Raw genomic sequence first — 72,089 nt, 5'->3', positions numbered from 1 at the left:
ACTGTAGTTTGGTCATGGTACAGTATTGGTTGTAAAAAAGTGGTTATACAACTGGTAATCAATGACAAAAACAATACATGGTTATTACACTTTTACTACAAATAAAACTATGGGTAATTTCTCTGTTCAGAGCTGCCAACTGTTTATAGAGTGAGAATCATGCCAAAACCTCACACACACACAAAAAGTGTTTTACTCACACCCAACAATTCACAAACAAACTCAGTGTGGTGTGCAAATACAAAACATCACTCACAAACTAATGAATTTGGTTTTGCAAATAAAAAACGTAGCTATCAAACAAATACAGTACGTTTTACATATACAAAGAAACTTATTTCTTCAATGACAAAAATATCCTCCAAGTACAAACTAAATCTTTCAAGTACAGAAAAAAATCCTTCAATTAAAAAAAAAACCTTCAAGTACAAAAAAAATCCTTTAAGTACAAAACAAAATCCTTCAAGTACAAAACAAAATTCTACAAGTACGAAGAACTGTCACGTGACTTTTGGCAATAATTTTCCGCTTTGCTGATCCACGTGCAAATGCCTTCAGATCCACACACATGCTAGTAAATTGTCATGTAATTCACACTCCACAACAGCAGGTGGCGCTGTTAGTGGCTTGCTTGGTGCCACCACCGACATGGAAACAGAAGAGAAGAAGAAACGCTAGCATTGGGGATGGGGACGTTTTGAACACGATGAGCAGCCAGGTGAGTTTGCAGTCATTGCTGGTGAAAAATCAGCCTGAAGGGGTTGTTATTCGCTATAACAACCGTCTCGCTATACATGATCCGCTTATTACATTGCTGCCTACAAAATAAATAAATAATTTGACACAAAATATTGATTTAAAAATGAGTTTATTGATTTTAAAAACGATTGTATTGCTTCCGCTAAAGAAAATAGTCTGTTCCGCGTCCATAGCAATGGTCTGTTTTTCATGGCAAGGGTGTGTTTGGACCTCCAAATCAACCCTGGTCTTCTCCTGCCAGTGTCTCATAGAATATAGAGACTCCATTCCATGTCAAATCAGTCAGAATCCAGGAAAGTGGTTGCAGCAACATCTCAGATGAAGAGTTTTTCTATATTATGTTTGGGTCCCAAAACCAAGGCCTGTAAAAATATTCAGATTTTTGTCAGTCCTTGAGATTTTCATTTTTATAGCATCAAAAACACTATCAGATAACCATGTTTGGGCATTAATATCTTAAAGTGTTATTCATAGCCTCACCAAACTTTGCAGGATGGAAGACAAACATTTTCTTAGTATAACTGAACCAAAGTTTGTACTGCATGCCTATTGAGATTCTACAAGGCACTAGATTTGGGTAAATGGCTAAACCCCTGATATTGAGGGTATTATAAACTCATTTTGTAGAATTTGGTTTTGTACTTGAAGGATTTTGTTTTGTAATTGAAAGATTTTAGTTTGTACTTGGAGGATATTTTTGTCAATGAAGAAATAAGTTTCTTTGAATATGTAAAACGTACTGTATTTGTTTGATAGCAACGTTTTTTTTTTGCAGAACAAAATGCATTAGTTTTTGAGTGATGTTTTGTATTTGCAAACCACACTGAGTTTGTTTGTGAATCGTTGGGTGTGAGTAAAAAACTTTGTGTGTGTGTGTGAGGTTTTGGCATGATTCTCACTCCATAACTGTTTGTACAATACAAGGAAACTGAGAAAGGGGAAAACATTCACATGAAAGGCAGCAAGACCAACAAAAAGTTTTTATGCTAGTTGTAATCAACCATGACAATCACTGATAATGGAGATAATATTATTTGTCAAAAGTCAACATTGACTTTAAATGTTTAACAGTTTAAATGTTTTTAATGTTTTTAATATTTTGTGGGCTATAATTTGTCTGAACATCAAAATGTGTCATGCAAAGCAGATGGCCTTGGTTAACATGCATATGTTCCGCCCTCATCACTATTGTGCCAATTGAACATTTTTTCTCAGCTGGATTTGTCTACATATAAATAATGTAAGAGTCTTGGAGTTGCTTGTTGTTAGGGCTGTTATTAGCGATTATTTGGTAATTGAGTGATGATCAATCCATTAATAAAATAATTATAATTTGTATTTATTTATTATTTAGCCTTTAAAATGACTTAAAATCTGAATCAGCTAAGGTTTGTTCAAACACACAGAATTTATTGGGGATTATTAGGAGCTCTTGGTAAATACACACATACATACAGTACATGTCACGAGAAAAGAAAGAACCATTAAATAATGCCAACGTTTGTTTTCCCCCTGGCACTGAAAAAATAACTTGGGCGAACACACAGAACAGGCATCTCTAATTTATTATTACTTAATTCTGGTAATCACAAACACAGTTGGATTGTTCCAATGTTGTGTTGTCCTGTATATCAGCATCCCATGTAAAAACCTTTCCATAGGCCTATAAAGATTTATAAAAAGGTAGGATGTCCTTTTGACTTAACTATTAATATTCAAAATACTGGGCAGGGAACATCATTACAGACCCCTCTCACCATGGACACAACCTGTTTGAACCATTGTTAATTTTGACTTAGTCTTTTTCTTGAGACGAAAATGCTTAATAGTCTTAGGCACATTTTAGTCATTTGAGTCTTTCATAGTTTTAGTTTAGTTTTAGTCCACGAAAAGTCATTGCATTTTTGTTAACTTTAAGTCATTACTTTTAGTCAAACTGCAGTTACGAACATTTATTTTGGTAGCTATTTTATTTGTAGTTTTCAAACAAAAATAGTCATTAATTCTTCTCTCTTTAGACCAAATCAATGTAACGTATGAGCAGTTCATTCATTCATTGGTTCTGAATTAATGAATCATGGTTCGTTGAATCTAAAACAATGCAGATTCCTTATCCAAGCCCAAAGCTTTTAGCCTCTGAACTCTGGTAATGCAGGTAAATCAAACTCTGCAGAGTACGCTGAATGACCGGCCTGGTGCCAGAATGGCTGGGTTTAAATTGCTTTATGACCCCCCCCCCCCCCATGGCACGACGTGACATTCCACAGTCACGTTTGAGCAGCTTTCTGCACCTTTACACACACACACACACACACACACAACCGTTTCTTTACACTCATCATGTAAGTCATTACTAAGATGTATTTGATTATTTTTGAATTCTGACAATAACCATAACTTACTCGAGTGGGTGTCTCCCCAGAGACAAAGGAACTTCCCTTTCATAGGTCACTTCGATGCTGCGGTGACATCACCACGTATGGGAACACCTTCGGTGTGACGAATGTCTGAAGCCCTATACCATCCCGCCAATCCTATTGGCCAAATAGCGCGTGGCACCGCCCAGCATGCGTAGGCATATATATACCTGGTGCCGCGCGCCATTTACCTCAGATTTCATTCCTTCAGTACGAAGCGAATCTTCTGTGCCCTATTGTCTCGCGTTCTCAGCGATCGTCTACGAGCAGTATACTCCTCTCCGCGGACGCGATGAGTTTCAAGAAGTGGAAGGACCCGTGTACCAGGTACATCATTCAGGGGGACACTCATGACAGGTGCGTAGTTTGCCTAGGCTTACACCACGCACAGGAGGCGCTTAGCGGCCTTTCTTCATGCCCCCATTGCGATGGCCTGCGACTCAGGGTGCTTCGCTCTAGGGTAGATGTGTTCTCCGATGTCGCCGTGTCTAACCCCCGCCACACCACTTCTGCGACTGCCGAGGCACCGCACGAGGTGATAGCTTGGGGTGACACGTGTGACATGGAGTTCGAGGACAGTTCAGCGATGGAAAATTACTCTCCACATCGCTCGCTCTCCCCTACCCTAATACACAGGAAAACTTTTGAACCTGTCGTCTTTTCCTGTGAGGATTTACGGCCCACACCGGGGGCATGTAGTGCCATCTCCTTCGGTTGTGACCGCCATGATGACGACGTTCTTTCCACTGCGGCCTCGGGGTCCGAGGACTTCGCAGCCGACACGAGCCCTCTCCCTCCTAGTGGACAGGAGAGGCGTGTTTCCCCCTCCTACAGTGAGCTGTTGGATGTGGTTTCCCGTGCAGTGGGTACATTGGGGCTGGAATGGGAGGTTGAGAAGGCCGAGGCCCAACCTTCTTCGAAGCTGGACGACCGTTTTCTAACTAGTCGGACACCTGCGCAGCCCCGGAGGCCTTTACCCTTTTTCCCGGACCTCCACAAGGAGGTTTCGAGGTCGTGGAAACAGCCGTTTGCGGCACGCATCACGAACGCATCACAGCGATACCGCCGGTGGAGGAGACTCTCGCCGAACATCTTGCGCCTAATTCGGCCGCGGCGTGGAAGTCCCGCCCCTCCTCCCCTCGAAGGCGTGTCGAGTCACGTCTAGTTTAGTGGGAAAATCCTATATGGCCGCTGGCCAAGCGGCTGCTTCGCTTCATTCTATGGCGGTCCTTCAGGCCTACCAAGCGGAGCTGTTAAAAGGATTGGACGAGGGGGACGGCATTACACCTGAGGCGGTCAAGGAACTACGGCGAGCAACTGATTTGGCGCTTCGTGCTACCAAACATACTGCTCGAGCTGTGGGCCGTTCCATGGCTGGATTAATTACGGTTGAGCTCCACCTCTGGCTTAATCTCACCGATATAAAGGAAAAGGATAAATCTTTCCTCATGGATGCCCCTGTGTCTAAGGACGGTTTATTTGGAGAGGCGGTCACTTCAGTGGTGGAGAAGTTCAGAGCAGCGAAACAACAATCAGCCGCTTTCCGCCAGCTGATTCCCCGCAGACCCAGAGAGATTGAACGCCGTCAGGCGCCCGCGCGTTCTCGCTCAACCTCCTCTCACCGCCAGCGAGTGCCCTCTCGGGAAGAGCCTTCACCTATGGCGCCCCCTCACAAGGACTGGGGCCCTAGGGTTGTTCCACCGGCTCAACAACGCCAGCGAAAAAGGTTGAACCTGAGTTCGACGGCCAATGCCTCTCGTTCTCGGGCACCTAACAGCAGCTCCTGATTTTTTCGCTGCCTGCCAGGGACTGTGCCCTCCGCTAGAGAGCGCTGTTGGACCGCTTTTGCGCATCCAACACTCTCATTGCAGTCCCCACGCTCAAACCCTGACTGTTTCGCCGCAAACAGCGCCTCGAACAGCATTGGAGCGAACTGTAACACCAATCGCTTCCTCAGACACTATGCACGATCCAGTTTTCAGAGCTCGAGGAGCGCTTCAAAGGGTCTTCATCGAACGGCCCGTCATGACGGCTCGCTCAGCCGCCGCTGTTTCGCTAGCGGCAGAGCCCGATGCTCAATCTGTTGGCCTAATTCCTGCCGTGGACACGTTTCAGGATTACGTACAACGAGATACAACGCCTGCTATGCATATACTTCCCCTGTGCACGAACACCGTGAGTCTTTCGTGCCCGGACATTTCTATGTGTGCAACAGCGTTGCAGGAAACGAACATGTTGAAACCGCTAATATTGTTTCGGGCCGCGTGGGAACGCTTGCCCGGCATTTCTCAATGGGTGTTACGCACAATTTGTCATGGATACACCATTCAGTTTCGGAAAGGCCCGCCCCCTTTCCGCGGAATTCTCTCCACGGTGATGAAACCGATGGACATGGCGGTGCTGAGACAGGAAATGTTAGCTCTACTGAGCAAAGGGGCTATAGAAGAAGTACACCCCTCTCAGATGGAGTCAGGGTTTTACAGCCGTTATTTTGTGGTACCAAAAAAGGACGGCGGATTACGACCCATTCTGGATTTACTCCGTCTAAATCTTGCACTCAGGTCGAGCAAATTCAAGATGTTGACGGTAAAATCTATTTTGTCTCAGATTCAACCAAACGACTGGTTTGTCACGATCGATCTGAAGGATGCTTATTTTCATATTCAGATCATCGAGAGACACCGGAAGTTCCTCAGATTCGCTTTGGAGGGCAAAGCGTATCAGTACCGCGTTCTTCCCTTTGGCTTAGCGCTAGCTCCCCGTACATTCTCAAAATGCATGGACGCAGCTCTGGCCCCGTTGCGGCTCCGGGGCGTCCGTGTGTTAAACTATCTGGACGACTGGCTGGTGTTAGCGCAATCTCAGACTCAAGCACACTCTCATCGAGATATTGTGCTGAATCATTTACACAGCCTGGGTTTACGCACAAACTTCCAGAAAAGTGTATTAATCCCCTCTCAACGGATTACCTTTCTGGGAATAGATTTGGACTCTCGCGCGATGACAGCAAAGCTTTCTGTCCCGCGCGCTCAGTCGATTACGTCATGCGTTCAGCACTTCAGGGCGGGTCACACAGTGACAGTGAGACTGTGCCTCAGACTACTAGGTCTAATGGCGGCGGCGCTTCCCGTGATTCATCTGGGTTTGCTTTACATGCGCCCGTTTCAGTGGTGGACGAAACGACAGAATATTTCACCCTGTTGTTCTCCGCATCGAACGATCTCGGTACCGCGGAGGTGTGTGATGTCGTTAAAACAATGGACATCAGCCGAATTTCTCCTCACCGGGGTTCGGCTGGGAATTTGTGCTTCCCGAGAGACTGTCACGACAGATGCGTCTTTGACCGGGTGGGGAGCTGTTTGTCAGGGGCGCCCAGCCCACGGAGTGTGGACAGCGGCACAACGCAGCTGGCACATAAACAAATTGGAATTACTGGCGGTTTTTCTGGCTCTCCAGTATTTTTCGAGTCTACTGACCGGCCGTCATGTGCTTCTCAGAACGGACAACACTGCGGTCGTGGCTTATCTGAACCATCAGGGAGGATTACGTTCTCGCCCTCTGTGCAGACTGGCGAGGCGGATTCTTCTTTGGTCTCACGACAAATTTCTGTCGATCCGGGCTGTTCACATCCCCGGACGACTGAACTTCGGAGCGGATTTATTATCCAGGCAGACTCTGGAACAAGGGGAATGGAGATTACACCCCCAAACGGTGAATCACCTATGGCATATTTTCGGGGAAGCGAAAGTGGATTTATTCGCGTCGAGCACGACTACGCATTGCCCGCTATGGTTCTCCCTAAGCCCTCCATCACCCCTGGGTCTGGATGCGCTAGCTCACAGCTGGCCCAGGACCAGTTTGTATGCGTTTCCTCTGATTCGGCTGGTCCCAGCGGTATTATGCAGAATACGGCGGGACAGAGTGGGACAGCTGTTGCTGGTGGCTCCGCGATGGCACACACAGCCGTGGTTTGCGGATCTCATCAATCTGTTAGCGGGCTCTCCGGTGGAGATTCCCCTCAGACGGGATTTATTATCGCAAGCACAGGGACGGATCTGGCATCCGAGGCCAGATCTGTGGAACCTGTGGGCGTGGCCTCTGAGCGGAGTGAGTTGATATGTCCCGGTCTTTCTGCTGAAACTACCGAGACTATACTGAACTCTAGAGCAGTTTCTACGAGACGCTTATATGCTTTCAAGTGGAAACTGTTTATGACATGGTGTGAAACTCATGATGTGGATCCAGTTTACTGCCCTGTGGCTTCAGTACTGGAGTTTCTTCAAGACCGTTTTTCGGAGGGATTGACACCAGCCACCCTGAAGGTTTATGTGGCAGCTATCTCAGCTCACCATGAGCATATAGGTGGTGTTTCAGTGGGTCGTCATCCACTGGTTTCTCGCTTTATACAGGGTGCGCGACGGTTGAGACCTTTCCGCCCTGTGCGAGTTCCTTCATGGGATTTATCCATTGTGTTACTGGGTTTGTCAGGGCATCCGTTTGAGCCCCTGGAAACTGTATCGGATAAGCTCCTGACTCTGAAGACACTTCTTCTCATGGCTTTATCCTCCCTCAAGAGAGTTGGGGATTTACAGGCTCTCTCTGTCTCACCCTCGTGCATGGAGTTTGCACCAGGCTCTGTGAAAGTGTTGTTGCGACCTAGGCCTAATTATGTTCCTATGGTCGCGTCTAATCCTTTTCATTTTCAGCAGGTGGTCCTGGAGGCTTTTTCTCCTGCTGCGACAGAGTCTGGAGATCTAAGTCTTTGCCCTGTGAGGGCGTTGAAGACTTATGTGGATCGCACTGCCCCATGGCGTGAGTCTGACCAGCTGTTTGTCTGTTTTGGACATAAGAATAAGGGCCATGCAGTTACGAAACAGCGCATGTCCCATTGGCTGGTGGAGGCTATTTCCTTGGCCTATGAGGCGCGCGGGCTCGCTTCGCCCTTAGGAGTAAAAGGTCATTCCACAAGAGCAATGGCTTCTTCTCAAGCCTTTCTCAGTGGATCTTCTTTGAATGATATCTGTGCTGCGGCAGGCTGGTCCTCACCGAGCACTTTTATCAGGTCTTACAGTCTGGATGTGAGGATGGCTCCTGGCTCCCGGGTTCTCTCCGCTTGAGCAGATGCTTCCTTGGATCCAAGCTATCAGGTACGTCAGGCGTGATGGTATAGCGTTCCCATACGTGGTGACGTCACCGCAGCATCGAAGTAACCTATGAAAGGGAACATCTCGGTTACGTATGTAACCTTGGTTCCCTGAATAGGGAACGAGATGCTGCGGTTCTGGCCGTGCCATACCTTGATAGCTTTCTTCTCTTCTCGTCATGAAATCTGAGGTAAATGGCGCGCGGCACCAGGTATATATATGCCTACGCATGCTGGGCGGTGCCACGCGCTATTTGGCCAATAGGATTGGCGGGATGGTATAGGGCTTCAGACATTCGTCACACCGAAGGTGTTCCCATACGTGGTGACGTCACCGCAGCATCTCGTTCCCTATTCAGGGAACCAAGGTTACATACGTAACCGAGATGTTTTTCCTGCTTCAGATCGTGGATGTTCATTGGTTGTTCGCGCGAACAGAGGCGTGAACCCAGTTGCTGTTTTGCTGTATGGGAGGACAATGTTTGCGCGTTGTGTTCATAGCCATCTGCTTGCCTTGAAATACATTACATAATAACTTTATATCGAATTTGGTCTTTTTATTGAACTTAATGTATCTTAATACATTATGCCATATTAAGTGTTTGTTTTCTCTACAGGAGGAAAACGCTTAACGAAAGACATTGTGCATTGCGTTCATATTCTGCTGTTCTGTGGCCACGGATTTGCCGGTCTTGTCTTTTTCTTGCAGAACGCTGTTATTGTAGTAGGCCTACTAATTTAGTTTTAATCGTTTAAACACCACCACAGCGTCTTGTCTCCATTGGCAACATGCACGATTTGTGTTGATTGCACGTGACGCAGGTAGCGGAGAGTGCACGAGGCGATTGCAAGTGACATTGTAATTTAGTTTCTTTTTTATTGTCTTCACCACCTGGCTACTGTTGTAAAATGTTGAGAGATTCAAACAAAAAGTTATCAATAAATAGAAAAAATGTAAAAAATAAAAACTGCAAGTTACGTCGCTGGTGTAAATGGCCCTTGAATTTTTCAAACTAGCATTAAACACATTCAGATCATGATGATATCAAATGTTTGAAATCATCATGATATCAAAAATAATTATTGTTTCCTTATTATGTGTTAATGTGATAATGTTAAGTAAACGTGCTTTCGGTCATTGATTTAATGATTTTTACAAAACTGTTAAATTACATCCACTTTACAGGTTCACAGGTAACTAATATTGGAATTAAAACTTTCATTATTAAAGGGGTTATATTATGAAATTTCCAAGATTTGTCCATCAATATAATCTTAACAAAATAGTGTAATTTTGATGAATTTTGAAGCCTTAATAAAAACGCCAGAACTTAAAAGCTAAACTTAGGCTATAAACGAGCTACAGCACCATGGTTGCTCGACTTCAGCGTCACCACCATCACGCTTCCCACCACTTTTACAAGATTATTTTTTAACGTGTTAAGTGAACAGGATTTACTCTGTATATAAATTGTAATCCACACCACATTAACCTTTTCATATAAAATGGAATAAATACAAAACTAGGGCCAAACTAAAACTGAAATGAGACATTAATAATAAATAGTATAGTGAATAAATTAATAATCATAACTAAAGGACGTATGAAAGCATTTCTGTACATTTCGAAATAAGGCGCATTAAAAGTCATTTCAGAGCAAAAAAACTAAAACAAACATTGTTGACCAACAATATAAAATGTGGGAAACAATTATGGTTATTCTACAACCCGAATTCCGGAAAAGTTGGGACGTTTTTTAAATTTTAATAAAATGAAAACTAAAGGAATTTCAAATCACATGAGCCAATATTTTATTCACAATAGAAAATAGATAACGTAGCAAATGTTTAAACTGAGAAATTTTACACTTTTATCCACTTAATTAGCTCATTTAAAATTTAATGCCTGCTACAGGTCTCAAAAAAGTTGGCACGGGGGCAACAAATGGCTAAAAAAGCAAGCAGTTTTGAAAAGATTCAGCTGGGAGAACATCTAGTGATTAATTAAGTTAATTGATATCAGGTCTGTAACATGATTAGCTATAAAAGCTTTGTCTTAGAGAAGCAGAGTCTCTCAGAAGTAAAGATGGGCATAGGCTCTCCAATCTGTGAAAGACTGCGTAAAAAATTGTGGAAAACTTTCAAAACAATGTTCCTCAATGTCAAAGTGCAAAGGCTTTGCAAATCTCATCATCTACAGTGCATAACATCATCAAAAGATTCAGAGAAACTGGAGAAATCTCTGTGCGTAAGGGACAAGTCCGGAGACCTTTATTGGATGCCCGTGGTCTTCGGTCTTTCAGACGACACTGCATCACTCATCGGCATGATTGTGTCAATGACATTACTAAATGGGCCCAGGAATACTTTCAGAAACCACTGTCGGTAAACACAATCCGCCGTGCCATCAGCAGATGCCAACTAAAGCTCTATCATGCAAAAAGGAAACCATATGTGAACATGGTCCAGAAGCGCCGTCGTGTCCTGTGGGCCAAGGCTCATTTAAAATGGACTATTTCAAAGTGGAATAGTGTTTTATGGTCAGACGAGTCCAAATTTGACATTCTTGTTGGAAATCACGGACGCCGTGTCCTCCGGGCTAAAGAGGAGGGAGACCTTCCAGCATGTTATCAGAGTTCAGTTCAAAAGCCAGCATCTCTGATGGTATGGGGGTACATAAGTGCATACGGTATGGGCAGCTTGCATGTTTTGGAAGGCTCTGTGAATGCTGAAAGGTATATAAAGGTTTTAGAGCAACATATGCTTCCCTCCAAACTACATCTATTTCAGGGAAGGCCTTGTTTATTTCAGCAGGACAATGCAAAACCACATACTGCAGCTATAACAACAGCATGGCTTCGTTGTAGAAGAGTCCGGGTGCTAACCTGGCCTGCCTGCAGTCCAGATCTTTCACCTATAGAGAACATTTGGCGCATCATTAAACGAAAAATACGTCAAAGACAACCACGAACTCTTCAGCAGCTGGAAATCTATATAAGGCAAGAATGGGACCAAATTCCAACAGCAAAACTCCAGCAACTCATAGCCTCAATGCCCAGACGTCTTCAAACTGTTTTGAAAAGAAAAGGAGATGCTACACCATGGTAAACATGCCCCGTCCCAACTATTTTGAGACCTGTAGCAGAAATCAAAATTGAAATGAGCTCATTTTGTGCATAAAATTGTAAACTTTCTCAGTTTAAACATTTGCTATGTTATCTATGTTCTATTGTGAATAAAATATTGGCTCATGTGATTTGAAAGTCTTTTAGTTTTCATTTTATTAAAATTTAAAAAAAGTCCCAACTTTTCCGGAATTCGGGTTGTACAATTAATTGTGTTACAAATTATACTACGACTGGAAAATACTGTAAATTGATAAACTGTTCGGCGTGATGACATTATATGTCTCAGACAGCGCATGTAGTCAAGTCGTCACCTTTATTTAAATAGTGCTTTTAACAATACAGATTGAAACAAAGCAAATTAAAAGCATTAAATAGGAAAATAGTGTGTCAATAAAGAAAAAAAAGGCAGTTCATCATTGAATTCAGTGATGTCATCATCCAGCTCAGTTCAGTATAAACAGTATCTGTGCAATCAAGTTAACGCAATCGCTGGAAATTAAGTGTCCCTAACAGAGGCGACAGCAGCAAGGAACCAAAACTCCATGGGTGACAAAATGGTGAAAAAACCTTAGGAGGAACCAGGCTCAGACGGAGGGCAAGTTCAATTCCAGGCTGCGGCAAAGACAGATTGCGCAGAAGAATCATCTGTTTCCTGTGGTCTTGTCCTGGTGGCCTACTATTGCCAGAGTTTTGAGAATGCAGTGGACTTGGAGGACTATAGTGCAACAAGAGCTTGTTCAAATACTGAGGTGCTTAACCATTCAGGGCTTTATAAGCAAGATTTTAAATCTATGTTGTTTGATAGGGAGCCAGTGCAGTGTTGACAGAACAGGGGTAATATGGTCATGCTTCCTGGTTCTATTAAGAACTCTAGCTGCTGCATTTTAGACTAGTTGGAGTTTGTTTACTAAGTGTGCAGAACAACCACCCAATAAAGCATAACAATAATCTAACCTTGAGGTCATAAACGCATGGATTAACATTTCTGCATTTGACATTGAGAGCATAGGTCGTAATTGTAACAAACATTTATTTAAATCTATGTCCATCAAAATAAAACTTCACCGTCATTGTACCAAAGAAAACACTTCCTTTATTACAATTGGAATAAATAAAGCTTCTAAAAAAGGCACAGGTGCGAGAATGAGGACAGAAGAAAATGGCACGGGACAACATGCAATCCCCCATGTCAATTTATCTACACTGTAAAAAATCTAAAAAATCTGCTGAAGCTGGTTGCCTTAAAATTTTAAGTTGGCCCAACTTATGACTAAGGCAACCAGCTTCAGCAGATTTTTGAGTTTGCTCAACTTAAAGGTCAATTAGTTGTACAAACTTTTGTGCATGTTCAATCAACATAATATATTAAGTTAAGTGAACTTTTAGTTAAACTTCCAATTTTGTGTTTAGTTGACTAGAAATATATTTTTAAATGATAAAAACTTTTTTAGTTGCTTTAAAAAAAAAAAAAGTTGACAAAACTTAAGTTTAAGGCAACCAGCTTCCGAAGGTTTTTGAGCTTTCAACCTTTTTTTTTTTTTTTAAAGTTCAGCACAAAACTGTCAATCCAATATGAGTGAATTAATTTATTAAATGCTACTAAATACAACATTGGTCCTCAAAAAAATCTTTAAATGGACAGAATCACAATTTTTTTTTTATTTCATCAATATGATTTTTTTTTTTTTTTGTAGAACAGCAAGTTTAAATCACAAACCAAATCAAGTCATTTTATTCGCAATAAAATTAATTACAATAGAAAGTTTTTCATGTTAAGAGCTTATTTGTCACATTTGTGTTGCAAAATTAAAAACTTCTACACAGTTAATTAAATTGGGAAAGCATCAAATAAAAACTATCACAAAATTCAAGTCCAAATTAATGCGCAAAAATAACGGGTCCAGTCAAAAATGTATTGGCTTTCATATCTGTCCTTCATATCTATCAAAAGCAATATAAAACTAACTGCAATGGTGATAAAAGTGTGTGCATAACAACAAAGAGTTTGTGGCTCACTGTCTTTTGGTTCTGCATTTTGAATAATTTGCTTTGCTTTAAAGTCTGTAATGGAAAAGCTGCAATGTTTTCTAACTTCTGTGACCACTGGATGATGAAATCAGATGTGTTTTAAAAACCACACTGGCTAAAAGGGCACCTTAAAGTTTCATGATTTTTTTTAATGGCTCCTTATATGTTTGGAGTAATAGGGTGTTTTACAAATTTCCTTAAAGTCACACAATTCACCATTCAATGTTAAGTGACTCACACGTGAAGATAAGCACTTGATCTTAAAAGGTGAGACTTCAATCAGTGGTTTTAAAGGAGCAGATGCAATCTGTGTAGAGGCAGGGTAGTTGGCAGTATCTTCCCTGGTAGTGGCACAATTGGTCATGTTTCAAAAGGACCTCCTGGGCAGGGTGTTCAAATCTGCATATCTTGCACTGCATCACCCTAATCAGGAAAAAAAAATACAATACAGCGGTAACGTTAGAACTAATTCTTTTGGCAACAACATAAGATTTTATTTCATTTTTTACCACCAGGGATACATTAATTCATTGCTGGAGAACAATATAAAATAACAACTTAAAGAGATAGTTCACCCAAAAATCATAATTATTTTATTAATAACTCACCCTCATTTCGTTCCAAACCAGTAAGACCTCCATTTATCTTCGGAACACAGTTTAAGATATTTTAGATTTAGTCCAAGAGCTCTCAGTCCCTCCATTGAAGCTGTGTGTACGGTATACTGTTCATGTCCAGAAAGGTAATAAAAACATCATCAAAGTAGTCCATGTGACATCAGAGGATCAGTTAGAATATTTTGAAGCATCGAAAATACATTTTGGTCCAAAAATAGCAAACGACTACGACTTTATTAAGAATTGTCTTCTCTTCTGTGTCTGTTGTGAGAGAGTTCAAAACAAAGCAGTTTGTGATAATCCGGTTCGCGAACGAATCATTCGATGTAACCGGATCTTTTTGAACCAGTTCACCAAATCGAACTGAATCGTTTTAAACGGTTTAAACGGTCCCGTCTCCAATATGCATTAATCCACAAATGACTTAAGCTGTTAACTTTTTTAATGTGGCTGACACTCCCTCTGAGTTAAAATAAACCAATATCCTGGAGTAATTCATTTACTCAAACAGTACACTGACTGAACTACTGTGAAGAGAGAACTGAAGATGAACATTGAGCCAAGCCAGATAATGACTAACCTTCAGAGTTACAAGTCCAACTCCAGTGGCGGCTCCTGCCAGTTCTCTCAGGGGGGGCACATGTTTGCTCGATTAATGAGGATAGTTCACCCATTCAATTGATAAATTAACAGCTAGTTAAAGATGTAAAGGGAACTGAACTACTATAGTATTAATTAAAAATAAACTGACATTAGGAATCAATCTCTTGCTCTCCTTATGTTTTTATATGCCTGTTAACAGCAGCAGCAAATGAAGACTGACGCCAGGACGTGGTTTTCCAAAAAAAAAACTTTTTACTTAGATTTCAGTTTAATAAGAAATAATTGAAGTCACATAAATCACTGTTTACACAACTCGCTTATATTACTGCTCATTTATATCACATTCCTCACTTACATTACACTGCTTACCTAAATTACTCACTTATATTACACTGCTCCCTACTATCCATATGCATCTTTGCTCTTTCGTGTTTTTTCACCTTCTCCGAGAGATGATGCATTCCGGTGACACCTGTGGTTGTCCATGCAATGTCCGTCATGCTCTCGCAATGTAACAAAATGCAGCTGTAAATTAGCAGAATAAAGCGTCAGCTACTTCGCAGCCTATTAGCCTTTTTCTCTGCTCATACCACTTCCTCGAAAATACTTGTTTAAACGACTTCCCGCCCTTTGTAGATAGATGTTTAAATTTGGTCTTGGTTGTCCTAATTCTTTAATTGCCAATTTATCCTTATTGCTGCAACGAATGAATGGTATTTCTTTCAGTGACACGATAGAATTAATCTACGCTGAGGTAACGTTCGCCGTGATGTTTATCAAGTTCAGCTGACAACTGAATTTGCATAGCCATCCCCGTCTCTCTGTGTTTTTTTCACATTTGATAAAGATATTAAAGTAGTTTTTAATTTTTTCCTTGTTGTTAAAATTAAAAATAGTTTTTAAATATTATTGGATGTCACTGTTCCCACCAGTAGTTGCACAAGTTAAGGTTACGCACGATGACGAAAGCACGTTAGGGCGAGCCCTCCCGGAACTCATTGAGATTGCATTGCAGTGGCTGCAGTTCGAAAAAAATGATCTTTGAATGGCACTATGGCAGTCTATGAGAGCACTCTGGGCGATTCACAGTTTGACAGAAATCGCCCAAAAAGGGGCGGTACTACACAGAACGCGACTCGACGCTGATTTGACTATTTAGAGGCAGCAAAAACAGTCTAGCTTAACACTGTGGTTGAATCTAAAAGAAAAAAAACCCTCCCTTTCCTTTGGTGGTGCGTCGCCCAATCGCCCTAATGGAGAAACCGCCACTGTCCAACTCTCAAACCATAAGCCCACAGCTGCCTAAAAAAAAACTAATTGACTCTGGGATGATGGAACCAGAAGTGCTAAAATGCTAACTGGCTTTCTGGTTTTTGCCATAAAAGAAATGAACACAGCGACCCCATTGTATTCAACGGAGACAAGTGAAGTCAATTAGAAGCACTTACTTCCTGGGGGTCGGGCGTACCGCGCAGACTCAAACTGAGCTTGATGATGTAGAGGTCACGTGAGGAACCTGTCTGACAATTGTAAGTCTTCTAATCGCTGTGCCAAGAGAAATCTGAATCACCCACTGAATCTTGCAGAGAAGGCGAGCATGAACAGGAGCAGATTTTGGTAAGTATTCTGATTAATTATCTTCCTTGACTTTATGCCTCCACGTCCCCCAGATTGCCTCATAGACAGTAAAAGATTGCCTGTGAGCTTCTCCTCCTGTCCAATGGCGACGCCCAGGAGTGCTTCAAAAAAATATGAAACCCTGCCCCCTTGAAAAGTACGCCTAACATGGATCACATGTGGCTGAATCGCCATTTACAGATACCATAGGAATGAATTAGAAGTGCCATAAACTGAATCCCACCTGTCGCAAAAAAAAACAAAAAAAAAAAACTTTATTTATAAAACAGAATTTGTTTCGTGGTAAACTGTAAAAGTAGTTAAATACAAAAGTATTGTTTAGTGTAAAATATATGATTAGCAGATAAGCTTTTGATTCATTAAATGATAAGCCGTAGTGAAGCCTCTCATCCGCTGACATGCATTATTAAAAAAAAAATAAAAAAACGGCCTCCTTTCCCACGTTCTGCTCGACCTGATGTGTTAGGTTTAGCCGTAACTCTTTTCACGGAAATTAAATCACATTTCTGAAGAATGAAGCACATTTGACTAATTGCGTTCCACACGGCTAAATTCTGACACAGAATTTGCTGGAAGTGCCCTTCTCCTTCCAAAATCCTACATATATCTAAGTAAGGCTTCTACAGTTGCAAGGTGTAAGATAAATGTAGGTTTTATAGTTCAACATGTACTATCCATAGACAGTAGTACTACAGTATCACGGTACTACTATTCTTAAAATGTATGGCACTGTAGAGACATCTAGTGTCCCAGTGAAACATCACAGCATTATTATTTGTTCTAAAGGTCCGAGTGATGATCTAGTTAAATTTCCTTAAAACATAAAAGGCCTGCTTCTGACTGGATTCTACACTGCCTCGTATACGTGGGGACATGATGAAAAAAACACGTGAAAAACCTGTCTATTGCACATGAATCAGTTTTGTTATTTTGCTGTCTTTAAAAGATTTTTACTCATAAATACAACTTTTGTAATTACTGTAGGCTATATACATTCAGTATACTGATGAAAGCAAACTTATAGGTCCCGAGTCACTTTCCCCAGTAGTGTAGCTGAACTGCTGAAAAAAGGACAAATCAGTCAAGGTTTAATTTGACAGGATGCCAACAATTGATCAATAATTAAATTAATAATTAATAATGGATTAATAATTGTAACATGTTACTTCTTGCTTAACTAATATACATATTCTAATATATAGAGGAATAGATAGTTATAGAGATAGAATTAGTTTGTATTTGTTGAATTACACTGCCCATAAACATACTTTATTGTTAGAAATTTTTTTTGAAATAACCTGTTAAGCATAAAATTATTGTCCAATAAGACATTTTTCCCTACATAGAACCTTTTTTGCATTAAGCATTATTTTTAAGTATACTTAAAAACACCTTGAAAGTTATGATATTATTTGTTAATGTCAATATTTGCAAAACGTGTTGGCACACAAAGGTTTTGACCTTCTTTGACAGCGAAATTAAATGATCCAAAAGCTTTTGAAGACATAAAACATTCTGAAGAATGTTTTTAACTAGATGCATAATGCAACACAGAAGTGGGAAAAATGAATCATTATTAAAAAATATGTTTCATGATTCATTTGATTCACATTTTGATTAAAAAGTCAAATCGAGTTTGAGTGACAGGCCCTTTGAGTACTGCAGTTTGTCTATATTGACGTTTCAATATAGTTTCAATATCTCCCGTAATATCAACAACTGTCAACAGAAATTATATTTCCATATACACACATGAACAGGAAACTTGATCATTGAATAACAATGAAATATGATACTGTAAATATGAAAAAATATATTTGATCACTTCTATACATCAGAAATTTAATATCCGACTCTGGATCCTGCCAGAAGATATCAGTGTTTGGTAAATAGTATCCACCTTATTTTTTAACTCAGAATTAAGCTGTGTTCTGTGAATATTTGAGACTGCTGATTCATAAACAGCTGTAGAGAAATAATGAGAATAATAACAAAGTGCAGTTAACAACTGTTTGCGCTACAAAGTGTGCTTATAATTAGGACAATACATTTAAATGGTATGGTAAGAAACATCAGTTTGCAATATCAAGTAGCAAAACGACTGATTTGTACATCTAGAAATAGCTAAAAGTGGATGACAGCGGAAGCTGTAAACCATAAGGTGACATCATTCTGTTCACCCTTCAACCATCGATCATCAATTATTTCCACAACAATAGCATGCATGTGTTAAGTATGACAAATGTTGTATTTACCTGCTTTACAAACATTCCAATAAACACTGTGGATTCAAAGGAAAAAGGGGAGACACTTATAGAGCTATATTTTAAAGCATTAATTTAAAGAATTACTTTAAAGAATTGTTACCTAGCCGGTTTAAGACAGCTCCTTATGGTTCTAGTTGAAATGACAGGATTGACATTACATATTTAGGACAGAAACTAAACTGCAAACTAAAAAGGAATGCACTGACCATAAAAATGACAATTATCATGTGAAAAATGAAATTCTTTGGTGAGAAAGATTGGGTTGCTCAAATATGAATCAGGAAACACCATGCCCTGTGCATCATTTCATCTAAACAATTGAATGCAATTGACAGTGCATTTGCCCAAAATGATTTTATATTTTTATATCCACAATGGAAATTATGCCGATTACAGTAATAAAACATAAATGCACATGCAGAGGTGTACACAAAATGATTGTAAACTAAATACACTAATAAATAAACATATATACTGTACATTTTTAATACATCATGAAATATATATATATATATATATATATATATATATATATATATATATATATATATATATATATATATATATATACGCACACACATACACAGATACATGTATAACTCTGAAGATAACAAATTCCAGTTAAAAAGTGACTAAGAATTCACCACAAATCATAACATGTTCTTGCCAAACATATGATGAAAATAAATTCCCAATACTTTTGTCCAACATTAAGTATTATTCAATCAAAAAATTGGCACAAGATGTCCTGGTTTTAATCTTTGACCAGTCTTACCAGAAAACGTCTCACTCTTTATTACACTAAAGAGCAAACACAGAAAGTTACATTTGAAATGTGAAATCTGTTTTACCCTGAATAATTTTTTTTTCTCTCTCTCTCTCTAGCATCTTCATTAACACAAAGCAAAGTATTGAGTCTTCTGTGACTCTTCTTTACAGGTACTTTTTTTACACTGAACTTTCAGTTTAATAGATGAAAAACCTCTTGTGCCTCCTGTGTTCAGTTTAATGGTCACAGAATCTGAGAGGATCTATTGAATTTCTCTCTATTGATACAAACAGCTTCTTCAGTCAAATAAATCTGCAATATTTCACCTTTATAAATGTAACATTAATAAATATTTGAAGCAGGTTTGTAGCTTTTAACGGGTTATGGCATAGAATGTTGATAATTCCTGACAAACAAATGGGATGGGTTTGTATGATCTGACAGGAGAGAACTGACATTATGCAATGGGAAAATATATGCTGTAACGTTACATAACATAACATAACATACAAAAAAAAATAAAAAGTAGAAATAATACAAAACATACTTTTATTAGCATTAAATACACAAAAATAATATATAATCTCTAGTGGAAAACTTCACTAGAGTAGTACAAAAAAAGGCATGACATTTTTTGTTTTTTTTCTTATTTTTGCTTCATAAGCAAAAAACGTCAAGCTTGGACAAAAACGGTCAATAGCAAGGTTTATAAATGTGTTAGGCAGCATTAATGGGCTTATATTTTACAAACACAATTCAATGTTTTAATCATGATACACACACATTGAAAAAAAAACTATTTACGTAAAAAAAAACTTATTTACAATTTAATTACAACACAAAAAAGAGGCAAACTACTAATCACAATTTATTAATCACAAATTAAATGATTTTTTTTTTCCTCACAATATATTACCCATTTTTCTTCCAAACATATAAAAGTGGTAGAAATCAAACCATCCAACAGGCTGAAAATGGTCATGTATGTTTGGCTATTATACCACTATAATGGACTCTCTAACCAATGTTTCCAGTAATACTAGATCTCACAGAATCTCCGGTGTGCTCTGATGCTCATTTATGTCATGGTCAACAAAATAAAAAAAATTACATTTCACAAACATAGATATCCGAAATAATATCTGCTTTTTGCTTGCAAAAACTTAAAGCCTCAATCAGATGCTTATCTATGGAATTACATTTGTTTCAATAATAATGAACGAAACTTTATAAAACTGAATGTAACTTTTTCAGAAACTATCAAAAATATGCCATTACAAAAGAAGAAAAACACTATGAAAAAGAAAAAAATTAACTCAGTCGCACAAATTTAACATGCTCTTCAAATATGCTTCATTCTTTGTTAATGTTTTTCAAAGATTTGTTTTCGCTAACCGTGGATTCTGAATTCATTGCCACAGATTTCGCTTACGTTTCGCAGTTTCTCGTTTGGTGTTTTGACACAAACCTCTCGTGGGGGCGGGCTTAACAGTGATCTACTCTGATTGGATAGTGAGCTTTTGATGGACAAGTGCTCTCTGACCGGGAAGTACAGACGCCACCCAGTGGCGCGCATATTGGAAAGCTCTCGTGATTGTGATTTGTATTACTAAATATGTAAATAATATTTGACCTTCGATCGTCTCAGTTTGTAAAGATGAGCTCTTGTCCTTCAAGGCAGCTTGAAGTAAGCTTGTGTTACTGAATGAAAATAATAACCCGCAACAAACTGTAGCACACTGTAACAGCCACACTGTAGCACACCGCCCCACGTTTGTGTCAAAACACCAAACGAAAAACTGCGAAACGTAAGCGAAATCTGTGGCAATGAATTCAGAATCCACGATTAGCGAAAACGAATCTTTGAAAAACATTAACAAAGAATGAAGCATATTTGAAGAGCATGTTAAATTTGTGCGACTGAGTTCATTTTTTTCGTTTTCATTGTTTTTTTCTTCTTTTGTAATGGCATATTTTTGATAGTTTCTGAAAAAGTTACGTTCAGTTTTATAAAGTTTCGTTCATTATTATTGAAACAAATGTAATGCCATACTTATCACAGTACATAATTAGCATTTGCTCTATGCAAAAAAACAAAAAAAAAAAAACAAAACATACAGACAAGCAGCACAAACACACAAACACACCAGTCAGCACTAAGTAACTGGATACATACAATACATGTACACACATATATATATTAGTTGTTGTTGTTCTTTTTTTCCTCTTCTGTTCTTGTTAAAAACAAATGTTGTATCAAAATACATCCATTATGTAAAATGCCATTTATAAACTGGAAAAGTGAAAAAGAATTTCAAACAAAATAGTAGTAGTCCAAAATTTACAAGTGTACAAAACCAAACAGACAAAAGCATTCATCAGACAGACTCCATCAGACAGAGGTCTCCGACTGTAGCTCCAGTACAAACTTGTGGGACTTGGGGTGGACATACTCCTCGCTGAGTTTGAGGTGAGGGATAGCTTTGCTGGTGACCACTAAGCTGAAGTCAGATGATTTGAGCTGGAATTCAGAGCCGTGATGGAGTGGACTGGTGACCGAGGCTTCGCTGACCAGCGTCCACTGCCGGGTCTGCCAGCACTCTCTCGTGTACTGCAGTGTGGGCCCTGTCATCAGATAGCTCTCCAGAAATGCCTAGCAGGGAAAAACAGCACCCATATCTGTTCACTCATGTCTGTTAGTATTCTACAATGATCTGATTTGATTAGAAGTTGTGTGTAATATCTGGGATTGTTTTTTTTTTTGTTTTTTTTCAAGACCAAAAATAACTATATGAATTTTCATACAATAACAGTAAGGAAAGTTTTAAATAAATATGTGTTCGTTTGCTTAGGTTAGAAGAAAACTGAGCCTAGTTTCTCCTCTATTTCTGTCACCTGATGGAGTTTGGGTTCCTTGCCACTGCCATCTTTTGGCTTGCTTTGGCAACTGAAAAGACACTTGTCTTTTTAGAGCTGCCTTACAACTGAGTTACATCTCGCTAAATCATAACTCATTGAACTGAATTAAATCAACATTGAACTGACTCGAGCTAAATAACCAACTACATTCCTTCCTTTCGGAGAATTGCAAATGCTAAAAACAAATGCAGTTTATTAGTACAATTACACACATTATGTTATGTCTGTGTTTGTCTCACCTTTGGGGTCATGTTGTTTGTAATGCAGAATGCCAGGTGGGCCTGAATGCTGTCCATGCTGTGGCAGTGCTGCTGACGGGTGGTGCGCAGGTATTTCTGCAGTGCTCGAGCCATGGAGGGGAAGATGGCCTGCGCTGCCTCACGTGGATCCATCTCATCTCCTGGCGGCTTCTTTTTCTCCTCCTCCTGCAGTCGTCTAACATGTGTGAATGCCTCCTCTACTGCCACGACCAGCCTAGGATGGGGAAATGTTGCATATTAAGCAGCAGAAGTTTTCATTGAAGCCACAACTTTATTCTTTTATTGAATTGCATGCTCTGTATCACATACTTTGTTTTCCCACAAACTCTGTCCCTCTTACCGTGCTTTGCGCTTTCGGACTCTTCTGTCATGCTCTGCTTCCTCATAGTACAGCTCATTGTGGCTGGTGTCTCTCTGTCGGGCAGCAGCTGCTATTTTAGCCCGAGATTGAGCGGTTGCAGCATCACTACCAGCACCTGGAAAGAGAAAGATTAGCATTATGGGACAAAACAGATGCAAATTTTATAAATTAAAAAAAAAAAAACCCAAAAAAAATCACCTTGACACTGATCTATATTACAAGAAAGATGGATACCTTTGCAGGTTATCATGTAAATGTGTAATTTAAAAGCAGTCATAATTATGACAATTAATAATTAATATAATTCACTAATCTTTATTTTTTTTTACATTCATTGTCATTTTATCGTCAGGATATTTCCTATAAAGCACGTCATATACATTACCGTTCATAAGTTTGGGTTTTGTAAGATGTTTTTTCTTTAAAAGAAACAATACTTTTATTCAGCACGGATGCATTTAATAGGTCAAAGTGATAGTCATGACATTCATGTTACAAAAGATTCATATATTCCAAATAAATGCTGTTCTTTTGAACTTTCTAATCATTAAATAATCCCCCCAACTACTATCATAGTTTCCACACAAGTATTAAGCAGCACAACTGTTTTCAACATTTGTAAAGAATAAGAAATCAGTGTTTTACAATCATTTCTGAAAGATCATGTGACACTAAAGACTGGAGTAATGGCTGTTGAAAATTCAGCATTGCTATCACAGGAATAAATTACATTTTAAAATATATTAAAATGAAAAGCAGTTATTTTATATTGTAATCATATTTAAAAATATTACTTTATGTTTAAATCCAATAAATGCAGCCTTGATAAGCACTAGAGATTTCTTTCAATAACATTATAAAAATCTTAACAAACCCCAAACTTTTGAACAGTATGGTTTATCTACTGCAAAAAAATAACTGACAGCCAATCACATGTTTATGTGGAATCAGGTTATGATGATCACACATAATGCATATTAGCTCTGTGTGCATAAATTGGTGAACAGAATAATTTATGCATATTTATCCATATTCAGATCAAAGGTATAATTAATAATGCACGACAAGGGCAGCGTGACTCTCCTTGGTAGCAGGTCAGGTCTGAGATCTCTTCTGTAGCTTAGTGAATCACCTCCAAAATCACTTAAATAGTGACAAATCTTGAGGCCACCCTTTCCTCAGTTGTTATTTGTGAATAACATAACAAAGACAAAAAAATAAATTACATACAAATAAAAATAAAAAGGAGAATCAAGAGGAACGAGATAATAAACTAATTTTACACACAGACAAAAAAATGTAGTTGAGTTCTTTGAAACCTGGAAAAAGAAATGTTGCTTTTTTTTTGGTGGGGGGTGGGGGTTGGTGTGTGTGTGTGTGTGTGTGTGTTGGGGATTACTTCATAGTTATGCATTATTAATACTCTGACAATCCGTGCAAAGCATAAAGAGCTACACACTGCTGATTTTCATATACGTGCACACTCACACTTATACGCACACATTCCTGGCCTGGTTCGATAGCCACAGGCACAAAGGAAGGTTTGAGTTCTTAAGGGGGTAATCCTGATCCCAAGAAAGCACCTCTGCATCATGGTGTACGTATATTTATTGTGCTAATAGTACATCATAAATGTCAAACAAAGAGAGAGAGGAAGAGAGGGAAAGAGACTGGGTGTTTTTGAGATCTGGGGTGAGTAAGAAATACTGACTTGTTTGGAAATATTTTTAAAGCATAGCAAGTGCAGAAATTAGTCTTCTTCAGGACAGTCAAGACACGAGACGGATTTCTCAATGCAAATGTTTTTTTTTTTTTTGGATGAGTCTGTGACCTTGTGCACAGTGTACAATGACTGCATGCACAAGCAAATAACCAAGACATGTGGAGCACCCTACAATTCAGTGTCTCAGTGAAAGGATTTCTGAATGTATTACATAGTCTGAATTTACAATCCAAAAGATAGCTTTTCAGTTTGGCTTTAAACTCTGCAGAAAGAAATGTTACAGATGATTCATTAGATGTTGGTGGTGACTGATTGACAAGGTTGCTTGTCAAGGTTTCTTTACCAAAACAGATTTAGAGAAATGTGGATCCACTGCAATGAATGGGTGCCGTCAGAATCAGAGTCTACTGATTACTACTGATAAAATCCATCACAATAATCCATGACTTCAGCTGATCAATCAACATCTTTTGAAGCAAAAAGCTGCATGTTTGCAATAAACAAATCTATCATTAAGATGTTTTTAACTTCAAACTATTCCTTCTGGCTAAAATACAACACTTCTATACATAATATCGCTTTCTCAAGTAAAAACAAGTCACATCGTCTAAACCAGGAGAGAAATATGCACAGATGAAGCACTGTTTACAAATGAAAACGGTCTATAACAGTTCTAAATAAATATGTCAATTGATTTTGTGAGAGGACAACATTGTATGGAGTTTTTACTGGAGGAAATATTATTATGAATTATAAATGATTTTGGCCAGAATCGACTGTTTAAAGTTTTTAAAAAACACAAAGCTTGTTCATTCCACAAGACGTTAACTGATGGACTGAAGTCACTGGCATTACCTGAAGAATATTGTGATGTTTTTATCAGCTGTTTGACATTCTGATGGCACCCATTCACTGCAAAAGATCCATTGGTGATCAAGTGATGTAATGCAAAATTTCTCCAAATCTGTTCCGATGAAGAAACAAATTCATTTTAGATGCTCTGAAGGTGAGTCAATTTTTGTGTGAATTTTGGTATTCCTTTAACAGCAGTGAGTCAACCCAACAATAAATGTATTATGATTCAATGCATGCTTTAAAATTACATTTTAAATGAAATGCATTAAAGCCTCATGTCAAGTTGTACTGAGGTTTACAGATTATAAGGGTTAACATGTGGATAGCATTTCTCAGATTATCTTGTGCTCAGATTATTACTTTTTCTCAGGACAATAATCTGTGGAGCATCTCTCATTGCTGTCTAGGAGAAACATTTGAAATATTAAGGACATCTCAGTTTTGATGCCTTTCTTATAGGCATTCCAAAATAGAATTTCAGAATTTCTTGGAACAATAAGAGTCAGATCAGGAAATAGACAGTGATTAAACAGACAAATTAAACTCACCATCTACATTATAGACTTTTAGCCCAGCCAGATGTTTAGCTGCTCTGGACTTTGCAGCCGTCAGTAGGGCAGGGTTGTGAACTGAGAAATCCTTGTAATAGTGTTCAAGAATTACCAGGGCTGCCCGCTGAATGCTACACACACACACACACACACAGAGAGAGAGAGAGAGAGAGAATGATCAGCATTGTAAAAACAACAACAACTTGTAATATGGGTTTGGGTGTCTATTTAAACACAGGAACAGACAATCCTATCATGTATTTCATTAAACAGAGTCAGATAATAATAGATTTCATTCTGATTTGTGTGTGTGTGCATGCTGCCACTTGACACTGCGGCAGCACTGGATCAAAAATGTCCAGCCAATGAAACAATGATAGCTAGAACAAAGGAAAGCGATGGGCAGGAAAGAGGTAGGGAGAGGGGAAGCAACGCAAGGAAAAGTAGGGAGTGTCTGGAATGGAGTGAATAATGGACCTTTTCCCCTTGGCCCAGCCTCAACTCATTATTAATGCATTAAACAGTACACACACACACACACACACACACACACACACACACACACACACACACACACATACACATACAGTTTTGTGTATATAGACAACCACATATAATATCTCAGCAAGAAAGCAGCTCAGCCATATAATCAATGCAATTACAGAGACAAGATCTTTAATGTTGTGAAAAAATATTTCCATGTTAATATATACAGTTGGTTTGCAGATTTGATGCATAAAAACAATAAAATGATGTATAAAATATGAAAAAAAGGATCTTCAATTATCCTTAGGTATCAATGAGCAATCTTCACTTCTAATCAGTTTCACTGTCTATGCTTCTTTATTTGCTAAAAGGTTCCTCAGATAAGCTTACTGCTTTCTAGATTCTTGAGCACATCAATAAATAATTGGTTTTCTACAAAACTAGACCATAAAGATTATTTTCCAATGTAAAACATTTTGCTTCTGTAGAACTTTTTAGTATTAGTTGGAACCTTTATTTTGAAGTGTGACTAATGACTTCCTTTTTCTATTTCCTATTAGTAACTAAGAGCATTTAAAATACTATTAAACAGCATATTGAACAGTATTTGTTTTAATAAAGGTATAGTCACTGTAATCAGCTGGCACCTGAGCTGTCCCAGGTTGTAGTGGTGAGTCTCTCCATCGGTGGAGCGCACGACACAGAGAGAGAAGCAGGGCTGCAGATGCCGGATCTCCAGCAGAACTACTGCCAGGTAATGGGTGAACAGCAGAGCATCCACCAGTGATACTGCAAACTGCACTATGCCTTGGTAGTTCTCGTCCTGTCAAGCACAAATAGTAAAGCAATAAGCCAGGGGAGGCAAAATGTCCTGTACTAAATTCAGGGATGTTCTTCAAAGAAAAGGCATCCTGTTTTATCTTTATTTTCAGTGTTATAAAATTATTTAATAATGTATCAAATTAACACTTTTCAACAAGGAAGCTTTAAATTAATCAAAAGCATTGATTGAAAAACAAAATGTATCGTGATTTTCAAGATTGATAATAATACATTTACTGAGGACCAAATCAGCACATTAGAATGATTTCTGAAGGATTATATGACACTGAAAACTGGAGTAATGGCTGCTGGAAACCCAGCTTCACTTTCACAGGAATAAATTAGTTTAAAAATTATTCAAATAGAAGTTACTTTAAACTGTAATAGGTTTTCAATATTTAGCTGTTTTTGATAAAATAAATGCAGCCTAGGAGAGCACAAGATTGCTTTCAAAAACATTTTTAAAAAAATCCTATCGATCCTAACATTATTAAAGTCCTTAGCCTAATTATAGGTTACTCTATAAGTTAAGTTTGTAATTTCAGTGCCAATAGCGTCACCAAATAAAATAGCAAAAATAATGATCCACCTTCACAGGTGTGCATATCTGTACGCATTTTAATATTACTTTAAACGTGGCTCATCAACAGCTGAAACTATTCATTTTATTAAAAAAAAATGAATTTCACAATCACATTTCCACAAATCTCAACATGTTTCTCTTGATTCTTCATGGTCCCTATATTTGCCTCTACCTGTGAATCCAAGATGCGCACTCCAAAGAACAGCCAATAGGAGAGCAGCAGGAGGAGCGTGAGCAACCCCAGCAGGGCGCGGAACACTGCTATCCGGGGCAGGGAGGCTCGTGCAGGTCGCACAAACAGAGCCCAGCCAGCCAGCAGGAGAATGAGGAGCTTGAAAGCCAGCGAGAGAAACAGGCCCTCACAGGCAGTACCACAAGCCTGCAGGCGCTCCGGCCACATCAGCTGGGGCAGCACCAGGAAGGACAGAGGGGTGATCAGAACCAGCAGGCCCAGGAGGAGGGAAAGGGCCAAAGGAAGGAAGCGTACACATTTCAATTTCTCTACTGGTCCCTCCGTCTCCTTCCCGAAGCCAGCCAAATCCTCCTGAGACAAGCTGTGGTCTGATGTTCCAGTGACCGCTGTGGTGGTTTCGCCCCAGTTGTCGTCCTGTCAAGAGGAGGGAGGGGATCAGCGATATATCATGCACATAAAATTTAATAAAATTTAACATACTCCTAAAAGCCCCGCTATCTCAGAGGCCCAACTCCCAAGCCCAGCACTCAGGATCAATATTACAGAATAAGAGACATTTACAGCTTCTGATTTGCCCTATTTTCCATCCCTGTTGGTGAGATGACAAATCTGCTTCACAGCTAATTCAGATAGACAGTACAGAAATACCCAGGTCTCCCTCATCTGCATATATTAATGACAAATACCCAAAACTCACATACATCTGCATATAAATGAACCTGAGAACTGAGAGACAGACTAACAACAAATGAGAAGTTTCTAACAGCAGGATGTCTGAGTGAATGTGAAATGCAGTGCAAATTAGAATTCCATTACAGATAATTCTGCACTAACTCTGCACAATATTTATATATTTATTTATGGACTTGTTTGCATATTTATGCATCTATTTGTATGAATAGAAGCTGTATTTTGTATGGTAATGTAGTTTAGTGAATTTAATCTGAATTGAGAAAGTTTTCAATTCATGTAAATGACAGAAATAATATTACCATAATAATAACAGACATAAAATACAGCTGCATGCAGCAATTACTGGGCCAACCATTTGCTATATTTACTAAGCTCGGTTCAATGGGTTTAGGAACAACACTGCTGCAACTTTGCAATACAGCAGGCCTTGCATAACCTAGTATTGTTAGATTCAAAAAACCACGATGCACAGCTTCTGGGCCTAGGAAGTAAAGAATAAGACAAATAACAAATACAATATGGGATATGCACATGCTGTATGTGATGAAAGAAAAGGGAGGGATTATTGAGAAGAATCAAATCTAAAAGTGAGTACACATCTGATGGTTTCAGCTCAGAACAAAATAGAAAAAGAAAAGAATTTCCCTTTTTGTTACACAGTTTAGAGTTTGTGCCAACACTTGTGCAAAAATAACTTTGGGGGTCGTCATCAGAAATGAGGAAATGGCAGATGGAAAAGGTTAAAGAAGCAAAGTGCGTTTTAAAAGTTGGTGGAAACACAAACACAGATTTTTCTTTTTTAAATGGAGCACGTTTTGCTTGCACCAGAGGCAACTACTACTGTAAAATACTGAAGTAATCATTATATATGTAATAAACACATTTACACATACATTTTTGACCACTTAAGTCTAACACAGTTACTCATACATAAATTTACAATGAAAGAAAATTATTGTAGTCCTCAAAAGACTCACCTTAGACTACAGTTAAAAATGTCAGATCTTAGAATTGATTAGCAAATAATTTTTCAGTTTTACTTGACCATCCTCTTTGCTTTACTTTCCACCTCCTCTTTGACCCCTAAAATGTAACCACTTTTGCTACCATACTTTTGAGACTTAAACCTTTGAAATTACTGTCTCTCCACAGGTGAAATAAAATATTCACCTTAATAACAATGTCTACTAGTAGGCTGCATCCTTCAGTAACAGCCTCTTTACAAAAGTTAATGCAATAAGCCAGGTTGAACTGTGCAAACTGTTAGATCACACTGAAATGATCAGTAGTGATGTACTTTGAGTGACCTCTTTTCAATGAACAAATAAACTTTAAACAAATGACTAGGTGCAAGGTTCAAAATGACTTTGTTTTATCAGCTAAATCTGAAAAATAACTGATCTGGATCAAACATGAACACAGATATTTGCAAAAAAAACTTGTTCCAATGAAACTTGACACAACATTTATAAAGTTAGATTTTAAAAGAAGGTATTGTGTGAATGACCACCTTTTCAAAAGAGTATTTTGAAATATATATTTAAAATATATTTATATATATAAAATATATATATATATACAGTACAAGAGTTTTCTTTATTTTCATGACTATGGAAATTGTAGATTCACACTGAAGGCATCAAAACTATGAATTAATACATGTGGAATTATACATGGAATTATATACATAACAAAAAAGTGTGAAACAACTGAAAATATGTCATATTCTAGGTTCTTCAAAGTAGCCACCTTTTGCTTTGATTACTGTTTTGCACACTCTTGGCATTCTCTTGATGAGCTTCAAGAGGTAGTCACCTGAAATGGTTTTCACTTCACAGGTGTGCCCTGTCAGGTTTAATAAGTGTGATTTCTTGCCTTATAAATGGGGTTGGGACCATCAGTTGTGTTGTGCAGAAATCAGGTGGATACACAGCTGATAGTCCTACTGAATAGACTGTTAGAATTTGTATTATGGCAAGAAAAAACAGCTAAGTACAAGAAAACGAGTGGCCGTCATTACTTCAAGAAATGAAGGTCAGTCAGTCCGAAAAATTGGGAAAACTTTGAAAGTGTCCCCAAGTGCAGTCACAAAAACCATCAAGCGCTACAAAGAAACTGGCTCACATGCGGACCGCCCAAGGAAAGGAAGACCAAGAGTATTCCTCTGCTGCGGAGGATAAGTTCATCCGAGTCACCAGCCTCAGAAATCACAGGTTAACAGCAGCTCAGATTAGAGACCAGGTCAATGGCACACGGAGTTCTAGCGGCAGACACATCTCTAGAACAACTGTTAAGAGGAGACTGTGTGAATCAGGCCTTCATGGTAGAATATCTGCTAGGAAACCACTGCTAAAGAAAGGCAACAAGCAGAAGAGACTTGTTTGGGCTAAAGAACACAAGGAATTGACATTAGACCAGTGGAAATCTGTGCTTTGGTCTGATGAGTCCAAATTTGAGATCTTTGGTTCCAACCACTGTGTCTTTGTGCGACGCAGAAAAGGTGAACGGATGGACCCTACATGCCTGGTTCCCACCGTGAAGCATGGAGGAGGAGGTGTGATGGTGTGGGGGTGTTTTGCTGGTGACACTAGGGCTGCACGATATTGGGAAAAAATGACATTACGGTATTTTATTTTTCTGCGATTTATATATTGCGATATGAAATCTAATCTTATTTTTTCTTACAAAAAAAATGGGGTGAGCACACTTACATTCTCATTTTAAATGATTTAAACATCGACACCATCGTGTCAATTGATTAATATGCGCGAGGGAGAGAGAGCAAGACAGCGCTCGTGTTGTTTGAAGATGGTGAGCATGCGGCCGGGGCTCGCTCGCGCTCTCTCTCTCGCGCTCTCTCGCGCTCTCTCTCTGAATAACGGATCAACTACGACAGCCTACATCGCACATCCTGCGATGTGACTATCGTGGATTCGTACATCGCGATATCATGCTTAAACAACACATCGTGCAGCCCTAGGTGACACTGTTGGGGATTTATTCAAAATTGAAGGCATACTGAACCAGCATGGCTACCACAGTATCTTGTAGCGGCATGCTATTCCATCCCGTTTGCGTTTAGTTGGACCATTTATTTTTCAACAGGACATTGACCCCAAACACCCCTCCAGGCTGTGTAAGCGCTATTTGACCAAGAAGGAGAGTGATTGGGTGCTGCGCCAGATGACCTGGCGTCCACAGTCACTGGACCTGAACCCAATCGAGATGGTTTAGGAGTGAGCTGGACCACAGACAGAAGGCAAAAGGGCCAACAAGTGCTAAGCATCTCTCGGGGAACTCCTTCAAGACTGTTGGAAGACCATTTCAGGTGACTACCTCTTGAAGCTCATCAAGAGAATGCCAAGAGTGTGCAAAGCAGTAATCAAAGCAAAAGGTGGCTACTTTGAAGAACCTAGAATATGACATATTTTCAGTTGTTTCACACTTTTTTGTTATGTATATATTTCCATATATAATTCCACATGTGTTAATTCATAGTTTTGATGCCTTCAGTGTGAATCTACAATTTACATAGTCATGAAAAATAAAGAAAACTCTTTGAATGAGAAGGTGTGTCCAAACTTTTGGTCTGTACTGTATTTATTTATTATTTTTTTAAATGAGGTCTTTGATAATGGAATAACTCTTATAAGAGTTGATTCTTTGTGACCAGAGGGCAGACTATTGTGCAGCACTGCGGTCTGATCTGTTTCATTTTGCCCACAGTCCACACTGCTGAATGTGCTTCCCCCTATGAGAGAGACAAAAGAAGCACACAGTGCAACTAATGGTGTTTGCATGTATGTTAGTGTTCTGCTTGACTCGAGTACAGCTCATTTTCCTCTCACAGAGCCACAGTCTGAGCTGTACCACAGAAAGAAAAGCAGGAAGAGAGGGAGTGGTAAACAAGTGTGAGAAACTCCTGCACCCCTCTCCTCTCCACCCTCCATCCCTTTCCTCTAATTTTTTCCCCAAAAATAAACCTTCATAGGCGCGTTACTCAGGCTTAACACTCCAAATCAAAATGAGTATAACAAATATGGACATGATTACAGAATTACAGACATGACTAACAGCACAATGATGTAAAATTCTGTTCAGCAGTACTTGACAGCATGCATCAGATACTTGTATTGAATCCAGGGCATTTCTTTTTAATAAAGTAGCTGGCTTTGAAAAGTTTATTTCTCATTATGACCCTGGCCTATTAACTTGAATAAAAGGCGAGATGAATCAAAGTCAAACATTCTTGAGCGAGTGTATCTGGGGTGAAGTGGAGGAGGGACTAAAATAGACATCTGCCATTGGTGACGAGGCTCTGATAGAGTCCAGAGTGCCCAAAATAAGGTCTGTGATTAACACAGGCTCAAGATATTTTCATCTTTATTCTGTGATGTAAAATACCTCAGTAAAATCTATCTGTGATTTTTCTAAAAGCTTTTACTTGTCGGGGACATAAAACGACATCATGCTGAACAGCTATCTCATCTACTATTCACATTTTACAGTTTCATTGTGTTATCTTGTAAGATTCATAAACGTTTGTTCATCAAAAGCTTTTTTATATATAAATCCTGTATTTCTATCCTGTTTTTCCACCTAAAGGAACCAGGGTGATGCTTACTTCCAGCCTGACCTACAAAGATTTGTCATCCATGCAACATCATTATCAGACAACATCAACATATGCTTGAAAAATACTGAAAAGGCTTAAAGATGAAAACAATGGTTGAAACAATAGATATATCTATGAAGCCTTTGAATTTCAGCCAATCAAATTACAAAGCCAAAGCTATATCTTTTATAAATAATAAAAAATATACACTAGCAAGAAAGACACTCAAACAAGGGCACAACAAGGAAACATAAACACAGACCCTTTCTTAGCAAGTAAGTTATGACTTACATGCTTGCTATTTCAAGTCATTCTGTTCACTAACATCTAAAGTTTCCTCGCTGGAGAAAACGATCCAGAGGCCCAGGCTGAATGACAGGAAGATGAAAGAAGATCAGAGCCAACATGATGACATTACACAGGGAAGAATAGACTTGACAGCCATTCCAGGGCATGGCATTAAGCTTTTAGCATTGCCATCAATCCATTTACTGATTGATTTATTAGTAAACCTTGTTATTGGCATATAAAGATTTGGTCATCTAGTGTATGAGTATCATTTTATTCAGCATTGATCTATAAAATATAATGCACTGAAAATCCAGAACTAGGTCTGATCAATCAGAATTCCCCCATGTCTTAAAAGTCCTCTCAAGCAGAAATGTACAGTATTTAAAGACAGACACATACACATACACACACACATACTTGCACAAATTAATGTAGACAGACATGAGGACCTATAAAAACTTTGTATGCCTTTTGGCCCTGAGGGGGAGCCAAGTAGGTCAGAATAACTGAGACCCAGTAGGAAGTACAAAGTGGCGTCCTTTCATACTGAGATGTATGTCACTCCTATTTTCCATATCTGTCTATACCACAAAACCCTCTCCTTAAACACACACTCACACACACACTTTACCCTTGAATTCTGTCGTTCCCTTTTTCATGGTCTCTCTTATAAATATTCCAGCACAGTCACTGCACCTTCCCTGTGACCTGACTGTTTTCTGTATATATGTGTCTTTATATAAATCAAATGCAGCTATGCCACTGTATAACCAATGGTAACCAACATCATGGGAAAACTCATATATACATTTTAGGCCTGTTTCACACTGCATGCTCACCACAGATTTTCATCACAGAGCTTTATTTTTGCAACTCTCCGTAGCAGAAAATACACTAAAAACACCCTAAATTTTACAATATTAGGTTTACAATGTTAGCTTCTATAAAAAAACACAATAATAAAGTCAGCTACTTGCCATTTGACAAATACATCTATCTGCCTTCCCTTAGTTTAGTTTACAAATTGACAGGCACCTGAACACTGCAAATCAGTAAATCCGAGTGAATCTAGATATGAAACGTTTATAGAGTTTGGGTTCCATTGTAATTTAATTACTATTTATTACTATTTGGATATTAATGTGATCCACCTTGCTTACAATCACATATGTTATAATTCTGAACTGCACACACCTAATACTCATTGTGGTAAAGCAGAAATCATTTTATGTTCTGTATAAAGCTGCAGCTCTTTTAAGGAGTCTGTGTGAAAGCACAATGTGAGCCTGCTATAGCAGTTAAGCGTGCTGTTTATGCATGCGGTGTGAAACAGCATGAACTAAAAAAAACACTAATGTGAAGCTTGTAATTTTGATAAAGAACTACCGTACATACACAAATAACTCATTAGTTGAGCTGTAAATTACTCTAAATTGCTTCTTTTTTTAAAGCTAAAGTTCTGAATATTGCTTTAATCTGTTAGAACACTGAGCTTTTCACAAATAAATTTCTCTGCCAGCAGCACATACTGTAGCATTCAATAAATATAATGCATTTTTCTGTTTTCTGGAACATGTAGCTGTCTGAAATCACCTGTAGCCTGCCCCATCACATACAGTCTCATCATATATATTTTGCACAAATATATGTGCAATGCAACATTAAAAACAACAAGAATGTTTGTATTTGTGCATCTATACACTGTATGTATAAAATTACGTGCATGTGTTACTATTTTTTTGGGAGCTTGCAAACTGCACAATGAGTGAAATAAGGATTAGGAAATTATTGAGTAATACAGGTCCTTCTCAAAAAATTAGCATATTGTGATAAAGTTCATTATTTTCCATAATGTAATGATAAAAATTAAACTTTCATATATTTTAGATTCATTGCACACCAACTGAAATATTTCAGGTCTTTTATTGTTTTAATACTGATGATTTTGGCATACAGCTCATGAAAACCTTGAAAAATCTCCTGATAACTAGCTGCATTGACCCTGCCCTTGATAAAACACAGTGGACCAACACCAGCAGCTGACATGGCACCCCAGACCATCACTGACTGTGGGTACTTGACACTGGACTTCAGGCATTTTGGCATTTCCTTCTCCCCAGTCTTCCTCCAGACTCTGGCACCTTGATTTCCGAATGACATGCAAAATTTGTCCAAAAGTCCAGCGCTGCTTCTCTGTAGCCCAGGTCAGGCGCTTCTGCCGCTGTTTCTGGTTCAAAAGTGGCTTGACCTGTAGCCCATTTCCTGCACACGCCTGTGCACGGTGGCTCTGGATGTTTCTACTCCAGACTCAGTCCACTGCTTCCACAGGTCCCCCAAGGTTTGGAATCGGTCCTTCTCCACAATCTTCCTCAGGGTCCGGTCACCTCTTCTCGTTGTGCAGCGTTTTTTGCCACACTTTTTCCTTCCCACAGACTTCCCAATGAGGTGCCTTGATACAGCACTCTGGGAACAGCCTATTCGTTCAGAAATTTCTTTCTGTGTCTTACCCTCTCGCTTGAGGGTGTCAATGATGGCCTTCTGGACAGCAGTCTTAACCATGATTGCGGTTTTGAGTAATGAACCAGGCTGGGAGATTTTAAAAGCCTCAGGAATCTTTTGCAGGTGTTTAGAGTTAATTAGTTGATTCAGATGATTAGGTTAATAGCTCGTTTAGAGAACCTTTTCATGATATGCTAATTTTTTGAGATAGGAATTTTGGGTTTTCATGAGCTGTATGTCAAAATCATCAGTATTAAAACAATAAAAGACCTGACATATTTCAGTTGGTGTGCAATGAATCTAAAATATATGAAAGTTTAATTTTTATCATTACATTATGGAAAATAATGAACTTTATCACAATATGCTAATTTTTTGAGAAGGACCTGTATATACATCACATTTATAAGACATCTTAAAAACTTGTAAAAAAATATATAAATAAAATGTTTGGGGTTGGCAAATGTTAATTCTCTTATGTTCAGTAAAAAATACAGTAAAACAGTAATATTGTGAAAAATATTATACAAATTTTAAATAACTGTTTTCTATTTTAATACAGTTAAAAATGTAATTTATTCCTGTGATGGTAAAGATGAGTTTTGAGCAGTTTTCAGTGTCACATGATCCATCATAATAATTATTATTATCATTGTTTTGTGTAGACCACGATACACTTTTACTGTAAGTGTCAATGTAAATGCAAAATACTGACCCCCATAATTTTGACTAGTGGTGTAATAATAACATAATAAAATGAGGACTGGGCAAGTTAACGAGTTATTATCGTGTTAACCTAATGCCGACAAATATTTTATTGTGCGTTAAAGCAGTTTTTTATTATTATGAAAGTCCGTTGCTCACTGGCTCTGAATACACATACAGAAAAATCATGGGTCACAGGAGAGGATGCTCCCGAAATTATTTAGGCTAAGCATCAGCATTCACAAACCACTGTCACCAGGAAGTCATGGCCTAGTGGTTAGAGAGTTTGACTCCTAAACCTAGGGTTGTGGGTTCAAGTCTCAGGGCCGGCAATACAACGACTTAGGTGCCCTTTAGCAAGGCGCCGAACCCCCAACTGCTCCCCGGAAGCTGCAGCATAAATGGCTGCCCACTGCTCCGGGTGTGTGTTCACGGTTTGTGTGTGTGCACTTTGGATGTGTTCTGAGTATGGGTCACCATACTTGGCTGTATGTCACATCACTTTCAACTGTTAATTTTAACAGAAAAGAATACAACAAGCTCGTAATCATGACTTTATAAGTTGGAAATAGGACGTTTCCACGTAGCATGTGAAGCGCTCTCATTCAACACAGTGTAGTGAATAATTTTGTTAACTTTGTGGTTTATTTTGAGTTGTATGGAAAGGGTAACACACGTCCCTCTCACAATATATTGCTTTACAGATCTATCGCTTTTACCGCTCAGAAATATTTACGCAATCATGCAGCATGTATCAGAAGATCTGCACTCTGGTGCGGTTAGCACTCACGCTCACTGATCTATATATAACTGATCCGCGCTCTTGACCACCTCTATCAACCGAGCCAGGGACTGCTAAACGTAACGATTAAACTTGTCAAACAAACCAGGCTTTTGGGATCAACACGCTCCGGCACAGTTAAGATTTCCTAGTGTGAGCATACTCTAATTATTCTCCTGCATCCTGCACACATGAGTCTCTACCCGCCCATCAAGTGTTGTCCCGCGCCACACTCTGCTGTGATGGGTCCTGCAATCGTGCAGGTCTCTAATAGGAAGATGCCTGTTATAATGTTATGATCAAGGCTCTGGACTCGGAGCATAACTTATTTTTCTATAACAAACTATAAAATATTTCCTATAAAAACTTGAATGTCCTGCCAGTTACAAATGGCTTGTCTTACATTTAATTTAATTACATTACTGTTATAAGATGAGTTTTAGGCTACAATAAATATTTTAACTGCTACTATGTAAAAGAAACACTGCTGTAAAAAGGACCTAATTTGTTTAAAGTGTGTGCAAACCAAATGTTATTACACTTCTGTTCATATAGCAGTAGGCCTACTTTTAAATGAAAAAAGTGCACAATACACTAATTTTAAATGTATTATTAGTTTTGTGCATAACAATGCGATTAATTGTGATTAATCGCAGACAATAATGCAATTAATCGTGATTAAAACAAATTTTTAGTGTTTCCCAGCACTATATAAAATATTTATTATATAAAAATAGAGAATATATTATGTAAAATATTGTTTTATATAATATTGATTACGTTAATTACTTTCAAGGTCACAGTGATAATGCTCACAATCACATTCATTCCTTTAAATATATTCAATGTCTGACTCACCTGGGCGTCTGTGGGGGCGGAGCTTTGATCCGGCTGATGCGGCTGAGCTGACGATGCACTGATGGTGACATTTTTGTCTGAGCGGCTGCTGCTGTCTCGACTGTGTGACTTGTGCCGATCCCTGCTGCTGCGTTCACTGCACGAGAGAGACACACACAGCGACGTATGTGATGGAAATGCTGTCGCCATGGTGATGGGAGCAGGGAAACACACTCAGACTAATGACAGGATAACCACCATCATCATTCTCCCTCCTCATCCTCTCACTGACACGCACTGGCTTCCTCTAGCACTGTCTCGCACATGCTCTAGCTGGAGCATCTGGTGCAAACTGGGTTAGAGGCAGTGAGCTGTGACGACCCTAATCCAAGCACAGCTCTCTCTCTCTCTCTCTCTCTCTCTCTCTCTCTCGCTCAGTCTTTTTAGTCATCGTAGCTAATATCTGGTCAGCCTTAGAATAAAGAAATAGATAAACAAACAAATATAGCACACACATCTATCATCAGCATCAGAGATAGACGTCTGACTCTGAGTAATTATTGACATCAGCAAATAACTGTTTATGTTTAATGACATACAGCTTTCACAATGAAGCATGGAAACGATATTGTTTCTTCAAGCATTGCCATAGTTCTTCTGGATTTAGCCTGTCTGAGTTTTTTCTGTTTCCGGTTTCCCAGACGGACTGGACGACGGTGAGATCAGTTCTCTGTGTGGAGCACTGGCTGGTGTCAGTCTCCTTGTGCATACAAAAATCTCACTGAATTATTACAATTTTTGGCAATAGGAATGTTTGAAAATGTAAACTGATATTTCCTACTGACACACTACAGGAAAAGATAGAAATAACTGGCTTAAAACCATTATTTTATTTATTTTTTGGTGAAAATACTAATGGCCTGAGACTTTTGCACATTACTGTGTGTATAGATAGATAGATAGATAGATAGATAGATAGATAGATAGATAGATAGATAGATAGATAGATAGATAGATAGATAGATAGATAGATAGATAGATAGATAGATAGATAGATAGATAGATAGATAGATAGATAGATAGATAGATAGATAGATAGATAGATAGATAGATAGATGCATTTACATCAAGCAAGCATTGCTTCTTTTCTATGCATTCCATAAGTCCATTACCCTGTCAGAACAGATGTTCTACCCATTTTGAGGTCGCAACCCACCAGCTGAAATCTACTCAACTTTAGTTTTCTAAAGTAACTCTCTAATCATATTAGATGAGCATTATGAGAGAGAATGCATTATGAAGATTAGAAGACTGTCCTCTAACTGTTATGTTTAGAGACTAGTTGACAGTTTATGATGGTCCATGTTTTGATCAGTTAAAAGAACTAATACTAAAACATTCATTTTAATACCACCCTTATGTTTTTAAAATGCCCGCTTTTCTTTTACAGCTAGTCATCACAGACATTGAGCCCCTGTTGCTTTACTCTAATCCTGGAAAGCCTGGGCCTGTTAAATAAATTATAGAAGATATCTACAACTGAGCCATATGGACTAAACCTAGCAGCTGCTCCAAATACAACAAAAGCACAGACAGATAACTATTATAAGAATCAAATTTTGAACTAAGAATTTTGGGGAAAAGATTCACCTCTGATTGTCCACCATCTACAATAAGCACAGCCCTGGAGATTGGGGTATATGAGGTGGGAAAATACATACGTATTCCAGTAATATATAATATTGTATAACTCTCTTTCTTTCTCTCTCTCTCTCTCTCTCTCTCTCTATATATATATATATATATATATATATATATATATATATATATTAGCACAGATTCTTTCATTCACTTATTATAGCTGCAGACCCTCTGTTGGTTCAGGTTGGTTCAAACCTCAACCAGATCTCCAATTGCACCACACCACTTTCTCTAATTCTTCTTTCTTTTCTAATTTTCTACAAACATTTAAGTGGCCTTCACTAGGTGAGGGTGATTTCACCAAGTACAACATGTTCCTGGGTCAACATCCTTGTTAATCCTGGAACAACATTCCAATCAACCAATCAGAATTCAGATATAACTTTTCAGGAGATATCTGTTTAAGGCTTAAAATCAGGGTTAGGTGCTTCTTCACCCTTGTTAATCAGCTATCATTTCCCACTGAATTTAGAATTAAATTATGGGTAGGGTTAGGTTTAGGGGTAGGGACTGGGTTAAGTCTATATTTTTGGACAGTAATGTTGATCCAGGATCATCAAAAGATGTTGATCCAGGAACATGTCTTACTTGGCAAAATCATGGCGACCCTGAATGGGAGAGGCAGTATGACAGCCTCTGGTGAAACATTGAGGTGTCCGTCCCCACCCAGACAGCATGTGTGTTGATATAAATGTTCAGATACATTTGAAAATTGGAAGAAAGAAATAGCTGAGCTTTCCCACAGATCCAAGGGAAACTGGCTAGATGAGTGTGTGCTACATCTTATAGATATATGCAGAAAGAGAGTTGGTGGTGTGTGAAAAATATGAGTAAGTAAATATTTTAATTAGCATTGTTTTAACTGTCATTTGCACATCTTTTATAGATCATTTATGCTTTTTCCATGTCTGTAAAAGATAAATGAGACTTAGTACTGAACAGACAAAATTACAGTAAGATGTGGAGATGATAGAACATTAGATAGAACACAGAGATACATTAGAGGGAGAAGGGGAGTATGGTGTGTGTGCATGAATGTGCACAGACAGTTCAGCCCTTTACCTCTGCTTGTTTGACCCACGTGACCTGCTGGAGTGGTGGGAATAACCAGAGTGGATGGAATCTGTGTCCATTGTAATACTATCCGTGCTGTGACTGGTTTAACGCAGCAGAGGGAGGAATGTGGAGACCGTTAAAGTGCAGATGACCAGGACATACATGAAGCTGTGCAAGATGACAGGATCGTTTCTAGGGGCTTTCTGTTATCAAACATTAACCTAAAAAGAGAGAGAAAGAAAGATTTTTCAACAAACTCACACTATAAATACATCAGATTTGTTTTAGAATTTACATCATTTAATTCAGAGCACGAACACAGTCTTTTAAAAAAAGTTAGGGCTATCTCAAGTTAGCAGTTCAAAAGGTCATGTGTTCAATTCCCAGGGCAAGCAAAAACTGATAAAAATGTGTACCTTGAAGGCAATCAAGAGTTCACTGCAGCAATGCCTAAAGCACCTCTGCAGGCAAGATCAATGTGCATCTGTTTCCGTATTATTTAACTTTAGCCAGTACAGATGCCAATCTAATACTGTAAATGTAGCTCGCTTGCCTTCTGCTTCCTCCTTCCTAGTTGGAATATATCTGCTAATAATAATTTATTAAAGACTGGAGGGTATGATCCTTAGGATATCAACTGGATTTCATTAGTATTCAGCTATTCCTTTTCATTACTATGCCCACAGACCCCTCTCACTTGAGCTGCTGTGGAAGCTATTTTTCTTAGCTGCTCTTAGCCGAGTTTCTTTTTTCTTTCTTTCTTTCTTTTATTTAGCTTTTTTGGTCCTCAGTTTTCCACATTCAGGGAATTCTGACTGCTCCGTTTCGTGGTGTCACTTTAAATTTGATCTTTGAAATTGTGAGATTATATCACAGCAAAGCAGACATAAGCATTTTCCCACATCGTTCAAACACATTTAGTCTAAGCTTGCTAGCTAGTTATGGTCTTCTAGCTGCTAAAAGACATGCCAGATTGCATTGTATTACCAAAGGGATATTCTGATTGTTTGGATATTTAGCACCCTGGGTAGGGGCATATCAAAGTGATGTGACTCACAAGCCCTGGACAAAAACATAAAGAGTTTGGAGAAAAAAGCCTTTGAACCATCACACTGTCATTAAAGAATCACATGAGGCTATCAAGCAGTGAGTATCAAGGCTTTATACTGAGACTTCCAGCGCAGACCATGTGCATTGATTTATCCACTCATAAATTACTAATTTGGAGTACACTCACGCTCTAGTGCCACCTGCCATCTCAAAGCAAGCAACCAACACACCAACACACTCACAAATACACACCTATAAGAGGATTTACAGGTCTAAAAAATTAGATCCCAGCATGGGCAAATTTATTCCATCATAAGACACTCGCATAAAACCACGATGGAATTAATTTCTGCAATTTACTTTCTGCCTCTCACTCCCTGCCACATTCATATGTTTTGGGGGCTTCATTTAATTAATAATTAATTTGTGACAAACTATTCATCAGATTCAATTTTTATTGAAAATTAAATGAAATACCTGTTTTTAAACAATGGAAGACAGATTTTTAAAACTTTATTTTTGTAACTCACACTGAACAGAAATTGATTTAATACAATTAGTCCAACTAGAATTCACTGCATTTATTCCCTCTACCTGCAAATATTCACTCTAGCTGTAAATATCTGTATTCTTTAAGACTTATCATAGAAACCTATTAAAAATAATGATCCATCAACATCAGTATAACTCATGCAGGCATTTGGAACATTCTTAAGAAATCACAAGAATGATATTAAACATTCTATACTGTGTTTGTGTAGGGGGGGGGGGTTGTTTGGGTCAAGTTTTGAACTTGTGTTTTTTTTTAGAACGGGACAATTGTCTTAATTGCTAGTTTATCTAAGAATACAGGTAAATATTTCAATGTTCTTGATCAATGTGTGGTATGTAAGTTTGCCAAGATAGCACTGACCACTTTCAAGTCTTCATTACTCTTATCAATGGTAGAAATCTGACCTGGACAAGAACACATAGCATTCCTCTGGGGTTACCTCATAATGCCCTGAAAACACACACACACACACACAAAGATTCCTCTAAAGTTACTCCATGCACTCATATGCACTCACAGAAAGTGTATCATGTTAGGGAGGCCGGGGGCTTAGTATTTTTTTATGCTATTATACCCCATTATAAAGGAGAGGAAAGCAGTTACAGCCAAATGTTTAATAACATCAGACAGGTTTCACTCTACTTATCTCGCTTTTGGCACTATGTGTCGATCCATTAGTATTCTGCAGACAATTTAGAGGTTGTTGCATATATCACAGGGAAGCACATGCCAAATAAATCTCTTTTGTTGAAGCAGGAATGCAAGATTTCGATTTCATTCTATTCTTGCAATACACAGATTCTAACTCAGAGTGAATAGTTTTCTAATCTTACCAGGATTGCTCTGTTGACTTCAATCAGTTTTCAGAGTTCTGATAACAATGAATTGGACAAACAAACAGCAGACATGTTCAGCTTATTTCCCTACAACTCACAGGCTTTTTTTTTTTTTTTGATATTCAAGAATATATAAACATTTATCACTTGTATTTTAGATACTGTATCATTCCTACGTGTTCACCATACATCTTAGAACAGTATTAACCAGAAATATGCACACAGATAGACTGCATATTTAGGAATATCTGTTATTTTCAATTTTTAAAAATATCTTCAATCAGGGTCCAATCTCAAATTGTAAAGTTGTTCTAGATCCGGGTCTCGCCTTACAGTCTCTGACAGACTGCATTCTATTTCTAAAGTACTTTGATAATTACAGATGAGCACAGTTAGCTAAACCATTTCATTCAAAAGCATTTTAATGGTTGGAACTGCTTAACGTTTGTCTCTTTTCAAAACAACTTTGTGTTTGAAGTGAATGCTCCAATAAATGTAGAAGCTTCCTTTAATAACCAGTGACTTTGAATTTTAGTCTTTTTTGTCACACATTGGTTTCAGAAGACTTGGAAGACAGAGTATGAGTCACATTTGCAATACTTTTGTGTACTTAAAAGCTCCATATTAACTGTAATTTACCTAGAAATGAGCAACAAGCTAATTTTTTTAAATGGCCCTTTTGTGTTTTGAGGTAGAAAGGAAGTCAGTAACAGGAAACAGGAAAATTTTAACGTCAGCTGATGGACATTTGCTATTAGAGCATATAGTCAGAATGTAGTGCTAACTGGAGCAGGAGAGTCCCTGGAGGCTTTTGCATTTAGCCATCAAAACTCAGATTTTCACAGCCATTACACCTACAGAGCTAAGACACACGAACACACACATCATTTGACAGAGAGGCTCAGCAAAGCCGCTAACATATGTTCAAAGAGCTGAGTAATGCATATCATATACACTCATGCAGAAACACACATGCACATGCAAGACTTTCACATTTGCCCTAGAGGCAGTCATGGATGATCAAAGCAGAACAATAACATTTCTTCACCTACTAAACAAGAATACAAGAAAGAGAGCAGAAAGAATGAGAGCAGGGGGAACAGCGAGAGTGAAAGGAACAGTATTGTATTGCTATATATGTTAAATATGATATATAAACACTAATTCTCTCTCTATATGTAATTGTAAAATATGTAAAAAATGATGTCTTCATGTAATTTTTAAGTCATGTCAAATGTTAAATAGCCAATACTGCATATGTACTAATGTTATTCCTAAGATCATTTTAAATGTAAGAAAAATCTAAATAACTGGAGATAGTACTCATATGGGTGACACAGGTTCTATTCTATCCTGCAATGCATGCCATTTCTCACTTTTCCTAATAATTTCCTGATATTCTTTTTATTTGTCATGTAAAAATGCAAAAACTCCAAAGTAAATCAATAAATAACTAATTAATTTTCCACTTTCCCACTTGCCATGTATTCAACACACACTGGCTCTTCTTTAAGACAACTACAGCATTTTCAAAAATGTTATGGGAATCACAAATATGTAAACAGGATGTTTGTGTGTGTGCATTTATATTTTGGCAAAATGGCTAGAGAAAAAGAGACTGAAAGCAAGTTACAGTAGTGCAACAGAAAAACTGCATTACAGAAGCTCGCTCTCTTTAATCTGAGTGTTGAGGCCTGATGGAAATTAAATAATTGTGTCAGAAACATTGGTATATTCTATATTCTATATATAGCCAGCACAATCCAGCCCCATACAGAACGCTATCCTGAACTTTCTCTCTTTCTACAGCTGTTAGTGCAGTCCATCTCTAAGAAAACAGATGTTCAGTTGAGAAACCACTGCACACACACCCACAAACAAGTATAATCAAAAATGCTGCTGTTTTTTATTTATTTATTTATTTTTATGTGTGTTCCTCATTTACTAGATGGGCTTTCATTTCAAAAGCGTTTCATTCATGTGCTTGTAAAACATGCAGCTCTCACACTTGCAACCTCAGCTACAAGGCACTCCTGAGGTATTTCAAGTATTTGGATGATTATATCGTTTGTCTTGACATGCAATCATATAAACACTGCGCTTATCACTTCTAAAACTTATACAGGTTTTGTGTATTGTCCAGATTGCTGCCAACAAAACAGTCTGAAGCTTCTACCAGCCATTCAGAGTGATACACAGTATATAAAATAAAATAAATTCCCCATTTCTCTTCATGTCACAATAAAAAAAGCACATGCTTATTTGGTTAGCATAGTGATTGCAGCTAGGGCCAACACATAACCTCTAATGACACATTTTACAGCACTTTTTCCCAGCAGTTTAACTGTTATAAGGATTGTTAACACTCCCTTCCCTGGGCGCTGCTTGAGGAAGCCTTTGCTAGAAGGCAATGGATACTAGTGTTATTATACTAAGGCACTAAGTGTTGAAAGGTCAACATATGTTGTGATAGACAGTATATAAGATATTATGAAATTAAAACAGAGTGTGTGTGTGTGTGTGTGTGTGTGTGTGTGTGTGTGTGTGTGTGTGTGTGTGTGTGTGTGTGTGTGTGTGTGTGTGTGTGTGTGTGGGAGAAAGAGAGAGTTTCTGAACGTCTTATCAAGCCCAGTGTTTTCAGGCTCCATGCCTTTCTGTGTTCTTCCTTGCAATGTTTTTTTTTTAACAATGAAACATTACACATAAGAAATGATCCCATTCTCAAGACATGCATAGAGTGTGTTGAACGTGTGTGTAGCAATAGAAAGGTGGTTTATAAATACATTACAGGTACCCAAACAACAATGGGGAAGCCTTGTTCCTTTGCGGTGTTCTTCAGATAAAGTTTAGTGTTATTTTAGCGCATGACAGTCTGAAACTTTTAGACAGGCCAATGCAAAATGTATGTGCTGTCAGATATAAAATGCAAGAGTTGTACTGACAGATTAAAAGCCAGCATTTGCAAGACGGTTGTTTTCTGTTGTGCAAAAGACATAAAATATCTGCTTTACACGAATGACTGCCTCATTACTTATTTCTAGTGCTTCAAGAGGAGAAACATTTCCACTTCCAGAGGTTTCCACTGTTTATCAGTCAAAACCACACAGCATACAACAATAGCAGAAGTGCACATGTTCTTATAAAACACCTGTTTGCTAAAATGTTACTAACACAATTCTAACTCGAGTTTAAATACTTTTTTAGGTCTTACAATTCAGTCTCCCCTGAAATGGATGGTATCTTTCAGAGATTCCAACATCATTACCTGGCAGTAGTTTCCTATAGAGACCATAAGCATAAGAAAGTCCGGAGATGAGAATTTATGTGAACAGTGTGAAAGACACAAACTCATTCATGATGTACAAGCCAAGAGAAGGTCTATATTATTGTAAAATGTGGTTCATAGAAATTCACATCAAGTTAAGACACCTGCATCTTAAGAAAACTGTAAGCGTATGCCCAATAAAAATTAATTCACATCACCTTAATTTTGACAAGATGCTCTATGCACTAAACACTAACTTTAAAAAAAATTCAGCACACGTACATCTGCAAGATGTCTGTTTAAGATTGCTTCATCTGGAAAGCATCAGCTGTTTTCAAACATCTGATATTAGATGTCAGTTTTACATACATTCTATCTTAAAGGCATCTTCAGGCATCTGAAAGTCAGTGTTGAAGTAAAGAAGGTAAAGTCAGCCAGAAATCATTAGGATAAGCACATACGTGCATGGTATGGAAAAGAGGAGAACGATAAATCATGACCGCTGACCCGCAAATATCCTTTTAAATATAATCAAGATTGCGGTCAGAGATAACCCAACCCCTTTTTTGTCATGGTTATTTATAAACAAAAGTAAGAAAATTAGTCAATCAGGATTAAAGATGAACATATGCATCAGTTTACCGTCTTACTGCATCAGATCCAGCGCAATGTGAAAAGGCACAATGATCTGTCATTCCTGCAAGCCGTCCGTTGTTCCCATGCGGACCACGCACTCAAAACTAAAATCATTCGCTGTGAAATTGAACATATCCCTTTCTTTTTGCAATAATGCTAGAGCAACCCCCTCAGCAAAAGTGCAGTATGTAAGGAAAGAAACAGGAACCGCAGGAGGTCATAAATAGCATGTAGCTCATGGGCGTAAATGATAGCGTTGCATTGGGAAGATCGGTTCATTCTAAAGAATCGGTTCGCTCGGACGTATCATCTCAATGGCACTTTTGAAAGACGATTCACCAATTCGTTTCATAGCTCATAGTGCTTCGGATGTTTACGTGGTTTTTGTAGATAAATACAAATTTGGTTAAATGCTTTTTATATTTCTACGTTTTCCAAACAAATTATATAGCTAGGCCTACATTAGGCTGTTTTTGTTATTTCCATTGTAGCCTAACTTTAATGGTAGCAGTTTTAGGTGAAATAAATAGGCTAAATAAATAAAAACATTCTTAAATGAAATATTATAAATATTAAAATAATAAGAAAATAAGAAAGTGTGATCGTATAATAAAATAAAATAAAATACGAATGAAATAATAAAAAAGACTTATATGAACATATTATATTTTATAATAATACATTCTTTAATAGCCCTTCTTCTTTCAAATTAATTTAAAATTCATTATCAATTGAATTAAACTGCATGCTTAAATTTAATAAAATTAACTATATACTACGAACTCATATGTTTTTCAATGGTCATTAATTGATGAATTATATTAATATATAATATCACTATTTTCCCCAGTTGCAAATCTAGATTTAGTTTCCTCTTTATGAAATGTTCTTTGTCCGTGAAATCCTTTGCGCCGCTGCTTCGAGAACTGCTTTCACAGAACCATTCAAACGAACCGACTCAAAAGAATGATTCTATTACGAATCGGACATCTAGGCATGGTTACACCACCCAAGCCAATGGAATGCCAACCATGTGCTTTAAAGAGGGGCATCACTGCCTCTAATACACCCGATCATCAAATAAATAAACCCTCTATGTGGTGCGCGCGTGATCCACTCATCAGCAGCATTTTTAAAGGCGAGTCGATGTCACCAGACACGAGAATAATGATCGTGAGGAGTCATCCCACTGCACATTAAGAAAATCTGCTGTTGCTGTTTTTTTCTTTTATTAGTATTAAAGGAAATATTACAGAAAATGTATCTAAACGTTGTGTTATTTGTCTGAATCTTATTGATTTTCACATTAAATATAACGGGTTAATCTTTGACGTCTCGTCAGGAAGCATCACTAATGATTTCTTGTTAACCCTGTCATAAGGGCTATAATCAATACACTATGCGCAAGGGCTTAAATCTGTCAACTGGGAAACTGGGCGTGAGAACTTTAACAACATACATCCCAGTGACTTCTAATGCCAAAATGTGTTTACTTGTTTTTAGACAAATGCAGTGAGCACAAAAGAATAGACAATAGGTAGCCTACAGAAGAAACTTACCCAGCTGCTACGCCAACATCCCCGATAAAATGACTCGATGCTCAATACCCAGATTTACACACTATCAGGCACTGCGAGCATTCTCACGGCAGTAATGATAATATCCTTTACAGGCGGAGCACACAAGGCGATCCACCCTGGCAGAGGAGGAGTGACCGACTGAGACTCATTATTACAATGTGCTGCGCTAGGGGGAGTTATCGCCTCTAATTAGACGTACACTGGCACAGGAATGTTTACCACAAAAATGAATAACACACGTGAATATTTTTAACAGTAAACTTTATATATACTGTAATTATTATGTATCACCTCACAGTCATCACTGCTCTGTGCTGCATTAGATGGGAAATGTCAGTGACTCTTTTTGCAAGTTACATCGTTTCGCCAATAGGTGGCGACAAAGAACTGTCTTTAAAAGTGAGTCTTTGAATCATTCCTTCAAGCGATTCGTTCAAACACACTTCTTAAATCAGGAGCACATCAAGTCGACCTTCATTTTGATTATGTCAGTGGATCATTCACTGAACACTCATTCAAGAACACAAAAACAGTGATTCATTTAGGAAGAAACACTTTATGTGTTGACCTAAAACATGTGGTTGGATTTTATTCTGATTTTGTCTTCCTTTGGATCTGTTTTGGTCTGACGTAATTGGCAATTGTGTCAAAAATGTAAGTTACTCAATATCAACTGCTTGTTTGTTGAACTGATGGTCTATGTTGTCAGATCACTGCGTAGCCAAAGCACACAATGGTTATAATCAGGTCAAATCTCATTTCCACATCATGTTACAAATCTCAGTCTGTCTCTATTTCTCTCTGTTTCCTTTACATCTTTAAGTCTGCAGTCGTAACTAACTTCCTGATTGCACTCAGCTATCATACTCCATAAAACTGATGAAGCTAGAGAGATGCAGAGAGCTTTCTGCCATTAAATATAGCTCCTTCCCCCACATATTCCCTCCACTGTCCCTGCCGATTAAAGCTTTTCTTCAGTGTTCTTACACAATGGTCACCAAAATAAGGTTGCTTGGACTGATGGTCCAGTATCTTAAAAAATAATCAGGAAATTATAACATATAGGATATTCTGTAAGAATATGGTTGCAGATACATAGCCCTATATTAACCTTTGGTAATATACATTGTCATATAGGCCTATTGTAAAGACGTTTGTATCTGTGCATTGTGTACTGTAAGTCACTTCTAAATGCAAGGACTGACAGGTTGACTTTTAATACTGAGAAAATTTTAGACTGATACATAAACAAGTCATTCTCTCTTTCATATGATATGCCTTTTATCAGCATAACAAGGGGGAAGACGTGGCTTAATAGTTAGAGATTTGGACAAATTCTGAGTATGGGGCACCATACTTGGCTAAACGTCACGTCAAAATACTTCTCTTTATTGACCAATAGAGGGCGGCAAAGATTTTTTTTGCACTATTTTACTATTGAAAGCTAGACTTGCACTTCTCTAAAGCAATTTGAAACTAAAAAACTGTAGTTTGGATAAAAGACAAAGTTAATATTTTTCTGTGAGTTTCACCCACATCTACCCTGATACATTTTTTATAACTATTATTTATTTTAATAATATTGTTTTTATTATGAATAATAATCTGATAATGAGCTTAATAATGATAATACTAAGTTTGTACTACACTATCTCACACACGTTATACTTCGACTGTTTTTTTTTTCATCCTGTGGACATTACTGCTTATTTTTATGTCTATTTTAACTGACCCAATTCAGTTCAGTTCATTGAGTTATCTGCTAATGGGCTAATGCTCTGAATCATATATGCAGAGCTGTAGATCCCCATAATCAGGATTGAATGGAAGGATATTTGTCTATGATTGCTTGTGCTGGCCATAAGATTTGGACACCTATGAATATAAAAAGAGAGCCCGGCAACATATCGTATTACAAAATGTGTGATTGATTTGTTTAATGTGCACAGTCCACCCAACAATAAAAACGTATTTTTTATATATCATTGTTTTTAAATTATTTTATTGTTGTAATTTTTATTTCTGTAGATACTTCTGTTCCAAGGGACACCCAAAGTATTTTGATGCGTGTCAGTGATATTGTTATTTAATGCATTTTATAAAGAGATAAAATGTCAGTATGTGTCAGTAATCATGGTGAAAAATACAACTTTGTAAAAACACCAAATATATATATATATATATATAACTAACTTCCTGATTGCACTCAGCTATCATACTCCATAAAACTGATGAAGCTAGAGAGATGCAGAGAGCTTTCTGCCATTAAATATAGCATCAACAAATGCATGCGCTGACTATGTCAGTGTGTCATTGTGTGATGAAAATCTAATCATTGTATGTCTGATGCGTGCACAGATGGTCCGAGGGTGCGCGAGCAGCCGGGTCGCATTGTTCTGAGTGTGACACTTTCTATTCGCGAGCTAATGAGAACAGACTTGACTGTCGCTTTTCCCCTCTAAGCTGTTTTTTCTAACCTTTTCTTCATAAACACCCTTAATGTCGCCTGTATCTTATCCGTCCGTTTAGATAGATAGATAGATAGATAGATAGATAGATAGATAGATAGATAGATAGATAGATAGATAGATAGATAGATAGATAGATAGATAGATAGATAGATGAGACTACGCGTTTGATAAAATACTTCGCTCTTTTTGTTTTGTGAATATAATCTAAGATACACGTAGACTGGCTCATTTCATGAAAGGACAACGTCTAATCTGGCTACCTGAGTTTAAGGCTAATGCATTCAACCATTCTCTGTAACATGCACGCAGACATATGCTACAGCAGTCTGGGGGTCATTCATTCTATACTGATTGAATGAAACAATCATAGTTTAAATCCGCGGTAGACATTAATGTTGCAACATCATCGGTTGAGTAAAAATCTTTAATGTGAAATATGACCAAGACTTGGACACGTAGGCTGCACACACGCGCGCGCACATGCTCTCTTGCTCTTTCCCACGGGACGTAGCAGACGGGTCATAATTTGGTTGCCTTGGCCCGTCTGGACAAACACCTGTCTCCTCTCTGGGGAGAAAGTCGCCTATGGGCCGTGAGCAGAGAGGACTGTGCATGTGTTGTGTGACAGCATGAAAAAGCATTTTTTTCATTGCATATTAATAGTTAAATAATGTTTTACGACAGCGTTTTTCATAATGTGAGAACATAGTTCATTAGTTAATTGCAGTTGTCGTCTGAAATGACGTGCGTGAAAGCGCGAACAGAGAACATATTGGCACAATATCTTTAATTTCATTTTGTTTTATACAAAAACTACAACAGACGAATCAGCGTTGAATTAATATTTTTACTGTGTGTTCTAAAATAGTTATGAAAAACTGCGATACAACCAGTGTACTGCTATAGCCTACAAAATGACGGGGAAATCCCTGAATTAACAGGGTGCTCTTTGGATATGAGGCAGATGTGAGATAAATTGCTCACTATAAAATTTCCAAAAGGTTCACAAGAAACACGTAAACAAATAAGATCTATAAATAGTTTCTAAAAGAAAAATAAACTACTTTGAGATCATTTTTGGTCGCAGCAGAGAGAGTGTCTATGGGTAGCTTAGCCTTGGAAGGCAGATAACACGCTTTTTATGTCTATGGCCAAATTATTTATCTGACACTTACTATAGGCTATTCAATTTAGTCTAATTGTACTTTTAATCCACCACAAGTCATCAGGTACCCAAAAGCGCTATCTATGAGCACTTTGTAAAAAAAAAAACAAAGACTACAGCAATACAGATCGTATCCGATGAGAAGTGCTTCTCGTTATCATAGAACATGACATCAACAGCAACACCATTTTAATAACCGTAGTGCACACACAGCGAAGGCCCTTCTACTCCTAAGAAAACTGCCAATAAAAAGTGCAAGTGAAAAGAAACAGTAGGCCTACACCCAAACTCTGCGACATCAGTCTAAAATAAGACAATTAATAAAACATTAAATATTTACATATAAACTTTAGATAGGCCTATGCTATTTCAAGGACACCCACATAACATCATTTAATCCATCAATAAATAAACAAGAAAATATAAATTAACAGCTACGTTAAGATTTGTTCCAGCACATAGAAGTAGCCTATGCATTTTTCCAGACGGTTGGTAGCTTATAAAATCAGCTTGGTTTATAACAAGGTTGCGAAATATAAATGTTTCGTTTATATGATGAACTAAGATCCAACCAAGTCAAATATCTCCACAACAAATTATTGCCACAAATGCGTTGATTTTGGATATTGAACGGGGTATATTCTTTGAAAGGAACTTGTTACAGTGTCAAAAACAACAACCTTCACTTGTTGCGATAAGTACAATTGTCGGTAGGCCTAATGCTTTATCCCAGCCGGCAAATGACCAACCTTCAACGTTGAAATATGTTTGAAATAAGGTCAGTTGTTGTTTTAACGCTGAAACAACGTTGATACAACAGTGAATCAACGTTACAATATCAACGTTGATCCAATTTGCAAAATCGAAAGGTAATTCAACGTTGATTCAACCATGGTACCAACATTGTTTCAACCTTCAATCAACGTTGAAATGCCGGCTGGGATAATAACTAAGCCTTCCTCCCAACCTTTTGTTCTGATTTCCTTTTTTGTAGTAGGCCTAGGCTAAATTAGTGGAGACAGACAACAAAACATAGCCTATTTCTGAAAGTTATATTATAAAGTGTTACCCTTTTTTCTTTCTTTTTTATAGATATTTGTGACCTGCTGGAATATGCTACTTCTCAATATCTATAAAACTGTTCTTTATACACACTCGTAGAGTTTTGTTTTAAGATAAATGTGCCGAAAGTTTGTTTAGACGTCCAAAACGTGGTTAAGATAAGAAATGTAACAGATAGCTAGGCGAAGTATTTCTATTTTGGACAGTTTCTTGTCGGGTGGAAGTGTTGGTAGCAGCTTTCTTAGCTCAGCGAACGCTACGTTGAACGCTTCCACTCTGATGCGCTCGCGCGTCGCATGCGCAGAACGGTATTTTGCAGTCGCGCGCCTCCTCCGTCTCTTCTCCTCTCTGGTGAGCGCGGCTGGCACGAGTGCGCGAGTCTTGCCATCCTCAGCCCCAAAGGGCTCGTGAGCCACACATTCCACCGTCATGATGTTCAAACACTCCGTGTCCGGCTGTGTCCAGGTGAGGTCAGGATCCGTCTGATCGGGGCTCAGCATCATTTTCAGATCCGTTTGATCAAGGCTTCAAAAGTGCACTGATTGGTACAGTAAATGCCCTGGTGAATTAGATACAAAAGATTTGTTTTTCAAAAGTACATATTATAATACATTCAGTGCAGTATCTGAAATAAAACAACAAACGATAATTAACTAACAAATCGAACGATTACATCGCATGAAATTGATATAATGTCTCGACTAAATGATTGTGTTTTACCATCATTATAAAGCTAAAACAAATAGTTACAAAATGTTTGTTAATGGTTGTCAATGCATTTGCTGTTTAGCTCACTCGCACACGTTACCATCCTGATTATAAATATTCAATGGTTCCGTGCAAAAGTTAATGGAAATCAATTATTGTCACAAAACCAAAGTCAGAGCTGACCATCTGTTGCAAATGCAAATGCAAAGCCTATAGGGCCAGATGACACAAGGGTGCCTGAATCTCAATTCACGGATTCAGTCACCAGGAATATTAAAAAAAGATATAAGATGGTTATTGCGTTTATTATTATTATTATTAACACCATGTAGATTTGTACACTGCACTGTTCAGGTTACTTTGATTTGCATGTTATTTGCACACCTACTGAGTAATCCAACGCTGTAAAAATTCTACACATTGCAACTGAAAATGTACGTTCAAATGTTGTCTTCAATTTTAAAGAAAAAAAGTGACACTTGTTCACTTTAATTATACAAGATCGAAATTAAATCCTGAAAACTCAAAGTGGAAATTATTGTGACAGGTTAAACGGTTAAAAAGATGTTATCATAAAAAGGTAAAATAATAAAATATATATAGGCCTATTCAGTATCAATGTACATAAAATGCTACTCATTTTTTATAGACTGTTGCTATAGTTAATCGTTCAAAATAATACAATGTACAACATGAAGATGAGTAAAACGTATTACCAACATTTTACTAAATTAATTTCAAACTCACCTCTGTTGATGATGAATTGGACGAGAATAAGTGTATTCCCTCAAATCCCTTTTATGTTTTCAGTCATTCATGTTCATCTGTCCATTGTGCTTTCTGAATATTTATTTCAGCATCAGCAACAGTATTTACCAGTAATACTTTCCTCGACTCAAATTCCACACATCCGGCAACATAGATTCGTGTTGTTATATCATGAAATTTCCATAAACAGAATTACAGAATGGATATAAATAACAGCACCGGTAACGCACGCTCGGAGATGTGTTGCCCTCTGACCCGTGTGTAGATACAATGGAAACGCGTCCTCAGATAAGATCGATTAGACACGAAAGTGTCTTCTCAGGCTATCCTTTCTGTTTCCCGTGGATTAGGACAATATTGCTTCAGCCATCCTTACAGCCACGCGTGCTTGTCCTCGTGCCTCTGATGATTTGAGAGATAACATTCCACTGGCTCCCTTTAAAGTCTCTCTCTCTCTCTCTCTCTCTCTCTCTCTCTCTCTCTGTCTCTGTGTCGCTCCCTCTACAAATCATTCACTTTATGCACTTATCCACGAGAGTCACACCTCTGTCCCACCCCCTCTTTTCTCTCTCCTTCAACGCAGCGAGTTCTTTCACGACCAGATTGAAATGAACGCCTGAGGCTAGAGCTGGAAGCAAGTGTTTGGCAGTAACGCGTGGATTGTACGCCTGTCTTAAAGTGGTGCAATTGTTTGTAAAAAATTCAGCTACTCATATGAACATTTTATCTGAATTAGGTGTTTAGTTATGATATTTTAAGAAAATCCTTTTTTTATTAGGAGGGTTTTGAATGTCTGGCGAAGCCTGCCTCTAATATTTTTATTTGAATTCAACATTTTATGACCTAAATTGAGAGGCACATTTGAGAAGATCCTAAAAATTCACTGTAATAGAATGGGGTTATTAAAATGTTCTTCACACAAAGAAAAAAAATGGTTCTTTTAAAAAAAATGTGTATTGAAGGATTCTTTGGTAACCAAAAATGGTTCTACAACATCGCTGCAAAAACCCTTTCTGAAGTTTTATTTTTAAGAGTGTAGTGCATAAGAAAGTATTGTGTGAGTATTTATCAACCCATGATCTTCCAGTTAGTAATGATATGTTGTGAGATGCAATATAATGCTATTACATGGGTAGAGAACGGACTTGAAGAGGTTTACTTTTCTCAATTACAGACACATTTTTAATAAGATATTTATCATAATATATAAAAGGTGTGTTTAATGCATTTCCAAACTTTCCAAATGTATTTCCAAACTTTTCATAAAAGACCTGTAAAGATGATTTAGCTCTAATATACATGTCAGTGGCATGTAGATCCACCCAGTCTGTGCATGTGATTCGAAAAGACAGTTGTAATATAAAATGAATATAGTTTAATACCAAGTTTGATGAGAGGAAATGTACTTTATTATAAAATGAAATCACTGGAATTCTTCAGAATTCACATATTCTCAGACCGATTATGTTCTAGACTATTATTGATCATGGCTGATGGGAAGTGTTAGATTCCATTAAAACCTCTTATTTTTGTCCTCTGGTTGTGAACAAAGTCCACTATTTCTGCAAACCACCCCTCCCCTCCTCACACATACACATATAAATACAGAGAGTCAAATGTGAGAAAGAGGCATATGGCTTCCAGAGTCACCCATCCCCCCTCTGCTGCCCTTTTTTGGCTGGTGCATGTGTTCAGATCTGGGCATTGCTCTGGGAAGGGGGCACGGACCTCACTGACTGAATTAAGGTCTCTATGTGTGTGTGTGTTGGGGCAGCTGGCTGATGTTGCTAGAAGGATGGAAAGATGGATGAGTGGATGGAGAGATGGATGGAGGCAGGATGTATGACCCAGGGCCAGTGGAGGGGTATAAAAATGGTAAGACCCAGAGAAAGAGAAAAAAAAACAATAGAGGGGAAGACGTGGAGGCAAAAGAGAACTGGGCATAGAGGGAAAAACACAATGGGATAGAATATTTTGACTGAAAAAGTGAAGATTATATGTGTTTTGGACAATGAGTATTATGTGTGGGCATAAATCTTTGGTTTTGTATCATTTGGTTTAGTCAGATTATGCAATCACTGCAGGGAACATATGTTGTCCTGTGTGCTTACTTTCAGGAGGGCTGGTGGAGATCATAAGTATTGATCTTTGTTCTTCATGGTGGAAGAACAATGGATTGCAGCTCATTTCACGGCTTAATTCAGTTCAAGTACGCAGTCAATAAGAATAGCTTCTGCCGGGCCAAGCTGTGAGGCATCTACATTCAAATCATATAAAACAAATTTCCAGTGCTTTATTGTGATGTGTAGTACAAAATATTCCCTATCTGCATCATCTCCAGAATTCTCCCTCATGTACATAAAATAATTGACAAAAAAAATTCAGTAGCACCAAAAATAGCTCATATACTTAAACTGTTTTCGTTTTTTCCACTAATAACAGTACAAAATAAAATGTAAACAAAAAGCATACGATTAAACATAACATGTAAAAACAAAAAAGTACTTTTATCTTAATATGCCACTCAACCACACGCTTAAATACGAGGGTTCTTTATGGGCATCTGTGGTTCCATGAAGAACCTTTAACATCCATGGAACTTTTCCATCAAATCAGATGGAAAAATTTTTTCAGATCCCAATCAAATCTGAGAACTGTAACTAACTGTTGTATAACAGTTTTTTTTTTTGGAAGGTTTGCATGCCTGTTCATATAATTTTTAGTGATCTCAATAACTTGTCATGGAGGACAAATTAATTTAAATGGATGGTTTAATTCAGAAAATCATTCAAAGACTTATTTCATTAAGATAAGTACATAACTTATATACTTTTAGGAGGCTGAATGAGTTTGAACATGGATTGCTATACTGAGGGTAGTCTAAACTCAGCTGCGTGACTGACCCAGGCACTGTATAGCACCCATTACAGCCCCAATGAGAGCCAGCTGCAACTCATCAGCACGGGACACCTGAGCTCAGCCCTGCTTGGACATTCTGCTCTTTACACACAATAACACTGCTGGATGCAGACACACAATGTTACATACATTCACATGCATGCATAGGATTCTCAAGGACACCATCTAACATGGTTTTAAGGCTTATTATTGGCATTAATCTGACAGGAGCACAAAGAGTTACTATCCTTGTACGAGACAGAGAGATAAGAAAGATGAGCGATGGCATATATTTTCTTCTTTCTCACCTCTCCAGGGTGAGCTCAGATCAGAACGCCTCCTCCTCCCCCATGAATTGGGATCAGGTGGGGATCAGCTGGACCTTCAAGAAGGGGGGCAGAGGGTTTATGTGTGTGTGCTTTGGTAGTGGTGGTGATGAGCAGGAGGGTTGGGTGCCAGGCCGGCCGGGGGCCAATGTTGCACCTGTGAGAGATCCTGGAGGCAAATCTGGGGGTAGATGCATGGATATGATTGGAAAGGTCCATCGTTGCACCTGCAGAGAGGCGACTGAAGTGTTTGACAAAAAAAAAAAAAACATACACACACACACACACACACACATATATATATTTCGGTAGAGCAGCAATTGTTTTTTTTTTTATTAAACAGTAAAAATGTTCTCTCTTTAAATTAATTTATTATTAATAAGTTATTTTTAAATACAACAAGCAACACTCAACTTGAAAAAATATCAGCAAACATGTAAATTGCACATTATGTCGATTTTAAATTAACTTCTAAATTATAATAATTATATTTATTGTTGATATATATTGATTTACACACTGCCTCTCATAATTCGTTTCACAACAGATTTATTTTAAACATTGAAGAGTAATTAAGACATCACTAACAGGTAATGGGCAGCAATATGTATATCTATGTATGTGCCAGAGCACGTTGATACGTTACATGCCAGATGTTGTGAATGAGCTTTGCGGTGTATCAGAGGTAAAATATATATAAGACTTTGGCTTTCATGAAACATTCAAGAAGTGTGCTATGTGTGTGGCTGCACCCCTGGGCAGAAATAATTAATTGGTCAGTCCTTTCCCCCAGGAACAATCTTTGAGGTGTAAATAACTGAGTCACAGAGGGAGTTAAGAGAGAACCCAATATCTTTCTCCATTTTCCTTTTCTCTGTTTCTCTCTTTTTCCCTCCCACTTTGTCTCCGTGGACTGTACTAGCCTGGCTTGAACTAGACACCATCTGCATTGATGTGACAGAATGGAACCCTTAAATACTTTCATTTAATTCTGCTTTGTGTGTGTTTGTGTGTGTGCACGAGAAGAAAGCTACTATCTATGTTTAATGTTATATATATATATATATATATATATATATATATATATATATATATATATATATATATATATACAGTACAGACCAAAAGTTTGGATACACCTTCTCATTCAAAGAGTTTTCTTTATTTTCATGACTATGAAAATTGTAGATTCACACTGAAGGCATCAAAACTATGAATTAACACATGTGGAATTATATATGGAATTATATACATAACAAAAAAGTGTGAAACAACTGAAAATATGTCATATTCTAGGTTCTTCAAAGTAGCCACCTTTTGCTTTGATTACTGCTTTGCACACTCTTGGCATTCTCTTGATGAGCTTCAAGAGGTAGTCACCTGAAATGGTCTTCCAACAGTCTTGAAGGAGTTCCCCGTGAGATGCTTAGCACTTGTTGGCCCTTTTGCCTTCTGTCTGCGGTCCAGCTCAACCCTAAACCATCTCGATTGGGTTCAGGTCCGGTGACTGTGGAGGCCAGGTCAGCACCCCATCACTCTCCTTCTTGGTCAAATAGCCCTTGATGCCTTCAGTGTGACTCTACAATTTTCATAGTCATGAAAATAAAGAAGACTCTTTGAATGAGAAGGTGTGTCCAAACTTTTGGTCTGTACTGTATATAGGATTGCTTATTTAAATATATGGACTTGTATACATGCCCACATCAGCACATGTACACTAAAGGTGTATGGGTCATGTCTGCACCCACAGTTTGTTCCCTTGGGTCCCTTGTTGAATTTAAAGACCATCTGTTTTTCTCTAACAAGCTTTCTCTTTCTCTTTTTCTCTTTGTTATTTTAGGCGTCTTTTGAGCATTTTGTTTGTGTAAAGTGTGTATGACCAAAGTGTGTATGTTTCATCATTGCTACTATAAGTCTCTAATGAGAAACGTGAAAAAAATCAGCACCATGGACAGTGCTGGAAAACCATCTGTGCAGGCATTGCCACAATGAAAGGATTAGTTTTTATGTATGAATGTATGTATGCATTTATTTATGTCTTTTTTTTCTTCTTACACAGATCTGTGAATGCATATGCTGAATTGTTAAGGAGTATAACAGGCAGTATCAGATTTCATTGAACTTTCAGTAGGCATGAATCCTGTTTAAAATAAAGGATTAAAGCCATGAAGCACTTCTGCAACTCAGCCAATTTATAACCCTTATGCTGGTTTTGTAAATGCAAATTATTTTCTATTAAATGCAAATTATTCAATTGAATAATTTATTAGTTTCAAAGCTTCTAGAGGGTATGATGGGAAACTGAAGAAAACATTTAAAAAATGTCTCTGAATAAATGTATCATAACCTTATATTTTAAAGTCAGATTATGCCTTTGTTATACACAGTTGAGAGTGTAGAATGAAAATAAAAAATGTTAAACTAGCATTTTTAGTTGTAGCTTTGTCAGTGGCCTGTTTAGAGAGAAAGACATTACTAGAAGGGATATTTTAATGCCCCATCAGGACCTAATCTACAGTATGAGATACATTACTGAGACTCTACTGTACATTAAAGCAGTGTTTTGTTTTAGTTGTTAGTTGCAGCCTTGGTCGGTACATAAAATATAAAAACCCTTACAGATCACCAAACTTTTGTCCAGTAATGTATATATTTGTACATTATGTTGCATGTTATACTCATATTCGATCTAGAGACAAGTGCATATTCTGGTCACTTCCTTGAGTTTGAAATATGACTGCATTCCATTGATCGTGTGTGATGTCACAGTGACTAGGCAAACGAGAGAGAACACAGGCTTGCAAAAAGTGAAGGAAAAACAACTGCAGTGGTCATAGTGAGAAACTAGCAAACAGAGTGAAAGACGATGCAAGGGCAGATCCATGTTATTTTAAGGGAAATTGACAGATTTTTACAGGCACATACATAAACTTGTACTGATGTGTCTGTGCCTCAATACCTGTGTAATTGTTGGGTGTTTGATGTGGACTTAACCTCATCTTCGTTGGCCACGAGACTGTTAGTTTTCCCTCTGAATTCAGATCATGTCTCATCTCTATCATATCTGTGAGGCTGTGTGTGTTCGTGGATGATGGGAGTAGAGTGGACACATGGATATCTATCTATCTATCTATCTATCTATCTATCTATCTATCTATCTATCTATCTATCTATCTATCCATCTATCCATCTATCCATCCATCCATCCATCCATCCATCCATCCATCCATCCATCCATCCATCCATCATTGTTTCTTTCTCATTCCAAAAAATGAAAATAAATAAATCATTAAAAAATCACACTATTTCCCCTGGGCCTTTCCTTTACGACCATAATCATCCGTCTAATGAAGAGTGGCAATCCCTATGATGAAGGCCCTTCCCCACCTTTTCTCTCCTCTTTCTCTATACAACCCCAAATTTACTGTCTGTCCAATTTTATATAGCGACTGAGTGATTTGATTGGGTGCTGCTTCTGTTTTGTGATATAATATGGATCAGCTGTCATGTGACTGGTTTTGCACTTGCCTGGAGTATCTTTTCTACTTTTACATGGCTATTTCCCTGCAGTTTAGACACCCTTGAGGGATGTCCCATAACCGAAACACTGTGTGTGTGTGTTGTGTGTATTTATGATGGAAATATATGAGTCTTGATTTTTTTGTCTCTGAGGGGACAGGTTGCCGTGGTAATGATGCCTAAGGGAGAGGGTGTAAGATGTAAATTGGGTGATCACAGAATGTAAAGTGAAATCTGCAGTGCACCACGGGAGTCTGAGTAAGAGAGACAGACAGATTGAAAAAAGAGAGAGGTCATGTCCTGGAGGTGCTCAGGCTCTAAGATGCTGAATTTTCCAGATGAAAGAGAAAACAGGGCCTATGTTTTTTTGTGAGTGTGTATGTGTGCATATTATACAGTCAGACTATACAGCATGTCTGGACATGACTGCTCAAAGTCCATCATCCTAATGGGCTCTCTCTTGAGATTATGAGAGCTGGTTAATTGGAAAAACATCCTCACTTGCATTTAAAACTATTTATTCACTCAGAAGAAAATAAAAAAAAGAAAATAAAGAAATAAAGAAAAAATAAATTAGGTAAGTGAATTGAATTATGCAATTATATATGTCAGTTTAATATTATTTTTTCTTTATTATGCCCATGGAAAAAATTTCTATTCACAAAATGTTCTCATAAAAGTCTAAATAAAATTATAAACTATATAATTTATATAGTCTAACTAAATTAATTTTTTTGTAAATATTAGGTGTTATTATATATAAATAAAAGTTCATTAAAATTACGGAGAAACTGATCACACTATACCTTCACCTATACCACGACTGAGGTACCCTTGAGCAAGGCACCGAACCCCCATCTGCTCCCCGGGCGCCGCAGCATAAATGGCTGCCCACTGCTCTGGGTGTGTGTTCATGGTGTGTGTGTGTTCACTGCTGTGTGTGTGCACTTTGGATGGGTTAAATGCAGAGCACAGATTCTGAGTATGGGTCACCATACTTGGCTGTATGTCACATCACTACTTACCACTGGTCTTACACACACGAAATGATTAGCAGGACGCACACAGCAGAGAAAAAGCCAGTCAACAGGAAAGCCCCATTTACCCCTTCACACCCAATCATCTTTCAGTGTGATTATTTTAACAGTTCATTATTAGCAAGTGGAGACACACTTTTGTTTACACACTGTTTACACTCACAGCTAGATGTCTTCCTTGGCTTCTTAGAATTAACTCTAGCCAATATGCTGTCAGTCTGTTATCTCTCTGCCAACTCTTTGTTGGGAAAACCCTTCTGCCTTGGTTTATTAGTAGGCACAACACAATGAATCACCTGGGTATCCAGAGGTCACAATGTGGGGGAACTAAATAAGACCTCTTTACCTCCATGACCAGACATTTCCATCACAGACTAACAACCAGATGACCTATTCGCTGGCGTTTGAGAAATACTGCCAGCACGCCATGAGTTGGCCCAAAACAGGTTCAATAATGCGTTTACTACTTTATCAGGCCCTCTGTCAGGCCCGATGTTCTGTAGGTTTTGTCACACCACTTAGAACCTTTTCCAACACACGTTCCAGACACTTGACCAGGCACTCTTGGGATTCAACAGAACTATAAGAAGAAGACTGCTGAACTTGAGAAACATTACATTTGGCTATTGATAACTGACAACTGTCAAACGCATCATGACCAGAAGGTAAAACTGACATTACAGTTTCATGTTTCTGGGCTAAGCATAATAACAGATTTGGGGTATAATTGGTTTATCTTTTAAATTCATCCGGCCTTTCCTGTACTTCGGCAGCTGTCCAGTGGAGTTTACATCTGAATATCCACTGCATTTGAGGACAATGCACTGTTTGGGCAATGTCTAACAAACATGACCATCACCTCATGAGATGGATTATTAAGTTTTTTCAGTTGTCTTTTCAAACTGTCTTCTGCTACATTAATTTCCTTATTTAACCTTATCCAATAGTCAAATGTACTTTCCCCTTTTAGAGGCAGAGTGGCATAAAAATCAGCTAAGGGCACAGCAGAGTAAACTGCGTCACTGAAATGTTTCTTCAGTATGTCAAAAATAGATCCAGGCCATTAGTCAGTTTTTGCACAGTTGTGCAGGGCTATTTTAACAATATCACGTGCCAATACCTAACACCACACTTTCCCTTGATACTGTATATATGTTGTTGCTCATGATATACCTCACATTTCAATGACCAAAGGATTATAACCAAAAAGGGAATTTGAATTACGGAGCAACCAATCACGCTACTTACCGCTGGCCTTACACACATGAACTGATTAGTATAACAGGGGATGCACAGAGACACATTATTTAAGCAAGTGGAGACACACATTATATACAAGTCTGTTGCACAGGCAACATATCTAATAAAGAAGTTGCGATTTCTGTCATAACATGCACAAGTGGATATGAATAGCAATACTGTATCACCTTTTTAAGAGAAGAGGAATATAAAAATGACACATTTACACATGCACACATAGAGAAATTACATGATTTAAATAGGATTGTATGATTTGCAGTGGACATACTATTACGTGAAAAACTGCACATATAACAACAAACAGATTTAAATCTGTCTCATGTGATGTAAAGAAATGTCAGCAAGAGAAGATTGTCATGAAACAGAAAGGTCATTTCTGTGTACTTACTTTTCTCTTTCCTACTGTTCCTTGTTTTTTTTTCTTTAACCAGCCAATGATATCTCAATGTTTTATTTTTTTCCTTCTTCCTCTTCTTGAGTTTGCCCAGTTGCCAGGTAACCCTGGGTCACATCTGGGGTCTAAATCGAGCACTTTCTCTTCCTCGTTATCAGCGAGATGGGCTATAATTTATTAGTTTGATAAAAAAGAGAAAGGTATTATACAGCACCGCCAATATCCGCAGAGCTTGTTTGGAATTCATGCCCTATCCCATTTCCAGTGCATTCCTTGCGGCATCTCTGAGCCATTCATCTTTAAATTGACCACCTGAGCCAGGTTTCTGCATATTCAGTTGGAAGAAAGCACACTAAGCTTACACAGCCAGACTTGTAGATTTAACAAGTGGTGTAGCTTAATGGAATTAGGATTCTTAAAGCAATTATTTATTTACTCAATTATATTATGTCTGCAATATACATTGTAGCCCATTTACAAATAAAAAGGGAGGGGGGGGGTGTCATGTTTTGGTAAATCACAATTTTGACATAAAAGAGGTTGCAATTATGACATAAAATAGCAAACAGTATTTCTGCCGTATGAATGTTGTATAATTATGACTTTATATAATAATTATAGCTTTTTTTTAAATCACATAATTTCAACTTTGTCATGACTGACTGTTATGTCAATTTTCACTTTTATGCCATATTTATAACTTATCTCAATTTCAATTGGTAATATTTGACTTCAGCTCAGTTTTTACTTATGTGATAATTATAAATCTATTTCAGTTATAATAAATTTTTATATAATAATTCACTTTTTAATCACATAATTTCGACTGTCTTAACTGACTTTTTCATAGTTGTGTCATATTTATGATGTTAGCTTTTATCTCCATTTTGTGATAATGCTTTTTATCTCAGTTTCCCTTTGTCTTAATGGACTTTTTGTAATTTTTCATCTTAATTTTGTCATAATTATGTCATATTACATAATTTACTTATTATGCCATAAATGGCATGAACTTATGTGGTGGAAATAGGCTTCCATAGAGAGGAGCCATACTTGCTTAGAAAAAAAGAAAAAAAAGAAAGAAACCTACCAGAGGGTATTACCAAGATGGCTGCCAAGTGAACTGACTTGCCTTAATAGATGGGAACTTTGAAATTCAAATTATATCACCAACAGTTGCTGTCGATCATGTCACCATAAATTACTTTCACTGAAAATAAATTACTTCCGGTCGGTCGGTCACTGCAAATGGCTGTATGTGTGAATGCTCCTTGAAAGAGTGCCAGGGATCTGGAAGCAGTATGCTTGTGAAATGCCAGAAAGACACATATCTGGCATTTGTGAAGATGCACAGATGCAGTCCGTGAGTGTTGAAGGTGACAGACAGCCAAGTAGAAAAGCACAGGGGTTTGTTTAAAAGCTTCTGCCATCCTCCCCTGAGTGTCAGTTGCGTGTCCCTGCTTAGATAATTAATTACAGTGAAATGCCGTGGAACCGGTTATACATAACAAAATGCACAATCCACTACAAAAGGTAAACAAGCAAACAAACTTCCGATATGAGAATGTTCATGCACCATTATATGGTAAAACTTGAATTTAGTAAGACCAAGTCAAGAAAAGTTATTATCTATCTTAGCAGCAGATGCACATCTGCAAACTCGCCAATCAGTTCAGAACTGCACATATACAATTGAAATTATAGAATGGAGGTGTAATATAAAGCTGTGCCTGGTAAAATTCATTTTGAAGCATTTGCACACCTGCTCCATTGTGGCTCTGGCTGCTGTTTTGATCACAACTTGCAATTGGCTATTTATAGAGATCTCCTGCTCCAATCTAAGGAGCAGATGATGCATCGATCACAGAGAGGTGTTTATGAAGAGGGTTAACCGTCCCAGGTTTGCCCACAAGTCCCCAGTATAAGTGACGCTTGAATTAATGTCCCTCTGTGTGAATTATGACTCTAAACTGACAGATTTCCAATGATTGTGGCAATACTTTGATTAGAGAGAAAGATAAACAAAAACAAACGCACCTGTATTTTCACAGGAGAACTGCAACAGAGTCCCGCGAGACCTGTGAAATGGACGCCCCGTTTCCACCTCAAGGCAATTATATACCATCTGCTGGTGTGATGTGATGTGTTGCGCGAGGCCGCTTTGTTTTTTGGGATGTTGATGTAAAATTAAGCGCTTTAAATTGACATAATCCATGACAGATTGTGACTGACAGGCGCAAAATTAATCATATGGCTTTAAAGAGAGGGGTCAGCTACTTTCAGAGAGTAAAATGAACACCTGGAGTGCATACCATCAGCCAAAACTGGGGACACAACTTGATATAATATGATGCTATATCTTTTATTTCTATTCTATAAACAGGTTGGGAAATTTTTCTTGCCTGACATTCTTTTCCATGGTTTTGCATCTCCTGTTGTATAGTTTTATTGGATATCAAGCCTCTTTCGGCATCTAAAGCAATAACGGCAACAGTTACACTTGTATCTCAAACACCTGTGATATCTTACTGAGATGTAAATGAATTGATCTCATATGAATATGTATTTTTTCCCTATTTTGTACAGAGAGAAGTACAAATCATTCTCAGTATGTATAAATGTTAGTAGTTCAAAAGTCATTCATTATATAAAGAACAGTAAGTATGCATTCTAACATATCAATGATTTCTTTTGTTTTTCAGTTGTATGAGAAATAAAGCCTCACTTTTTTTGCAGTCATAATCTTTAATAGACCAACCTGAGGACAACAACGATCACCACTAGTGGGTAACACCCAGAGGTAGGCCCAGTTTGCAGCACAGGACCCAGCACAGGAGTGTAGTTGAGACAGGCCCTGATACACCACCAGCACACAGAGACAAACAGAGAAGAAGCAGCTGTTTCTGTATTTGATTTCACTTGATTTTTTTATTAAGCTAGATAAGACATTCTCTATGATGTTTTCAAAACCATCACACTTACTCTCTGAGGATTTCCTCAGTGTCACCCCAAAGCTGGGAGAGTGGGCTTTCACTTTGGCAATTTACAGCAATCATGAACTAAGTCATGCTAATACTAACAATTTAAAATGATAATATATTATATTTAGGCATGCATAATAATTTGCTTAAGCCAATGAGAATTAGTATTCTTAATTTGTTGCTTAATTGAAGAAGAACATTACCAGACATAATTAAGGATGGCGAGACATTTATAAACTGCACTGCAGTATATTGATTGCGGAGTGAGTTTGCAGTCACAAAACCACACTGAGCAAAGATAAAAAGCAATGAACCCAGTTGTACACTGAATCCACAGAATCCAGGCTTTACCAAAACACAAGAATGTGGTAAGGAGACTAAAAAACAATGAACTCTGCATGATAGGAAATTTAATTCCATGAAAACCAGGCCCGGCAACAGCTCTGACATGTAAGTTGGGCTGCAGGACTATTCTGGTGGACTATAGTTCTTGGAGTTCTCACTATTGTCCGTCAGTGGAGTTGTTTTTACAATGGATCTCAAGCTGCCCAATTGCTTTTACTTTTACCTCCAAAACTGATGTCCTCTGGTAATTGTGAAAGTGGAGTATGTGCTGCCACCTAGCGTCTTGATAGAGTTTCACATCTGGAACTTTTGTGTTTCATGGAAGAAAGAAAATAACAAGGTTGCAACTGCAAGTTGTTGAGTAAAAATATATTTAAAGAAAAAGGTAATTATTTTATTTATTCATTGTGGAGAAAATGTAATCTCTTGTAATTTTTTATCATGCATAGAAGAATTTATTTTTTATTTCTAAGCCCTAGGAAAGTATTGAGAACATTTTTTATATTTCCAAAACACTAAAAAGCATTTTAGTTGTTGTTGTGAAAGTAAATTATAAAAACTTTACCCATCACCATGTTGATGGATATACTGTATGTTGTTATTAAATATATTGAATATAAGGAATATCATTATACTAATTGTATTGAATACTGTACTGATCTTTACCATTTCTTACCTTTGATATTCAGGATACTGATTTCCCCAAAGAAGGTTCCTTCTTCCAGAACAGCAAACTGAGTCCATCATCTGCAACCACTGAAAACAGTTGAAACAGTTCTACTCCGCCATCACTGAATCCATCCTCTGCACTTCAGTAACTGTTTGGTTCAGCTCAGCTACCAAATCTGACCACAGAAGACTACAGAAGTTAGTACAGACTGCTGAGCGAATCATTGGTACAACCCTCCCTTCTATTCAAGAACTATACTTATCCAGAGTGAGCAAAAGGGCTGGCAAAATCACTCTGGACCCCTCACATCCAGCACACTTCCTCTTTGAACTGTTGCCATCTGGTTGACGCTACAGAGCACTGAGCACCAGAACGACCAGACACAAGTACAGTTTCTTCCCTCAGGCAATCCATCTAATGAACACTTGATAATAACCCTCATGTCGTTCCAAACCCGTAAGTCCTCCGTTCATCTTCGGAACACAGTTTAAGATATTTTAGATTTAGTCAGAGGCAGTGGCGTAGCCACGGGTGTGCCTGTGCCACCCACAGTGGCAGCTGGCACACCTAAAAATAGATGCAGAATTATTTTTTATAGTCTCAATAAAAAATGTTTACTAAACTTGGGCTATTGTTGTTTACTTAGAAAATATATATATTTTTAAATCAACCCTTTCACGCGTAAGTTACAAATATTATAACTGACCCCTTGTTTCCATGGCGACACGTCATGATTGTCATGTGACACACCACAGCCACTAACAGATGTATCGGTATTCGTTTTATTTAGTTTTTCATTTTTTATTAAAATATATATACACAAACTTGCTTACCATGTCAACTGTCTGATATTCCAATTCTTCGTTTAAAAACCTTTATAAATTATCTTGATCTATAACGAGATGAGCGCTGCAGTTCAGAGTCCTGTCAGCCGGATTTTACGTACAGCACTTGAATTCCCCAGTTTCTCCCGAAATACATGAAAGTAAGTGGCTGTTGAACTGGACGAAGAATAGAGTAAACTTTATTGTTCTGCTATGTGTGTTTGATATATGAATAAAACACGTCGGCAAATTACATTTGATTAGATAGTTTTTGCTGCTTCCATAGACATCCGTGTGTATTTTACAAACCCAGCCGGCACATGACCGACTTTCAACATTGAAATATGGTTGAAATAAGGTCAGTTGTGGTTTCAACGTTGAAACAACGTTGATTCAACGTTTAAAAATGAACAGTTGAAAAACTTCCAGCACATGACCAACTTTCAAGGTTGAAATATGGTTGAAATAAGGTCAGTTGTTTTAATGAAACAACGTTAAAAATGTTTAATGCTAAATGGTTGAAAAAGGTTAACAAACTTTTAAATTATTTATATTAAATTATTTAAGATTATTATTATTTTAATAGCATTTTAAAATATTTTAGTCATGATGCCTATTATAAAATCTAAAGGAATATGTTAAATATTATCATCATTAACAACAATAAAAATAAATACATTTCGCTGCTTAACACACTGAAACAACTCCTATTGGTAGTTTTGTTTTATTACTTTGATCATTATTGATAAATCTTGCTGTCATTCAGGAAACTGGACAATGAATCGGTTCGCGCCTTTCTACATTTAAAAATATGACCGTTATTGTCGTGTTTCTGTGAGTGAGGCAGCTAACTGTGAGCTGCTGCTCGTTATAACTGACTGCTCGGTCGGTTCCGGATTATTTAATATTTTCCTGTTAATTTTTTTTTATTTTGAGCGAATTTGAGTCGTGACATGTCAAAGGAGAACAAAATCTGTGAACACAAGGGTCAGATGTGTTCTGCGAGGTCCTGCAAACATACTGGGATACTGGCAAAATGAGGTAAGAAAATCGCTATCTTTATTATCCTTTGAGAATAGTAAAGTAACTTATAACCAGAGTTTACAAATGGGTAACTTAAAGGACATGTAACCTGCAGAAGATAAATAAATACCCGTGTGTGTATTTTTGCATTGCTTTATCACAGATGATCAAGTTAGATAACGTTAACGTTACTCACCTAATGTGTTGCTGGTAAGTTATGTGTTAATGTCTGTCTTAGAAATTTTCCCACATTTTCCTGATATGAATCCCATATGTAGCGAGTATTTAACTCGTCTTGTAGGGGGAATTTTATTAGTGCTGCCACGGAAGACTGAATGACGTAAAGATCTTAGTCCCCGCTTTCAGTGCTTTTAATCTCCTTACACACTAACTGTATGTATGTTGTGTCCTACTCTATTAAAATGTACAGACCGACGAGGGTAGGCTTCAGTATGAGTAAACGTAACAAGATGGTTTCCTGAAGCAATATTAAATGTATCAGAAAGTTTAATATACTCCTCCCTCCCCTGGTCTAATAAAGTAGCTGAGATGCCCCTACTCCTTGACAGTTCTAAACAAAAAGGTACAAAGCAGGTAAGTACGAAAATTAAACAATATTTATTCTCTATGTACTTTTCTTTCTTGTAATCAGGTGTTAATTCAGGGTTGATAATCACAAAATAAAAGAAAATAAATAAAATGTATGGTCTTTGTGTTTTCTTTTAAACTCACTACAACACAAACACTTTCAATGTAAAAGCTCTAAACCATTCAGTTGTACAATGGTAAATCTCACTAAAAAAAATAACAATAAAATAAAAAAACACTTGTCACTTTTGTAAACACCAGTTAGGATGAGTTCACAGTTTTCAAACGATCAACTTCAAATGATCAAACAATCACATTTGGAAAACAACATCAACAATGGTACAATGAAATTTCACATCTGGAAGAGCACTTACGCGAAACGACCCTTTATGTGTTCACTCAGTCCATTTGAGTTCCATAGTTCAACTGAACTCTCACAGTTCAGTGATCCTCAGATCAAAAATATCAAAAAGGAATCAATTGAAAAGTTGTCTTGACGTAGCGTGCGTTGAAATTAACTTGAGGTTTTCGCAGCAATATCACTCAAACTTAATGAAATGTCCAACAAAAAAAATAATAAATCAAAATGAGTCGAAAAGTAAGTGAATCAAATGGAGATGAATCAAAAATGAGATATCAACTAGAATGTATCAAACTGGGATACACAAACGGAGATGTGTCGAACTGAGATGTCGTTGGATGGCAGGGTAATACAAAATAGTCTTAAACTCAAATCTTCTCAAAAAAAAATATGTTCAGCACCAACTGCAAGCATCGATTCCCATCTCACGTGCGATGACACGTGCCGAACACTCAAATACACGTGACCA

General features: G+C 37.8%; 2 protein-coding genes across 5 annotated transcripts; both read right to left on the bottom strand.

The window, feature by feature from the left end:
- Positions 1-19,901: 19,901 nt before the first annotated feature.
- Positions 19,902-49,345, bottom strand: LOC132153034 (vang-like protein 1). Of its 4 annotated transcripts, XM_059562148.1 has the most exons (11): positions 49,200-49,345; positions 41,307-41,521; positions 38,565-38,700; positions 28,102-28,536; positions 27,172-27,347; positions 26,036-26,169; positions 22,889-23,024; positions 22,528-22,762; positions 21,488-22,022; positions 20,392-20,551; positions 19,902-20,361 (listed from the first exon to the last, which is right to left on the bottom strand). In XM_059562148.1, exons 2-9 carry the CDS (start codon positions 41,375-41,377, stop codon positions 21,762-21,764), a joined length of 1,584 nt encoding a protein of 527 aa, XP_059418131.1. In that variant the 5' UTR covers positions 41,378-41,521; positions 49,200-49,345; the 3' UTR covers positions 19,902-20,361; positions 20,392-20,551; positions 21,488-21,761. The 4 variants fall into 4 exon arrangements, with proteins under 4 accessions (XP_059418131.1, XP_059418129.1, XP_059418130.1 ...); XM_059562146.1 differs by having other exon boundaries at positions 19,902-20,551; XM_059562147.1 differs by having other exon boundaries at positions 19,902-20,556; positions 21,492-22,022.
- Positions 49,346-53,813: 4,468 nt separating this feature from the next.
- Positions 53,814-54,460, bottom strand: LOC132152483 (helix-loop-helix protein 2-like). Its single transcript, XM_059561245.1, has one exon. The coding sequence runs from the start codon at positions 54,419-54,421 to the stop codon at positions 54,053-54,055; it is 369 nt and encodes a 122-aa protein (XP_059417228.1). The 5' UTR covers positions 54,422-54,460; the 3' UTR covers positions 53,814-54,052.
- Between the last annotated feature and the right edge of the window lie 17,629 nt (positions 54,461-72,089).

Source organism: Carassius carassius, chromosome 11 (genome assembly GCF_963082965.1).
Source record: "Carassius carassius chromosome 11, fCarCar2.1, whole genome shotgun sequence".
NCBI classification, from domain to species: domain Eukaryota; kingdom Metazoa; phylum Chordata; class Actinopteri; order Cypriniformes; family Cyprinidae; genus Carassius; species Carassius carassius.
This window is presented reverse-complemented; position numbering and strand designations above follow the sequence as displayed.

Excerpts from the sequence above, each read along its gene's own strand:
- LOC132153034 (XM_059562146.1), bottom strand. The coding sequence starts at position 41,377 with ATGGACACAGATTCCATCCACTCTGGTTATTCCCACCACTCCAGCAGG. Across the intron at positions 38,701-41,306 it reads CGTGGGTCAAACAAGCAGAG|TGAACGCAGCAGCAGGGATC; the intron begins GTAAAGGGCTGA and ends TCTCTCGTGCAG. Across the intron at positions 22,023-22,527 it reads CAAACAACATGACCCCAAAG|GCATTTCTGGAGAGCTATCT; the intron begins GTGAGACAAACA and ends TTTCCCTGCTAG.
- LOC132152483 (XM_059561245.1), bottom strand. The coding sequence starts at position 54,421 with ATGATGCTGAGCCCCGATCAGACGGATCCTGACCTCACCTGGACACAG.